This window comes from Oryctolagus cuniculus, chromosome 5 (genome assembly GCF_051225735.1).
Source record: "Oryctolagus cuniculus isolate XC-2025 breed Fujian yellow rabbit chromosome 5, ASM5122573v1, whole genome shotgun sequence".
In the NCBI taxonomy this organism is placed as follows: Eukaryota; Metazoa; Chordata; class Mammalia; order Lagomorpha; family Leporidae; genus Oryctolagus; species Oryctolagus cuniculus.
In genome coordinates this window covers 141,767,657-141,839,745 of record NC_142871.1, presented here as the reverse complement: position 1 = coordinate 141,839,745, position 72,089 = coordinate 141,767,657, and the positions used below count along the sequence as shown (strand labels likewise).

The window sequence follows — 72,089 nt, the reverse complement described above, 5'->3', positions numbered from 1 at the left end:
AGCTTATTATTTTATTTTTTTAAGATTTTATTTATTAATTTGAGAGGTAGAGTTACAGACAGTGAGAGGGAGACAGAAAGAGAGGTCTTCCATCCGTTGGTTCACTCCCCACATGGCCTCAATGACCAGAGCTGCACCGATCCAAAGCCAGAAGCCAGGTGCCTCTTCCTGGTCTCCCATGCGGGCACGGGGGCCCAAGGACTTTGGCCATCTTCTACTGGTTTCCCAGGCCACAGCTTGGGCCATGTTCTACTGCTTTTCCAGGCCACAGCAGAGAACAGGATCAGAAGAGGAGCAGCTGGGACTAGAATCGGCACCCCTATGGGATGCTGGCACTGCAGGTGGAGGATCAACCTACTGTGCCCCTGTGCCAGCCACTAGCTTATTATTTTAGATTTGCTACAGATACCGTCATGAAATCCACATGATTTTAATTTTACTATCTTTGTTTTTGCTTTCTGACCATATATTTTCTCTGTTAAGGGCTCTGTATTGTAATATAGACTAATGATAACGAGTAGTCATGTCATATTCTTGGTTTTAGAGAGGGTTTTTTAAATATTTAAAATAAAATATTAGGTTAGGTTTTCTTCAAAGTTTTTTTACAAGATTATGGATCCCTGTCCTATTCTAGTTACTACAGATCTTTTTCAACAAGAAATACATATCAAATTTATCATGTTTTTCTGTTAATGGAAATGACTATATGATTTTGTCCTTTTATTAATATCATAATTTATACTGGTTAATGACAAATTGTAAAATATTTTGTTGATTAATATTTAAACCCATCTTTTAATACATCCATGTTGATTGTTGCTAAGTAACCTTTGTGTAGTCACCATTATGGCATACTTGGTAAAGCCAGTGCCTATGATGCTGGCATCCCAAATAGGCACCACTTCTTGCCCTGGCTGCTCTACTTGCAATGCAGCTCTGGGCTACTGGCCTAGGAAAAAGTGGTGGAAGATGGCTCAAGTTCTTGAGACACTGCCATACGAGTGGAAGATCCAGATGAAGCTTCAGGCTCTGGGCATCAGCCGGGTCCAGCCCTGGCTGTTGTGGTTGTCTAGGGAGAGAACCAGTGGTTTAAAGATATCTTTCTGTCTCTCCCTATCTCTCTGTCCCTCTCACTTTCAAAATAAGTAAGTAAATATTAAAAATTAACCTTTGTATCACAGAATTTAGTTTCCTAACATGTTGAATTCTAAAAATCAATGTTGGGGCCAACACTGTGGTATAGTATGTTAAGAATTTACCTGCAGCACCAGAATCCCAGATTGGTGCCAATTTATGTCTTGATTGTTCCACTTCCAATCTAGCTGTTTGCTCTGGTCTGGGAAAGCAGGGAAGGTTGGCTCAAATACTTGGGCACCTGCACCCACCCAGGAAACCAAGAAGTTCCTGGCTCCTGGCTACAGATTGGTTCACTTCTAGCTGTTGTAGCCATTTGGGGAATGAACTCACAGATGGAAGACCATTTTTTTTCTGCATCTTCCTTTCTCTGTGTATAACTCTATCTCTAAAAATAAATAAAAATGAAACATATGTATACAATAGAAAGTGGCTTATAATTGTTTGCTCATCATAATTTGGTATCATAATTTGGTTGACATCATACTCTAAGTTAATAAGGGCTGATGCATGTTTTTAAGGTTTATTTATTTGAAAAGTAGAGTTACAGAGAGGTAGAGGCATAAAGAGAGAGAGAGAGAAATAGAGAGAGAGAAATAGAGAGAGAAGAGAGAAATAAGTAGAGTGAGAGAGAGAGAGAAAGAAAGAATGTGGTGTCTTCCATTCACTGGTTCACTCCCCAAATGGAGGCGAAGGCCAGAGCTAGGCCAACCCAAATCCAGGCCCAGAAGTTTCTTCTGGGTCTCCCACACAAGTTCAGGGGCCCAAGGACTTGCGCCCTCTTCCACTGCTTTCCTAAACCATAGCAGAGAGCTGGATGGGAGGGGAACAGCCAGGACTTGAACCAGTGCCCTTATGGGATGCTGGCACTGTTGCTTTACCCACTATGCCACAGCACCAATCCAATGGCTGATGCATTTTTGATTAATTAGAACTCTCCTTGTTGTGCGGTGCACAGATTAAAAACATATAGAGATTTTGAGGTCAAACTAGGAGTTTTTATTAGCCAGCTGGCAGCTGCCCTCTTACAGAACAAGTCTGGAGAAGACAGCACCGAGTTGGAGTGGCAGGAGGTTTTTAAAGGCAAAACCTACTTTTTATCAGGCATTTAATTATGTGCATGGGATTGTGCATGCAGAAAGAAGGCATCCAGAAGCCAGAAGTTATTAGCCAATCAGCCAGTTTCTTTGTAACCTTACTGAAAAACTTAACAATTCAATTATTCAATTGTTCCTGGTCAGGGTCAAGCATGATGTCACTGACCTTGTTGCCACCTGTGTTATCTTGTGGCTTTGCCATTATAAAGCAAGCAGATGTATCAAAGCCTGAACTGGGCCAGTTACAGTTAACATTTATTTTTATGAAGTATATGCCCAGTTTTTAAAACAACCAAGCAAAATAACCTATAGTCTATAACCACCCGGGTGTGCTATACCTTGTATACTGTTTAAACTTTTGAGTCACCTGCCATAGCCTTGATCCATGTAGCCAAATGTTGTAAACTGGGAGGCTTAAACCAATAGGAATTGATTTTTAGAGCTCCTTTGTCTTAGAGTTCGGATAGCAACAATCAGCTTCAGTAGGTTCCTTTCTAGTGAGGGCTTGTTGCTAGGTTTTTGTTAATATGCTGTCCCATTGTGAAAGAATCAAGGTAGCTCTTAAAGCATCCTATATCAGGACATTAATCTAAACCATGAGACCTCTGCTCTTGAGACCTTATCATCTCACTAAAACCACAACTCTTCCTACTGTAATAGTGGGAGGTTAGGATTGCAGCATATAGAACATACAGCAAAATGACAGCTAGTTTCTGTAAATCACTATTTGGTTTTCCTCCCATATATATCTGGAAAAACTCAGAGTAATGTAGCTTTAGAGTTCTCTTCTAGAAATGTTTTAAATTCAAATTCCAATACCTGTAATAATTATAAAACCAAGTAAAATTATGTTTCTTATATTTGTTTTGTAGTATGTTCCTAATAATTTCTATATTTAATCTAAAATTTAGAATTTATGAATCAAAGATGTTCGTATTTCTTATTGTGTTAATGTACTCTTTTTGTTTACACATGAGTTATTGAAAAACTTATACTGAAGTGTCCAACTATAAAAGGTGACTTGATTATTTCTCCTTGGAGTTTTGCTTCATATGTTTGGGGGCTATTTTATCTACATTGTTAATCAAATTAAAATTTGTACTATTTTTCTGAAAAATTTAAAGTTATAGGGTTATTCATTCATTTCTGCTTCTGTTGATAGTTCTTGTTTCACTGAAATATCATTCTTGCAAAACATTTTTCTATGGGTCAAGAACTCTAGGATAGCATTTATTTCTTTTTTATATATTAAAGCAAAATAATCTGTATTTCCATTTTGCCTTAATCTGCTGATATATAAGTAATTCTTTTATCTTCCTTTTTACTAATTTTGTTTTCTTGTATGTCAAGATGCTGTAAGATGTATCCATTCAGATTTAACCTTTGGTTACTATGATTTTTATTTAAAATATACTAATTAGAGTTCTGCATTTCCATTTTTGTCTCATTTTGCCAATTTATCAGTTATTCCTTTTTGAAAAAGATTTTATTTATTTGAGAGGTAAACTTACAGACAGAGAGGTAAACTTGCAGAAAGATGGAGAGACGGAGAGAAAAGTCTTCCATCTGCTCCATTTGTTGGTTCACTCTCTGAAGGGCCACAATGCTCAGAGATGAACTGATCAAAAACTAGTAGAAAGGAGCTTCCTCTGAGTCTCCCACTTGGGTGCAGGGGCCCAAGCACTTGGGCCAACGTCTACTGCTTCCCCAGGTCTTCGCAGAGGTCTGGATCAGAAGAGGAGCAGCCAGGACACAAACCAGAGCCCATATGGGATATCAGTGCTGCAGGTGGAGGCTTATCCTACTACACAACTGCATCAGCCCCTCAGTAATTTCTTTTTATCTTCTAGTTTGAGTAATTTTGTTTTCTTGTATGTTAAGCTGCTGTTAAAATATCCTTTGAGTTTTGAAATTTGATTAGGTGTTCTATTTAAAATATTCTAATTAGAGTGTATTTAGCCTAGTGAATATACCTGTGTTCCACATTGGACTACCTAGGTTTTATTACTTACTCTAGCTTCCTTTCCTTTAGGATTTATTTATTTGATGGACAGAGTGACAAACCAAAGAAGAGATACAGAATCTTCTTCTTACTGGTTCACTCACCCAGATGATTTCAATGGCTAATGCTTGGTCCAGGCTGAGACCAGGGGCTGTAACACTATCCAGGTCTCCAATATGGATGGCAGGGACCCAAACACTCAGGCTATCTTCTACTGTTTTCTCAAGTGCATCGCCAGGGATCTGGATAGGAAGAGGAGCAGCTTAGGTTTCAATCAGCACTCAGATATGAGATGTGAGCATTACAGGCAGTCACTTACCCTGTTATGCCACAATGCCCCTTGGCTCAAACTTTTGAATCCAGCTTCTTGGTAATGCAGACCCTGAGGTGCAGAGGTAATGGTTCATGTAATTGGGTTGTAAGCTCTTTCTCTCATCCTCTCAAACTTTTTAAATACAAATTTTAATTATTCAAAGTTCTACATATTTACAGTTTTTGGTTTCCTGCAAATACTTTGAAGACTGCATTTTTATTTTTTAATCATTTTAAATCTCCATCTGATAATTTCAGTCTGACATCTGCAAGTGTGTTTCTGCTGGGCATTGTTGTGACTCAGTTTGCTCACATGTGCATATTTTCATGTGTGCCAGGTTTTCTTTGACTTCCAATGGTCATTACCCTGAACACAATGTTTTAGGATGTCCTGATATCTAGAATGAAAAGTGTTTGCCTTGGAGTTAGATTTTTGTTACTTATGCCAGAGCTTAAATCCTACCTCTTGTCTACTTTGGTTCAACTTCAAGAGTTGATGATCCTTGGATGCTTAGGCTATGTATTCTCAGCTGTAAATATGTAGGGGTTCAGTATCTAGACACCAATTTTTGATATTCTTTTGTCAATTCAAACTTCTCAGCAGTTACTTAGGCTGAATAATAGATGAACTTATTTTTTGATATACCTTTACCTGGAGAGCTTTGTCCTTTAGGTTTCCAGATGAATGTGGTTTGGGAATTCTGTTAGACTCCTCACCTTTGGTACATACTACTACTTAATTTCCATCTTTCTTACCCAACATGTTATCTGAATGTATGTGTTGACAAATAGTTTCAAAACAAAAAGCAAGCTCTATATTCATTCCTTTTCTTAAAGATTTATTTATCTATTTGAAAGGCAGAGTTATACAAAGGCATAAAGAGAGAGACACAGAGAGAGACAGAGATAGAGACAGAGACACAGAGAGAAAATCTCCCACCTACTGGTTCACTCCCTAGATGGGTGTAACAGCCAGAGCTGTGCCATTCTGATACCAGAAGCCAGGAGCTTCTTCCATGTCTCCCACATGAGTGCATGGGCTCAAGGACTTTGACCATCTTCTACTGCTTTCCCAGGCCATAGCAGAGAGCTGGATCAGAGGTAAAAAACTGGCACTTTAACAGGTGCCCATATGGGATGCTGGTACTGCAGGCAACAGCTTAACCCACTACGCCACACTGGTGGCCCCTATATATTCTTCTAATTTGAATTTTACATTACTCCAATCCTAGCAGTTCCCCATTCTCTTGTCAGATTTTTATGTGGTTTAAGGATGATTGTTTTATGGGGCCAGCACTGTGGCATAGTAGGCTAAGGCTCTGTGATGCCAGCATCCCATATCAGTACCAGGTCCTACACTGTTTGATCTTCTTCCAATCCAGCTGTTGACTGGTGGCCAAGTGCCACCAATGGAAGATGGTCCAAACGTTTGGGCCCCTGAACCCACAAGGAAGATTCAGAATTAGCTCCTGGCTCCTGGCTTCAGATCATCCCAGTTCTGCTGTTGTGGCCATTTGGAGAGTGAATAACACATATGAAGAAATTGGCAAATGTTAGCACTTCTAAGGATTACAGTGTCCTAAATAAACATGATATGTAAAAGGAATAATGAGTACATATTTTAGAATCTGTGAATACAATCTCTTCAAAAGTAATCAAGAATCTTCAGAGAAAAAAAAACTGACACTAGGTATGGACAGGAAGTATACTAGAATATGGTGTGATTCCTGAAACCAGGGAAACTTTCAAAAACCTCGTGGCTTGGGGCTGCCACTGTGGTGTAGCAGGTAAAGCTGCTGCCTGCAGTGCCAGCATCCCATACAGGTGCTGGTTCATGTCCCAGCTGCTCCACTTCTGATTCAGCTCTATGGCCTGAGAAAGCAGTAGAAGATGGCCCAAGTGCTTGGGACCTTGCACCCATGTGGGTGATCCAGAAGAATCTCCTGGTTCCTAGCTTCAGATATGGCACAGCTCTGGCTGTTGTGGCCAACTGGGGAGTGAAATAGTGGGTGGAAGAACTCTCTCTCTCTTTCCCTCTTTCTGCTTCTCCTTCTCTCTCTGTATAACTCTGATTTTCAAGTAAATTAATAAAAATCTTTTAAAAAATCTTTATGGCTCATGACAAATACAGACAGAAACCAACCACCTGTAAGAGGTTCTAACTGGTCTGAGAACTATGCAATCAAGGAGAATGATGATGACAATGAATTAAGATACATTATATATTTGTAAATATCAATTACATAATTTCATGAGATTGTATAAAAAACACCACCACCAAAACAACTCAAAGGTACCTGCAAATGTGATTAAGGCATCAACTTATTATTTTGTAATTTAACAAATAAATAAATAAAACCTTTTCTCATGTATTTTTGGTGATAAAGAAAAAAATAGCTAAAATAGAAATGTAAAAATTGGACAGCTATCCTTTCATGATCCATGCAATAATTCTTTTTTTTAAAGAATTATTTGTTTTACTTTAAAGTCAAGAGTTATACAGAGAGAGAAGGAAAGGCAGAGAGAGATAGAGGTCTCCCATTCTGCTGGTTCACTTTACAAATGATCACAATGGTGAGAGTTGTGCTGATCCGAAGCCAGGAGCCAGGAGCTTCTCTGAGGTCTCCCATACAGGTGCAGGAGCCCACAGTTTTCTCAGCCCATAGCAGAGAGCTGGATTGGACATGGAGCAGCCGAGTCTTGAACCGGAGCCCATATGGGATGCCAGCACTGCAGGTGGCAGCTTTACCCACTATGCCACAGCACTGGCCCTAGCAATAGTTCTTAATGGATAACATTAAATGAACAGCTGTGAGAGAATTTTATGATAGTTGGATTAGAATGGGTCACAAACCCACTGATCCATGTTAATATCACTGTTATTGCATTACTTTGACAGCAACATAAGGGAATTACATGACACTATACCTGTAATCCTTTTGCAAAAAAAAAAATAACTTGAATCACTTGAATATTACTGAGTCTCTATGTCTAACTATTAGATTACAAGAATTGCAGACTACAATAAAACTTTAAAGGACACAATCAACCAAGATCAACATAGGAGAAGTCCTACAAGTGATGCAATTTGATTAATAAATAGAATGAAAAATCAGAGAGGGGGCCTGCCTTGTGGTGCAGTGGGTTAAGCCACTGGCTGCAAAGCTAGTATCCCATGTGGATACTGTTTCATGTACTAGTTGCTCTACTCTCATACTTCTGATCTAGGACCCTGCTTATATGCCTCAGAAGGAAGCAGAAATTGGTCTGAGTTCTTGGTCCCTGCCACTCATGTGGGAAATCTGTATGGAAAACTGGGATTCTTGCTTCAGACTCTACCAGCCCTGAATTTGCAGCTATTTGGGTGAGTGAACCAACAGAAGTGCTTGCGCGCGCTCTCTCTCTCTCTCTCTCTCTCTCTCTCTCATTAGTCATCAACAGAGGCTAAACTCTATATAAAACATAGAAATCAAAATCGTATTCCTGATTCACCAGTTTTGAAATAAAACTAAGTCAATAAGAAAAAAATGTATGATGGCTTAGGAGAACAAAAGAAGTAAGGTCACCAAATCTGGTAGATATTGCATTGAATAACAGCTTATAAGCATCTTCATTCTAGCAGAAGAACACTCTCTCTCCCTGTAGCATTGAAAGCCTGCCATCCTGTAACTTGTAACTATCATAATGACTTATAGTACAAAGGCAGAGATATTTTCTAACAAAGATGATGATCTTGTTAAGAAACCATCAACATGTCCTAGAATACAAAGCAGAGAGACCACTAAGTCAGGAGTTACACTAGGGAGAATACAGAATGAGATAAGGATTTAAGACTAAAAATTCTACTGTAACTTAAAAAGATTTACTCTCTATTCATGATTTGTTTACTTAAAATCATGACTCACAAGTCTGATTCTGAGCTTGAAAGTGGCAGTTATCACAGCCAAACCATTAAGGCTGTCCAGTTTGTCTCTGACTCCCTGTGAATACTCAGGCTGGCAGAGAAGGGAGTTGGATACTAATCAGATGAAACCACCATTCCCTTCAGTGCAATTCAGGAGAGCGTCTATGAAAGAGAATACCATTAACAAATGAATGGGAATAATCATTTCTGCTTTGAATCTTTGATTTCATTAGTATAAAGATGCTGGTTCCATGAGAGAGCCCAATATAGTCAAGTGGTGGGTTAACAGGATGAACCTGGAACCTAAGCATGGGATCCTAGGATTTTTCCAAGGTCCAAGCAGAGGCTACAGTAATAATAAGTCTAATAAGGGGGAGAAAAGTGAAAATCAGCAGTTAGTTTTTCTATGCACTGAGCCAATAGCATCAGGTTCTGTCAATTACCTGAGGTTTCTTTACTTTAATGATCCAGGAGTATAACAGCAGCATGGGCCCCCAGGGAACGGGGTTCCTTAAGTTGATGCAGCACAAAGCAAGTCACCTTACAGTGAAACTGGGGAGAAAAACAGGTCCATAAATAATTCTAGGCAAATGGTAATGTTGAAACAAGAAGTACAGTTACACATGCACACATCCCTGCATGTGCTAACACATGCATATCCCAGGCACACATTAAGGACACAACAATTTTAAGAATGAAAGAGATCAATGATAATAATTATGTTGGAATGAGAGTCATAAATTTGTACTGTGTGAAGAAAACACTTATATGAATCCCCTAATTAGCATTGCCAGCAGAAGGGATATTTGTGCTTGCATATCTTCAAAATCTATGGTGATCTAGTGGCTACTTACTTATGATGTACAAAATACTAATACATTAATTAATAATTTTACTTGCCATCAGTTCCTTGTGATCTTCAATTAAATATATGAGGAAAATGCTATTTAAATGCCCTTTTAAAAATATTTGTGTATTTGAAAGTCAGAGTTACACAGAGGGAGAAGGAGAAGCAGAGAGAGAGTCTTCCATCCACTGGATCACTCCCCAGTTGGCCACAATGTCCAGAGCTATGCCAGAAGCCACGAGTTTCTTCCAGGTCTCCCATGTGGATGCAGGAGCCCAAGGACTTCGGCCATCTTCTACTGCTTTCTAAGGCCATAGCAGGGAGCTGGATTTGAAGTGGAGCAGCCGGGATTAGAATCAGTGCCCATATGGGATTCTGGCACTGCAGGCAATGGCTTTATCCACTATACCACTGCTCCAGCCTCAAAAATACGCCATTTCATTTCTAAAATGGTAGGCATCACTGACTGCATATATGAACTCAAATTACACTTTAGTAAATTCCAAACTATAGATTAAGAAGTATGTCTGAGATAACGCAGCATTTAAATGGTGGAGTCAGGGCCAGAAAACAGGAAACCAAATTCCTAAACCTGGTGTTCTTTCTCCTGCCTCATGGAAAGTCACTTATTTCTTTCTTTGACCTTAAATCTCCTAGAAAGGATTGCTTGTATTGTTAAAGAACATCACCACAATAATCTGTGTTAAAACATCTTGTATTTATAGCCCTTGAAAAATTGCTTTCTATATATGGAGAACTCAAAGACATGTGGAATTGATCAAAGCTCTGCCACAAGGTTCAAGTGGAATGTTGAGGAAAATATTTTTTTTTCCTTAATGGAAATGAGACTGGGAATGGGAGAGGGAGGAGGGGGTGGAGTGTGAGTAGAGGTGGGAGGGCAGGTATGTTTGGAAGAATCATTATATTCCTAAAGTTGTACTTATAAAATTTGAACTCATTATAAAAGAAGTTTTTTGGAGAAAATATCCTCAATTGAAGTTTCAATCTCTATTGTGATTAAATTTAATACCAAACAACCTCAAATATTGAATAAACTCAGTAAAACTCTGTGAAACTAATGAAAGTCTCAGTCTTGATTGCCTGCACAGGATCATAGCTTTTTAGGTTTGTTTGCACGTGATCTATGTGACTGTAAGAGATTATATCAATTTGCCCCAAGTCTAATCTTCCCCTCTGTCTGTTTATAACTTTTTGCTTATGGAATTGTCTTCTAGCACAAAATACAGGCTCTAGAACCCAGTGAGTCACCTCAAATTTTTTATTCAGTAAACTATTCAGTCACAAATAAAGCTGGACTATAGGTTAATGAAAAGAGAGTAAGTGTATTCATTCTATAGTATAAATGAGTTTCCAAATTAACTGGCCCTTGACAAACTATCTCACGCAGTCTGATTGCTATAACAGCAGGAAATAAGCTCAGCGTAAGTGCTGAGTACCTTGCCCATGAAGCTGTCACACCACCGGGCTCTCATTAGGTCAGGGAAATTAGCAGCATGGATATTGTTAAAGATATCTGTACACTTAATCTGCTCCTTCCTCCCCAGGTGGAGATATTGACTTGATATTAAGAGTTCCACTCAAGAACTAAGAAGGACATGTATATGTCAACATCTTTTTTTTGACAGCCAGAGTAGACAATGAGAGAGAGAGACAGAGACAGAGAGAAAGGTCTTCCTTAACCGTTGGTTCACCCTCCAATGGCCATTGAAGCTGGCTTGCTGTGGCCGGTGCATTGTGCTGATCAGAAGCCAGGACCCTGGTGCTTCTTTGGTCTCCCATGCGGGTGCAGGGCCCAAGGACTTGGGCCCTCCTCCACTGACTGCCTGGGCCACAGCAGAGAGCTGGACTGGAAGAGGGGCAACTGGGACTAGAACCTGGTGTGCTGGCACTGCAGGTGGAGATTAGCCTATTGAGCCACGGCACTGGCCTCAACATCTTCTTAAGCAGAAGTGCCAAGATTATTATCAACAACCTGAATAGAGATGGAAATGCCAATAATAAAACCTGTGGGAGGATGCTGGCACTGAGCTTTCCAGACCAGTGAGTCCCTACCAGTGACAGCAGGTTCTCCTGACAGGTGGGAACATAAGAATATTATGTGAGGTTGATTACTGTGTTGAAACTTTTTTTTTAACTTTTATTTAATGAATATAAATTTCCAAAGTACAGCTTATGGATTACAATGGCTTCCCCCGATAACGTCTCTCCCACCTGCAACCCTCCCCTTTCCCACTCCCTGTCCCCTTCCATTCACATCAAGATTCATTTTCATTTCTCTTTATATACAGAAGATCAGTTTAGCATACATTAAGTAAAGATTTCAACAGTTTGCTCCCACACAGAAACATAAAGTGAAAAATACTGTTTGAGTACTAGTTATAGCATTAAATCTCAATGTACAGCACACTAAGGACAAAGATCCTACATGAGGAGTAAGTGCACAGTGACTCCTGTTGTTGACTTAACAAATTGACACTCTTGTTTATGGCCTCAGTAATCACCCTAGGCTCTTGTCATGAGCTGCCAAGGCTATGGAAGCCCCCTGAGTTCACTGACTCTGATCATATTTAGACAAGAGTATTCTGCTTTTGTTGTGGATGGCCAGATTGGGTACCAGCCGGTGGATAATGGATAAAGGGAAGTCAGGGAGAACATCACATGGTGGTACACTCAGTAGTGTGGCAGGAAGCTGCTGCTGTGAATGCTTCTTGGATGCTTGTGCTTGGGGATTTTCCAGGGCAGTTTGATAGTGAGAGCCTAATTTCAGGGGCTATTAGACATCAGAGCCAGGAGATTTGGTTTGACCTGAGGGTCAAATATATACTTATATTCAAAATCCAGTATTTAAATAGGTTATATTTTGAATATCTATTCTGCACAGTTGTCTCATTCAGTAATGAGTGGTTTCTGTTTCCTTGTTGCAGGGCAGTCATTGTTCATGCTTATGTCATTTGTGTGTAACATTAGCATTTTGTTTTGAAAAATCTGAAAGGACACTGCAGCTGTAATGATAGCGAATATCTGTGTGATTTCTCAACTGATTGTCCACCAACCGACTTTCAGGCCAAGCAGTAATTCTCAATATATTTGCAACAGTGAGACAAATATTGGAAACAAATTGGGAATTTTAGACTTCTTTAGAGGAATGCAGCAATAACCAGGAATTAGGAGTGAAGTCAATATGTATAAAGGAATGGAGACACAGGTGCCCTGACATGGGCTGTATGAATCAGGAGGTCAGCATGTGAGGGAAAGATAATGGCTACATGCAGAGGAGCTGGAAACTCATGAGGACTGGCATAAGATGCAAGCACAGTAGGAGCCACTTGAGGAAAGACATGATGTAAACAAAAGGGATGGAGACCCTGAAGCCAGCCCTTGCTGCAGGCACAAGGATAGGCTACTAAGAGCAGGCTTGGATGTCAAAGATTTTTAAATGCAAGATTACAAGGATGAACATCAGACCCAGTCACATGAAATGGTAAAATTGCTGATAATATATGGTTTCAGGGGCAAGATCAGAGATACATAAAGTCTGGCATAGCTGGAAGGCACATAGGGCTTGAGACATCATGAGGCAAATAGTTGGCAGAGTGATGGAGGATTGGCAAACACAGAAAGAAATAGAGGAGATGTCATATAAATCAGTGCACAGATATATTTATAGGCTCAAGATATTATGTGAGAAGACAGAGATCTAATCATCGTGACATCCTTCTTAAGATCTAAGATGAACTATACAGCAATATAGGAGAGTGAAAATGGAGAATATCATCAATATAATGCCTTTAGTAAGACTGTACAACAGAAACAAATAATAAAGGAAAAGTGTTTTTAAAACATATGAGCAGACGGTTGGCACTGTGGTGTATCAGGTAAAACTGCCGCCTGCAGTGTTGGCACCCAATATGCGTGCCAGTTCAAGTCCCAACTGCTCCACTTCCAATACAGCTCTCTTCTATGGCCTGGAAAAGCAGTAGAAGATGGCCCATGTCCTTGGGCCCCTGTACCCACATGTGAGTTCCAGAAGAGGCTCCTGACTCCTGGTTTCAGGTTTGCCCAGCTCTGGTCATTTCAGCCATTTGGGGAGTAAATCTTGGATGGAATACATCTCTCTCTCTGCCTCTGCTTCTCTGTAACTCTTCCTCTCAAATAAATTAATATTTTTTATAAAATGAGTAGAATTAATAAAGACTAATATAATCTTAAGAAAAAGTAAAAATATGTAACACAGATAACCAGTGACAGAAATCCAAACAGCATTGTTCTTGACCAAATTAATAAAGTTTAGCAACACAGTTAAAGAATATTCTGAAATGCATAGAAATGTTTTTTTAAAAAACTTAAACCCAGAGCCACCACGTTATGAAATAAATTTATTAAAAATCTTCAATAACATAGGAATCTGCTATATAAACAAAATAAGTTGACTCAGTGTTTGAAAAATCAAAATAACCAATGAACAAATTTGAAAAGCAAAATTTCTGGCCTAGATTTGTAGAATTTCCCTCATACTCAAGGCAGTAAAACACTCCTCAATTTCCCAGATTCATGAAAAGTGGCAATAAATAGGGAATATGATTTAATTTCTTTTCTGAATACAGTATTACACTAATGCCACAGTCAGATCAAAACATGAATTAAAAAGGAACTTAAAGAACATATCTTTATAAAAAGAGGTACAAATATTTTAAGCAAAATGTTAATATAAAGCAAAATATGAAATCACAAGAGATCAATAAAAAGCAAGATAGAGTCAAAGATGCCAAGGTGTTTAACATTTCAAAATAAATCATGTAAATAATTCATGTGGAAGAGAAACACAAAAAATCACATGGTAACTTCAATTAAAAGATGAAAAGTTTTGAATAAAATTAAGCATCTAATCACAAAAATAAACTGTGAGTAAAGCAGTAAAAATAGTTATTACTTATTATAACTAAGATGGGCTGCAATGCACCTATAATATAAAGCATAATTGTCATAGAACAATGAAAGCTATTTCCCTTGGAACACAGCTGTACAAGCCGCTCTCCTTTTATTTTCTGTCTTCAACAGTGTCCTAGATGTGCAGATTTAAAAAGCAGAAAATTTTATGTATAAGGATATGCTTTTGAGCAGCAAAACCATCAATAAATGTTAATTAAACTATTATATACAGAGATAATCCCATAAAATTCAAAACAAATAAAAACTGACCAGAGAATTATGCAGGATTACTGTGTATAAGATCAATATATAAACCCAATGTGTTAGGACATGCCAGTAAGAATGAAACTGACAACAATATTAAATTACAGAATACAGAACTACAAGTGAATATCTGTAAGAGAAACAAGAGAAAGAGAGGTCAATCTATGTAATGTATTTTTTAGTATCTTAAAATAGTCCTGGAGTCAATTTTTTTTTTAAAGTCAAATGACGTTAAAAAAGAGCCAAGAATATAAATAATATAAAGACCGAGAATACCGGAAAGATTCAGCACTCTGTTACACATGAGACCATTATTAAAAGTCCAAGGGTCACAAGATTTTAATAGGGTCCTGGAAAAAGGAGGGAGGGACAGTGCTCTGATGTCATGATCATCAGGGAGGTGAGAGCAGCCCCTGCTGTTGGGAGGATCAAGCTGCAAAGATGCGGCAGTTTCAGACCTGAGACCAAGCAGAGTTCCTCTCTTCCCTCACCTGCCACAACCCCAAGCTATGGCCCTCATGCTAGGAGTATTTGGATTGGTTGTGGGTTCTCTGACGTTATGCATGCTCATTGTTAGGGCAGACTTTAAAATCAGGTGTTCAAAGGCAACACTGCTGAACCACACAGCATCTTCTTTTCTGGTATCCCAATGTTAGGCTTTCTGGGTTTGTTCCTGAGAGAGGTCTCAGGTGTTTCATCCACTGCTGCTCTGTGAACTTCCCTCACCACACTCAGAAGCCCTCAGGAGGATGCTGGGACTCGTTGGAAGCTGGAAAGTGGTGAGTGTCAGAGACCAGTATTCTATGGTCACAGGAGATGAGCTGGGCCAGTAGCCAGGACCCTGGTGTCCTGTCCTGTGTCTAAAGGAAAATGGTTTGTGTGAACCCTGGGGCCTCACAGCTTTCCAAATTGATGATGATTACAGAATCCACATGGAGACATGAACTTCCACAGGTGATCTGATATCCTTTGTTGAGAAACGAGGTCACTAGCTTACAATTCAGTCCTGTCAGCACAGCTCTTCCTAGGTTCTGAGTCAGATTTTGTTTGATGCTAATAACAGAATAGTACAGACTCGGTAATTTAGAAAGAAATGGTATTTGTCTCATGGTTGGGGTCCAAGTTCGGAGGGCAGTATCTGTTGATGGTCATCTTGTTGGCAGAGGTTTGGGTGGCACAGAGACCGCATGACCAAATAATGCAATTGCAAGAGGTTCAAATATGAAGTAGTTTCTATGGCACACACCTGGGAATAAGCAGTCACTCAATAATCACATGAATTGATTTAGCCTAATCACTTCATTAGGGTCCCACCTGTTCCCAATGATTAATCTCTCCTAATTGGGATTAAATGCCTTCACACCCTTGTGTGGAGAGTAAAATCTTTGTAAAGGCCAATCATTCTTCACTCCCCAACCCCAAGCTCACTGGTGTGAGAACTGAGAATCAAATTAACTGTTGAACACACAGTACTTTCATTATGCATCCAAATTTGGTTTAGTCAAATGATAGCTTGTAGCATTTGAGAATATCTCAGAAGATCAGATTCTGCTGGCTATAAAATGGTTTATAAATTTGGGAGTTCATTTGTGACTGGTAAAAGAAAAAATTCTTTTCTCCTCAATGCCTGTACCTTTGATTTTAAGACTCATATTTCATAGGCAATACGAGTGGCTATGATTCTGTCTAATACATAAATTTCAGGCCATTGCTAAGCTCATGCAAATAAGGTAGATTTAGAGGGGATCTCTGGATAACTTCATAATTTTGACTGGAGCCAGAAAATCAAATACATGCTTTTCATTGGTGTATGCCTGGGATGTGTTTAGGCTAAGCTCTTAATCCATTATGTCTACTAACTCTATATATTGTCAGAATTGAACTGTTGGTAAGTCATAGGTGTTATAGATGTGTTGTTTGATATTAAGCAAACAACACACATTTGGTGTTAGTGATGACGAAAATGACTGCACAGGTCACAGACTTAAACTGATTTTAAGTGTTTGATTTCTGGTGAGAATTAAGACCTTGGAGGAGGGAGCCAATGCAAACTGTTGGGAGGGAAAAGTAAGAAGTGTGGAACCCTCAGAATTAAATGTTCTGGCTGCTGAGGTTTGCCTTACTCAGTTCCTGAGAGTGAATCCCCTTAGTCTGCATCTCCTGCGAGTGATCCCCAAAGTCTGGGAACCTGAGTTTGGTGTCCCTTGATACTGTGGGATAAATAGGTTGTTTCCTTTTAATTGCACTTAGTACACCAGTTTAGAAATTATGTGCCATGATTTCATGTTAGACATATATACTCTTGCATAGATCCCTAATATACAGTAATAAAACCTGAAAGGAAGACAAATTGTTCACATCTTTGTTTTCTGCTAAATTTGAATAAGAATGTTAACACCCATAGAACCAATATTCAGGAAAATATAGGGGCTTTGGTCAGTTCAGGTATTTTCCCAATCTCTTCTACTTCTGCCCCCAAGAGGAAAGTCCTGGTTCTTTGATGTTTTTGTTTGCTTACTTTCTGTTTCTCTAAACCATGAGTTTTGCTAGCTTTGTTTGGTATTTGTGACAATATCTTTCTTGATTTTTGTTCCTCATCTGCTAATTCTTGGCCTTTTTTGTTACATTATGGTAAAATGCTGTCATGTTATAGATTGTGTATAGAATGTGCTTCTGTAGGAAATATGGATAGTTAAAATGGATTGTCTATCTTTTCTTCCATATATACTGATTTTTGTGCTTTTTCAACACTTGAAGTGACCTTATTTATTTATTTTCTCCATCTAGTGTTAGCTGATGTATCTGCACAATGACATATGGATAACTATTAATTACCCCTGGTTGGGTATTTATACCATTGTATTTATTTTTTCTGATAAACACTGGGCAATCCTTGCAGTTTTGTAAGCATTTTTCTTAAATATTCTGATGCTCTATCTATTAACACTGATATGGAACACTGTGCTATCCTCATAGAAAATTATCTGCTTATCTCACTGTGTAACGCTTTTAAATTTTCTGACACAAATCCTGATTAACCCGAAGTGCATATTGCTTTTCCAGGTTTCAATGTAATGGTGTTATAATGGACCATGTTTCTGCATAGTTTCTATTTAATCATTTTATATCTTCATTCAATTTTACTTTTGTTATCTGTATGTGTGTATCTTAAGTTGACAAAAATGTAATGTATTTAGCACATAAAATTGATTTGGAACACTATTTCTTTGGAAGCTCAGATATCGTATGAAAGAATGTTCTCAACTCTTTACTCCTATCGTTTATATAATTTCTGTCATTATTTTTAATGATCAGAAACTGTAACAACACTGTTCATTGTTAAGTTTTATTAAAATGATACTATTATCTGTTAGGTTACATTGGAATAAAGAATATAAATATTTTGCTATACCTCCATTTGCTTTCAGGCTTGTCTTTACTTGGATGACTTCCAAGACTATGTTGCTCTTTATGTCTGATGAATTATTTTCTAATTTACTTGATAGAAAACAAGAGACAATGAATGAGAGAAAGAGCTCCTATTCACAAGTTCACTTCCCAAATGCTCACATCTTCCAGGGAGGGATCAGATCTAAACCTGAAAGCAGGTAACTCACTTCAGGTTTTCCATGTGGGTGGCACAAACCGCATATCTTGAGACATCATCATGACTTCCAAGGGTCTGCTTTAATTGGAAGCTGGAGTTAGGATCAGAATCAGGAAATGCACCTGGGTCCTCAATTGTGGCATACAGTTTTATTAATCTTAACAGTTCCCCTAAGCCTTTTTTTAAACTGAAATCCATGGATCCAAGGTTGAACATCATGCCTGTAATTTGACAACAGTATTAAGAATGAATGAAACAGTATAAAGGGATGGGGTCATGAGCAGTGAGTTAAGCCACGACTTGGGATGCCCTCATCTCATATTTATCTTCCTCATTCAGGTCCTGGCCCTTCCCCACCGCCAATCCAAATTCTTGCTAAAATGTATCTGAGGGGCATTTGATGATGTCTTAAGTACTCATGTACCTTCTGCCTACATTGGAGATACAAAAGGTGTTCTTGGCTCCTAGATTAAACTGGAACCAGTCCCAGGTTTTGCAAACATTGACAAGTGAACTAGTGGATGGAAGATCTATCCACTACCGTCCCTCCTCCTTTCAAGTAAATACATACATATTAAAACCTTACAACTATTCTTCCATTTAGGTTCAAGTTTAGCTTTGCAACATTGGCATTCGTAGAATATCAGAAAGTCTGAAATACTCTCATGGGCTTTTCAGCTGGATCTGCATGCCTTAAGGGCTGATCCTGAGGCCAGAGTGCTGTTTAGGACATCTGCCATTCTACGGGTCTGCTGTGTATCTCACTTCCCATGTTGGATCATTCTCTCCCTTTTTTATTCTATCAGCTAGTATTTGCAGACACTATTCTTGTTTATGTGATCCCTTTGGTTCTTAGTCCTATCATTATGATCAATAGTGAACAGAAATTGATCACTGGGACTAGTGAGATGGCATTGGTACATGCCACCTAGAGGGGATTGAATTGGAATCCCCTGGTATGTTTCTAACTCTACAGTTTGAGGTAAGTCAGCTTGAGCATGTCCCGAATTGCTCATCTCATTCCTCTCTTATTCCCACTCTTATATTTAAGAGCGATCACTTTTCAGTTAAGTTTCTGCACATAAGAAGAATTGTGTATTGATTACAGTATTCAACCAAAAGTATTAAGTAGAACAAACAAAAAAAATACTAAGAGGCATAACATATTAAGGTGCTCATCAACAGTCAGGGTGAGGACTGATCAAGTCTCCGTTTCTCATAGTGTTCATTTCACTTTAACAGGTTTCCTTTTTGGTGCTCAGTTAGTTGTCACCTATCAAGGAGAATAAGTAGTATTTGTCCCTTTGGGATTGGCTTATTTCACTCAGCATAATGTTTTCCAAATTCCTAACAGGAATGAGAGTATTTTGGGCATGGAAAGCCAAGACACTCTGGAAAAAAGAAAAAAAAAACCTAAATGAAAGATTTCCGTGAGTGAGATCAGGTCATCAAAGTAGGAAGTACCTTTCTCTGAAGGGAGGAGAGAACTTGCACTTTTACCATGGCCTTGTCTAAATATGATCAGCTTCCATAGCCTTGGCAGCTCATGACAAGAGCCTAGGGTGATTACTGAGGCCATAAACAAGAGTGTCAATTTGTTAAGTCAACAACAGGAGTCACTGTGCACTTACTCCTCATGTAGGATCTTTGTCCTTAGTGTGCTGTACATTGAGATTTAATGCTATAACTAGTACACAAACAGTATTTTTCACTTTATGTTTCTGTGTGGGATCAAACTGTTGAAATCTTTACTTAATGTATGCTAAACTGATCTTCTGTATATAAAGGGAATTGAAAATGAATCTTGATGTGAATGGAAGGGGAGAGGGAGTGGGAAAGGGGAGGGTTGCGGGTGGGCGGGACGTTATGGGGGGAAGCCATTGCAATCCATAAGCTGTACTTTGGAAATTTATCTTCATTAAATAAAAGTTTTAAAAAAAGAAAAAATATATCAGAAAGTCATGTAAGGGATGAGCAGAAAGTTCAATGGGAAAGACAACCTTGATTTTTAAATTTTAAGATTATTTAAATAATCCTTAGCAGGACTGGAGATTATTGTCTTATTACTTTCTTATGCTTTGCAAATGCTGTAGTTTGGTTAATCACATATTGCAGATAGTTCATTGATAGAATATAGAGACATTTCTGATTTTTAAAATTTTGCTCAGTCTTTGATTAACACTACTTGTATATTATTACAGGATACAGTGCAACATTTGGGTACGCACACAACATAATTTAATCAATCTAGAAAATGAGGATTTTCCTTGCTTACTTTGTGTTTAAGGCCTACAAGCTCCTCCATTCCAATTTCTTCTTATACAGTGTATCTTATCATGAACTAAAGTCACAACACTATATTATGGAACACTGCAAGTGGTTCGTTCTTTCTAACTCTGTTTCTATATCTGTTATCCTACCACCCAATATCTTCAGTAATGAATCTTCCCATCCTAATTAAAACATTTATATTTATATCCACCATTTTTAGAAACCCATATATCAGAGAACATGTGACATTTATTTCTTCCTATGCCAGTCTTACTTCACTTAAGGATCTCCAGATCCACCCATTTTGAAGCAAATAATATTTCAATCCTTTTTAATCACTGAATTAGGATTGGAAAACCTGTAACACATTGATAGATTCCTAGGTTGGTTCCAAATATTTACTACTATGAATAGTGCTGTAGTCAAAACAGAAAGGAGAAATCTCTTTGCATGCAGATTGCATTTCCTTCTGATACATACACAATGGTTGGAGAGGTTTATCCCTTCTCATTTTTTGAGGGATGGCCATGCTAAGTCTCCATAATGCTCAGGCTAACTTGCATTCTCATCAATATCTTATATTTTAAAATATTTATTTATTTGAAATTCATAGTTACAGATAGAAAGAGAGAGAGATCTTCCAACCACTGGTTCACTCCCCAAATGGCTGCAATGGCTAGAGTTGGGCCAAAACAAAGCCAGGAACCAGAAGCTTCCTCCTGGGTCTCCCATGTGGGAGCAGAGGCGTTGAGACTTGGGCCACCTTCCACTGATTTCCCAGGCCACAGAAGAGAGCTGGATCAGAAGTGGAGCAACTGGGACTCAAGTCCCCATATGGGATTTTGGCACTGCAGGTGGTGGCTTTAATTGCTACACAACAGTGCAATCTCCAATAACTTATTAAAGTTTTCATTTCTGCATACCCCACTAGCATTTCTTTTATGGAGTGAGGTGACACCTAGTGTATTTTGATTTGCATTTTCCTATATAATAATTATATTGCATGTTTTCCCGTTTTTGTTGACCATGGGTATTTCTTCTTTACAGAAATGCCGGTTCAGATCCTTTCCCAATTCTTAGATATATTTGTGCATAATTTCAGCAGTTTCATATGTATTCTGAATTTCAGTTCTTCATGAAATGCAGAATTGGCAAATACTTTATCCCAGTCTAGTGGGGTGTTAAAATACTTTTATTCATATAAGGTGAACAAATTTCATGTATTTCATATACACAGGCTTAAGAGCATAATATTTCCCACCCTAACCTCCCTCTTGCCCATGCTCTGACCCTCTGTTCTCCTTCCTCTCTTATTTTTTCTTTTTATATCTATAATGGCATAATTTCAATTTATTTTATAACCACAAGCTTAACTCTGCACCAAATAAAGAATTGAATGGAACAATTAGAAAAATCACTGTTTATCAAGAGTATAGACAAGGATTGTAAGCAATAACCAAAACTCAACATTGCATTTTTGTGCTTTGTTTATTTGTTGATTTTGTGCTGGTTTATTTGACTGAGAATAATGGCTTCCATATGCATATATTTTGTTGTAAAAGACAAGATCTTATTAATTTATGTAGCTGAGTAGTTTTGCATAGTGTATATATACCACATTTTCTTTAACCATTATTCAGTTGATGAACCTCTAGGTTGATGTCAGATCTTAGCTATTGATCTGCAATAAACATAAGGTGCAGACAAGTCTTCCTTATGCTGATTTCATTCCATTTGGGTAAAATTTTAGGAGTGGGATGGCTGTGTATATGGTAGAACAATTTTCAGATTCCTGTAAAATTACGACTGTGTTCCATAATGGATGTACTCTTTTACAATTTAGCCAGCAGTGAATTATAGTAGTTTATCAGCCATATCTTTGCTAACATGTATTGTTTTATAATTTTTGAAAGATAGCCACTCTAATTGGGGTGAGGTTTCACCCTCATCATCCTTTTGATTTGCATTTCCTGATAGCTAATGATCCTGAGCATTTTTAAATGTTTCTGTTGACCATTTGAATGTCATCCTTCAAAAATGTCTGTTTTGTCCTTTGCGCATTGCTTGACAGGATGTTTGTTGTTTTTGTTGTTCTGGATTACTTGAACTCTTTGTGGATTCTGGATATTAGACCTTTAACCATTGCAAGATTTTCAAATATTTTCTCCTGTTCTCTTGGATTCCTCTACATTATGTTGAGCAATTCCTTTGCAGTGCATAAGCATCTTAGCTTAATGCAATCCTATTTGTTTATTTTTTGCTTTGATTGCCTCATTCTGGGTATTTAACAAGAATTCCATGTGTATTCCAATGTCTTGCTGAGTTTCCCAATATTTTCATCTACTAATTTGATGTTATCAGGTTATTTTTTTTTTGACAGGCAGAGTGGACAGTGAGAGAGAGAGACAGAGAGAGAAAGGTCTTCCTTTGCCGTTGGTTCACCCTCCATGGCCGCCGCTGCAGCTGGCGCACCGCGCTGGTCCGATGGCAGGAGCCAGGATCCAGGTGCTTTTCCTGGTCTCCCATGGGGTGCAGGGCCCAAGCACCTGGGGCACACTCCACTGCACTCCCTGGCCATAGCAGAGAGCTGGCCTGGAAGAGGGGCAACCGGGACAGAATCCGGCGCCCCAACCAGGACTAGAACCCGGTGTGCCGGCGCCGCAAGGTGGAGGATTAGCCTATTGAGCCACGGCGCCGGCTATCAGGTTATTTTTTTATATCATTGATCCAACTATAGTTCATTTCTGTATAAATTGTAAGGTGGTACTCTTGTTTCATACTTCTATGTGCAAAATCCAAGTTTTCCAGTAACATTTGTTGAAGAGTACCTTTTTTCAGGTATTGATTTTGGCTCCTTTGTCAAAGATCGGTTGGTTGTACACGAGTGTATTAAGTTCTGGAATTTCTACTTCAGTCCATTGGTCTACATGTCTATTTTTGTGCCAGTATTAGGCTTTTTTGATTCTAACTGACCTGTAGTTGTCATGAAATCTGATATTGCGATGCCTCTGGCTTTGTTTTATTCTTTAAGTTTGCTCTAGCTATTCAGGATCTCTTGGGCTTCCATATGAATTTTAGCATCATTTTTTCTATCATTTTTTCAGAAGAATGTCATTACTATTTTGATTGGGATCATATTGAACATGTAAATTGCTTTCAGTAGTATGGACATTTTGATTATATTAATTCTTCTAATCCATGAACATGACAGATATTTCCATTTTTATGTTCTCCTATTTATTTTAAAAATGTTTTGTAATTATCATTGTAGAGATACTTGACCTCTTTATTTAAATTTATTCCAATTTGTTTAGCTATTATGAATTGAACTGATCTTGCATGTCCTTTCTCAGCCATAGCATTGTCTTTTTATACAAATGCTATTGAATTTTGTGCATTGATTTTATCTTGCAAATTTACCAAACTCTCTTGAGTTCCAATAGTCTCTTGGTGGAGTCTTTTGGCTTCCCTATATATAAAATCATATCTTCTATCAACAGTAGTAATTTGACTTCAACCTTTCCAATTGGTATCCCTTTGCTTGGATTTTGCTTGCTGGTGGCTCTCAGTAAGCCTTCTAGAACTGTATTGAATAGTAATTACGGGGGTGAGCATCCTTGTAGATCTTAGTGGAAATGCTTCCAATTTACCCCCACAATTTGATGGTGGCTCTGTGTTTGTCATAAACTACCTTGAATGTGTTCACGAATATTTCTTCTATTCCCAGTTTAAGGTTTTTATCAAGGACATATTTTATCTAGTGCATTCCCACTTGGTCTGGGTGAATTATATTTCTAATGTGTTGTTATCTTTGATTAGCAAGTATTTTGAGGATTTTTTGCATCTGTATTTATCAAATATATTGGTCTTAGTTTGCTTTGTACATTTACCTGGTTTTAGAAGTAAAGTGATGCTGGTTTTATAGGAGTTAAGAGGGGTTTTATCTTCACTCTGATGATTCTCTTCTTTGTTGTGAATTATCTTCTTAGTTTGATATAAGATTTCTCTATTAGTTTTTTATTGCCTGTTCTTAGGGTATCTTATCAAGAAGCCATTGCTTATGTCAATGTCTTATAGTTTTTTCTATATTTTGTGAGTTTCAGTTCTTACATTTACATCCATGACTCACTTTCGGTTGACTTTGTATAGGAAAAGTGGGGTGGTCATCTGGGTTTAGTCATGTCCATATGGATATCCCGTTGCCTCTGGACAATTTACTGAATAGACTATACCTTTTCCAGTGTATTTTTGTTAGCTTTGTCAAAGATCCATTGTCTGTATGTATCTGTATTTCTTTGTGGGAGCCTCTATCCTCTTACACTGGTCTATTCATCAGTTTCTATGCCAGGGTTTACATCTATGATATGTATTGAACTCATTGTGACCCCAGACGTGTTCTGTTTCTCAAGAGTTACTTTTCTATGTGGGACATTTTTTAATATATGTGAAGATATGAGGTTTAGGTTTATTTTTCTAGATACATGATGAATTCCATTGATTTTGATGGAAAGCATATTGTATCTGTAAATTAACTTGGATAATATGGAAATATTAGAAAGTATTTCAATCTGTGAATATGAGCGGTCTTTTTGATCTCAGATTCTTTATCATGGCTTTAGAGTTGTTGCTGTAGAGGCATTTTACATCACAAGTCAAATTCATCCAGGGTATTTTATTTCTTATTGTGAATTTAATTTCTTCTTTATTTTTTCAGTGGGTTCACAATAGTATAGGTATATAAAACTTATTCTGATTTTTTGTGCTTACTTTGTATCCTACAAATCTGCCAGTCATTTACCAGTTCAGGTGGCCTGTTGTTGAACTCATTACATTTCCATGTAAATAGAATAAAATCATCTGGAAAAATAAATAATTTGAATTTCTTCTTTTCTATATCTGTGTCTTTTATTTCCTTCCCTTTTCTTTTTGTTTTGCCTAGAACTTACATTGCAGGATTGAATATAAAAGTAAAAAATGTGCATCATTTTATGGTTCCAATTACAGGGAAAATGCTTTCATTTTGTTGGCATTCAGTAGCATCTGGCTCAGGTTCCTCAAATGCAAGGGTTTTGTAATTGAAGTATATGCAAAATATAAGTGTTCTGCTCAATTTACTTCTCATAAGTGAATGTATAATTTTATACAAAATGTTTTCTGCATCTAGTTTATTATACTGATGTTTATTTTTGATTGATGGGAATTAATGGAATTATGAATTACATTCATATTTTCCCTTTTCCTATATTACATCTGACTTGATTATGATATCTGACCATTTTTTGGATTCCAAACTGGATTCAATTACTATCAAATTTTGCACCTATATTCTAATATAAATTCTGTTACGATGAGAGTGTTGCATTATATTCAACAGGGACTCTGCTTTGTAAGTTTTTATTTGAAAAAAGAGAATCAGAAATAAACAGAGATCTTGCATCTATCAGGTCACTTCAGGAAAAACAGGCCTCATATGATGAGTTTGGAAAAGTTACCTCCCTAACAATTTTTATAATACTTTTCAAAAAATTAGTGTTTTTTTAATTTTGTAGATTTTAGTAATGAAGACGTTTGCTGCTGATCTTTCATTTGAACACATTATTCCTGATTTAATGTTCTTTCACAGTATTGCTCTATTCAGAGATGTTATTATTATTATAGAAAACTTTTTATAATTGCCTTAATTAAACTTACATTTATTTATTTATTTTTAACATTTATTTCATAAATATAAATGTTCAAAGTACAACTTTTGGATTATAGCGGCTTCCCCCCCCACATAACCTCCCTCCTACACACAACCATCCCATCTCCCACTCCCTCTCCCATCCCATTCACATCAAGATTCATTTTCAATTATTTTTATATACAGAAGATCGATTTAGTATATATTAAGGAAAGATTTCAACAGTTTGCACATACACAGAAACACAAAGTATAGAGTACTGTTTTAGTAGTAGTTTTACCATTAATTCACAAAGTACAACACATTAAGGACAGAGATCCTACATGGAGAGTAAGTGCATAGTGACTCCTATTGTTGACTTAACAATTGACAATCTAATTTATGATGTCAGTAATCACCCGAGGCTCTTGTCGTGAGCTGTCACGGCTATGGAAGCCTCTTGAATTCAACACCTCCGATCTTATTTAGACAAGGCCATAGTGAAAGTGGAAGTTCTCTCCTCCCTTCAGAGAAAGGTACCTCCTTCTTTGATGGCCCGTTCTTTCCGCTGGGATCTCACTCATAGAGATCTTTCATTTAGGTCCTTTTTTTTGCCAGAGTATCTTGGCTTTCCATGCCTGAAATACTCTCATGGACTTTTTAACCATATCTAAAACCTTAAGGGCTGATTCTGAGGCCAGAGTGCTGTTTAGGACGTCTGCCATTCTATGAGTCTGCTGTGTATCCCACTTCCCATCTTGGGTTGTTCTCTCCTTTTTAATTCTATCAGTTAGTATTAGCAGATACTAGTCTTGTTTAGGTGATCCCTTTGACTATCAATCCTATCATTGTGATCAATTATGATTTGAAACTGATCACTTGGACTAGTGAGCTGGCATTGGTACATGCCACCTTGATGGGATTGAATTGGAATCCCCTGGCATGTTTCTAACTCTACCACTAAGGGTAAGTCTGATGAGCATGGGCCATACTGTACATCTCCTCCTTCTTTTATTCCCACTCTTATATTTAACAGAGATCACTTTTCAGTTAAATTTAAACACCTAAGAATAATTGCATGTTAATTAATGAGTTCAACCAATGGCATTAAGTAGAACAAAAAATACTAAAAGGAATGAAATAGTAAGTTGTTCTTCAACAGTGAGGACAAGGGCTGATCAAGTCATTTTTTCTCATAGTGTACATTTCACTTCAACAGGTTTCTTCTTAGGTGCTCAGTCAGTTGACACTGATCAAGAATATATGATATTTGTCCCTTTGGGACTGGCTTATTTCACTTAGCATGATGTATTCCAGATTCCTCCATTTTGTTGCAAATGAACAGATTTCATTTTTTTTTACTGCTGTATAGTATTCTGTAGAGTACATGTCCCATAATTTCTTTATCCAGTCTTCTGTTGATGGGCATTTAGGTTGATTCCAGGTCTTAGCTATTGTGAATTGAGCTGCAATAAACTTTAAGATATAGACAGCTCTTTTATTTGCCAATTTAATTTCCTTTGGGTAAATTCCAAGGAATGGGATGGTTGGGTTGTATGGTAGGGTTATATTCAGGTTTCTGAGGAATCTCCAAACAGACTTCCAAAATGGCTTTACCAGCTGGCCTCATATGATGAGTTTGGAAAAGTTACCTCTCTAACTTTTCAAAAGATTGGTATTATATTTTTTTTGATTTTGTAGATTTTATTAATGAAGATATATGTTGCTGATCTTTCATTTGAACACATTATTCCTGATTTAATGTTATTACTCAGTATTGCTCTATTCAGATATGTTATAATTATAGAAAACTTTTATTTAATAAATATAAATTTCAAAAGTACAACTTTTGGATTATAGTGGTTCTTCGCCCTATAACTACCCTTCCACCCACTAACCATCCCATCTCCTGCTCCCTCCCCTATCCCATTCTTCATTAAGATTCATTTTAAAAATCTTTATATACAGAAGATCAACTCTGTACTAAGTAAAGATTTCAACAGGTTGCACCCAAACAGAAAGACAAAGTATAAAGCATGGTTTGAGAACTAGTTATAGTGTTAATTCTCATAGTAAAAAACATTAAGTACACAGGTCCCAATATAGGGAGAAATTGCACAGTGACTCCTGTTGATGATTTAGCAGTTCAGACTTTTATTTATGATGTCAGTAATCATATGAGGCTCTTTTCATGAGCTGCCAAGGCTATGGAAGCCTTTTGAGTTCACAAAGTCCAACATTATTTATACAAGGTCATAATCAAACTGGAAGTTCTCTCCTCCCTTCAGAGAAAGGTACCTCATTCTTTAATGTCCGCTTCTTTCCACTGGAATCTCACTCACAGAGGTCTTTCTTTAAGGTCATTTTTGCCACAATGTCCTGTGTTTCCATGCCTGAACTTCTCTCATGTGCTTTTTAGCCATATCCAAATGCCTTAATGTGTGATTCTGAGGCCAGAGTTCTGTTTACGGCATTTGTCATTCTTAGAGTCTGCTCTGTGACCTGCTTCCCATCCTGGATTGTTCTCTCCTTTTTAATTCTGCAATTATTATTAGCAGACACTGGTCTTATTTGTGTGTTCCCTTTACACTTAATCCTCTTTATGATCAGTTATGGACTTAAACTGATCACTTTAATTAGTAAGGTGGCATTGGTACATGCCAATGTTTGGTATTTCGAGTCCCATGGCAGGTTTTAAGCTTTCCCCTTAGGGGTAAATACCTGGGAGCATGTGCCAAACTGTATATCCCCTCCATCTCTTATTCCAACTCTTATTTGTTTTTCAATTTCAGTTAAACACCTAAGAATAATTCTGTGTTAAGTAAAAAGCTCAACCAATGGTATTAAGTAGAAAAAGAAAATACTAAAATGAATCAAATAGTAAGCTGTTCCTTGACAGTCATCACAAGGGCTGATCAAGTCATTGCTTCTCATAGTGTCAGTTTCACTTCTACAGTTTTCCTTTTAGATGCTCAGTTGTCACATATCAGGGAGAACATATGATATTTGTCCCTTTGGAATTGGCTTATTTCACTCAGTATGATGTTTTCCAGATTCCTCCATTTTGTTGCAAATGACCAGATTTCATTTCTTTTACCACTGTGTAGTATTCTGTAGAATACATATCACATAATTTCTTTATCCAGTCTTTTGTTGATGGGCATTTAGGTTGATTCCATGTCTTAGCCATTCTGAATTGTGCTGCAATAAACACTGAGGTGCAGACAGCTCTTTTATTTGCCAATTTAATTCTCCTTGGGTAAATTCAAAAGAATGGAATTGCTGGGTCGTGTGGTAGGGATACATTCAGATTTCTGAGGTATCTCCAAACTGTATCCATAGTGGCTTTACCAGTCTGCATTCCCACCAACAGTGGGTTATTGTGCCTTTACCCCCACATCCTCACCATCATCTGTTGTTAGTTGATTTCTGTATGAAAGCCATTCTAACTGGAGTGAGGTGAAACCTCATTGCGGTTTTGATTTGCATTTCCCTGATGGCTTGTGATCCTGAATATCTTTTCATGTGTCTGTTGACCATTTGGATTTCCTCTTGAAAAATGTCTATTTAGGCTCTTGGCCCATCTCTTAAGTGGGTTGTTTGTTTTGCTGTTGTGAAGTTTCTTGATCTCTGTAGATTCTGGTTATTTTTTTACAGGCAGAGTTTGACAGTGAGAGAGAGAGAGAGAGAGACAGAGAGACAGAGAGACAGAGAGACAGAGAGAAAAGTCTTCTTTTTCCATTGGTTCACCCCCCCAAATGGCTGCTACACTGGTGCACTGCGTCAATCCAAAGCAAGGAGCCAGATGCTTCCTCCTGGTCCCCCATGTGGGTGCAGGGCCCAACCACTTGGGACATCCTCCACTGCCTTCCCAGGCCACAGAAGAGAGCTGGACTGAAAGAGGAGCATCTGGGACAGTACCCAGCACCCGAACCGGGACTATAACCCAGGGTGCTAGCTCCACAGGCGGAAGATTAGCCAAGTGAGCTAAGGCGCCTGCCAGATTCTGGTTATTAATCCTTTATCAGTTGCGTAATTTGCAAAGATTTTCTCCCATTATTTCAGTTGCCTCTTCACTTTGCTGACTTTTTTTTGCAGTATAGAAACTTTTCAATTTGATGTAATCCCTGTTGTTAATTTTGGCTTTGACTGCCTATGCCACTGGAGATTTTCCCAAGAAGTCTTGCCTGTGCCTATATCTTGCAGGCTTTCTCCAATGTTCTGTAGTAATTTTATGGTGTTGGGTCATAGATTTAGATCTTTAATCCATGTTGAGTGGATTTTTGTGTAAGGTGTAACATAGGTATCTTGCTTCATACTTCTGTATGTGGAAATCCTGTTTTCCCAACAATATTTGTTTAAAAGACTCTCCTTGCTCCAGGAATTGGTTTAAGCTTCTTGATCAAATACAAATTGGTTGCAGATGTTTGGATTGATTTCTGGTGTTCCTATTCTGTTCTATTGCCTATCCATCTCTTTCTGTACAGTACCATGCTCTTTTGATTATAATTGCCCTGTAGTATGTCTTGAAATCTGGTATTCTGATGCCTCCAGCTCTGTTTTTGTTGTATAAGATTCGTTTATCTATTTGAGGTCTCCTGTGCCTCAATGTATGTTTCTATATGAATATCAGCATCATTTTTTCTAGGTCTGATGAGAATGTGTTTGATATTTTCATTGGTATCACATTGCATCTGTAAATTGCTTTCAGAAGAATGGGCATTTTGGTGATATTGTTTCTTCCAATCAGTGAGCATGGAATATTTTTCCATTTTTTGGTATCCTCTTCTAGTTCTTTAAGATTTTGTAATTCTCATCCTTGGTTAAGTTTTTTCCAAGGTATTTGGTTTTTCCTGGTAGCTGTTGTGAATGGGATTGACCTTAGAAATTATTTCTCAGTTCTGGCAGTGTCTGTATACAAAGGCTGTTGATTGTTATGTATTGATTTTATATCCTGCTACTTTGCCAAATTCGTCCATGAGTTCCAATAGTCTCTTAGTGGAGTTCTTTGGATCCCTTAAATAAAGAGTCATGTTGTCTGCAAACACAGATAGTTTGATGTTTTCCTTCCCTTGTTGTATCCCTTTGATTTCTTTTTCTTGACTAATGGCTTGGCTAGAACTTCTAGTGCTATATTGAATAACAATGGTGAGATTTGGCATCCCTGTCTGGAACTGGATCTCATTGGAAATGCTGCCAACTATTCCCCATTCAATAGGTTGCTGGCCGTGGGTTTTTCATACATCGCCTTAATTGTGTTGAGGAATGTTCCTTCTATACAGAATTTTGTTAGAGTTTTCATCATGAAATGGTTTTGTATTTTATCAAATGCTTTCTCTGCATCTATTGAGATAATATATGATTTTTCTTCTGCAGTTTGTTAATGTGGTGTATCACATTGATTGATTTGTGAATGTTGAATGAATCCCTGCATACAAGGATAAATCCCACGTGGTTGGGTTGGGTGATCTTTCTAATTTGTTGTTGGATTATTTTGGCTTGAATTTTGTTGAGTATTTTTGTATGTTCTTTAGAGGAATTGGTGTGTAATTCTCTTTCTCTGCTACATCTTTTTCAGGTTTAGGAATTAAGTGATACTGGCTTTGTAGAAAGAATTTGGGAGGATTCCTTCTCTTTCAATTCTTTTGAATAGCTTGAGAAGAATTGGAGTTTTTTCTTCTGTAAATATCTGGTAGAATTCAGCAGTGAATCTCTCTTGTCCTGGGCTTTTCTCTGTTGGGAGGGCCTTTATTACTGATTCAAATTCTGACTTTGTTATGGGTCTTTTTTGGTTATCTATGTTTCTTGCTTCAATTTTTGTAGGTCGTATATGTGCAGGAATCTATCCATTTCTGACAGATTTCCCTGATTGCTGGCATACAACTCTTCGTAGTAATTTCTAATGACTCTTGTTATTTCTGTGGTGTCTGTTGTTACATTTCCTTTACATGTCTAATTTTATTGATTTGTGTCTTCTCTCTCCATTATTTGGTTAGTTGGGCCACTGTTGAGTTAATTTTGTTTATTTTTTTTTCAAAAAATCCTTTCAACATTTTGCTTCTCTTTTGTAATTTTTTGGATTCAATTTTGTTGATTTTCTCTGGAAATTTTTTCTTTTTTTTTTTTTTTTGACAGGCAGAGTGGACAGTGAGAGAGAGAGACAGAGAGAAAGGTCTTCCTTTTGCCATTGGTTCACCCTCTAATGGCCACCACAGCCAGCGCACTGCGGCTGGTGCATCGCGCTGATCTGATGGCAGGAGCCAGGTGCTTCTCCTGGTCTCCCATGTGGGTGCAGGCCCCAAACACTTGGGCCATCCTCCACTGCACTCCCAGGCCACAGCAGAGAGCTGGACTGGAAGAGGAGCAACCAGGACAGAATCCAGTGCCCTGACCAGGACTAGAACCCGGTGTGCCGGCACCGCATGGCGGAGGATTAGCCTAGTGAGCTGCGGCGCTTGCCGATTTTCTCTCTAATATTAATTATTTCTTTTCTCCTACTAGTTTTGGGTTTGGTTTGCTGTATTTTTTCTAGATCTTTGAGATGCATTGATAGCTCATTTATTTGGTGCCTTTCCAATTTCTTGATGTAGGCACCTATTGCTACAAACTTTCCTCTTAACACTGATTTTGCTATATCCCATACGTTTTGATATGTTGTGTTGTTATCTTCATTTGCTTCCTGAGAGTTTTTGATTTCTGTTTTGATTTCTTCTATGACCCAGTGTTCATTCAGGAGCATGTTGACATTCTCCATGTGTTGACTTATGCTCTAGAGAATCCTGGGTTGCTGATTTCCAGCTTCATTCCATTGTGGTCTGAGATGTATGGTATGATTTTGATTTGTTTTGAATTTGCTGAGACTTGCTTTATGGCCTAATATGCAGTCTATCCTAGAGAAAGTCCAATCCACTAGTGAGAAGAATGTGTATTCTGTAACATTAGGATGAATATTTCTGTACATATCTCTTAGATCTGTTTGTTCTCTAGTGTCAATTAAATCTGCTGTTTCCTTGTTGATTTCTTTCTGGTTTATCTGTCCATTGATAAAAGTGGAGCATTGAAGCCCCCCAATATTATTGTATTGGAGTCTAAGTCTCCCTTTAAGTTCCTTAACACATCTTTTAAATAAACTGGTGCCCTGTAATTAGGTGCATATACATTTATAATAATTACATCTTCCTGTTGAATTGAGACCTTAATCATTATATAGTGCCTCTCTTTGTCTCTCTTAACATTTTTTGTGTTAAAGTCTATTTTTTCTGATATTAAGGTGGCTACATCAGCTCTTTTTTGGTTTCTTTTGACATGGGATATCTTTTCACAACCTTTCACTTTCAGTCTGCATGCATCTTTGTTGGAAAGATGTGTTTCTTGTAAGCAGCAAATAGATGGGTTTTGTCTTTTAATCCATTCAACCAGTCTGTGTCTTTTATTTTCAACTTTTATTTAATGAATATAAATTTCTGAAGTACAGCTTATGGATTACAGTGGTTCCCCTCACCCATAACTTTCTTCCCACCTGCAACCCTCCTCTCTTCCACTCCCTCTCCCCTTCCATTGACATCAAGATTTTCAATTATCTTTATATACAGAAGATCAATTTAGCATATATTAAGTAAAGATTTCAACAGTTTACACCCACACAGAAATACAATGTGTAAAATACTGTTTGAGCACTAGTTATAGCATTAAATCAAAATGTACAGCACATTTAGGACAGAGATCCTACATGACGAGTAAGTGCACAGTGACTTCTGTTGTTGACTTAACAAATTGCAATTGTTGTTCATGGCTTTAGTAATCACCCTAGGCTCTTGTCATGAGTTGCCAAGGCTATGAAGGCTTTTTCAGTTTTCCGACTCTGATCATATTTAGGCAAGGTTGTAGTCAGAAAGGAAGTTCTCTCCTCCCTTCAGAGAAAGGTACCTCCTTCTTTGATGACTTGTTCTTTCCACTGGGATCTCTAGAGTGTTGAGACCATTTACTTTCAGTGCAGCTACTGATAAGTAGTGACTTTGCCCTGCCATGTTCCCTAAGATATTTCTAATATATAGTTTGAACTTCCTGTGATCCCTTACTGCAAGGTTTTCTTCCTTTACCCTCTTCCTGTTGATGACTGTGTTTCTGTGTTTCTGTTTGTAAAAATCTTCAGCATCCTTTGCAGGGATGGATGAGTGGTGACAAATTCATTCTGTTTGTTATGAAAGGCTTTTATTTCATATTTATTCCCAAATGAGACCTTTGCAGGGTATAATTTAATAGGATGGCTGTATTTTCTCTAAGTCTTGGGCTATATCTCACCATTCTCTCCCAGCTTGCAGGGTTTCTGATTAGAAGTCTGATGTGAATCTATTTGGAGATCCTTGAAAGTAATCAGGCATTTCTCTTTTGCACATTTTAGAATCATTTTCCTATGCTTCATTGTGGTGAGTTTGATTACAATGTGTTGTGTTGATGATCTTTTCTGGTCATGTCTGTTGGAAGTTCGCTAGTATTTTGTTTAAAAAAGGCCTTCTAACACTTTCTCTCTCTCCATAACTTCAGAAACTACTAGAACCCAAAATCTTGTTTATTTTATATAGTATCCTATAGATCCTCAACAATTTTTTTTATATTTCTAATTTTCTCTTGCAGATTTTAGTTAGACTGTATACTTTTCTGTGCCCTGTCTTCTAAGTCTGATATTCTCTCTTCTTCCTGATTTGGATTTTAATGTTCTCAAATGCATTTTTTATTTGTTCTGTTGAATTCTTCATTTTCATTTTGTTTTCTCTTCAATATCTCGATTTCATGTTCTATTGAATTTTTCATTTCATTTTTATTCCTCCTTAGAAATTAAATTGGCAAACAAAAAAGCTGTCTGCACATTAATGTTTATTGCAGCTCAATTCACAATAGCTAAGACCTGGAACCAACCCAAATGCCCATCAACAGTAGACTGGATAAAGAAATTATGGGACATGTACTCCATAGAATACTATACAGCAGTCAAAAACAATGAAACCCGGTCATTTGCAACAAAATGGAGGAACCTGGAAAATATTATGCTGAGTGAATTAAGCCAGGCCCAAAGGGACAAATATAATATGTTCTCCCTGATCAGCAACAACTAACTGAGCACCAATGAGGAAAACTGTTGAAGTGAAATGGACACTATGAGAAAGAGTGACTTGATCAGCTCGTCCTGACTGTTGATGTACAATGTAATACTTTATCCATTTTCATTTTTTGTTGTTGCTGTTCTAGTACTATAGTTGAACTCTGTAATTAACACACAACTATTCTTAGGTGTTTAAATTTTAACTGAAAAGTGATCCCTGTTAAATATAAGACTGGGAATAAGAGAGGGAGGAAATGTACAATTTGGGACATGCTCAAGAAACATGCCAGGGGATTCCAATACAATCCCATCAAGGTGGCATGTACCAATGCCATCTCACTAGTCCAAGTGATCAATTTCAGTTCACAATTGATCACACTGATAGGTCTAAGAGTCAAAGGGTCACATAAACGAGAGTAGTTTCTTGTAATACTAACTGACAGAATCAAAAAGGGAGAGAATGATCCAACATGGGAAGCAGGATACACAGCAGACTCATAGAATGGCAGATGTCCTAAACAGCACCCTGGCCTCAGAATCAACCCTTAAGGCATTCGGATTTGGCTGAAGAGCCCATGAGAATATTTTAGGCATGAAAAACCAAGACACTCTGGGAAAAAAAAAAGAAGACCTAAATGAAAGATCTGCTCGAGGGAGATCCCAGCGAAAGAATGGGGCCATCAAAGAAGGAGGTACCTTTTTCTGAAGGGAGGAGAGAACTTCCACTTTGACTATGACCCTGTCAGAATAAGATCAAAGTTGGCAAACCCAAAATGCTTCCATAGCCTTGGCAACTCATGACTGGAGCTTAGGGAGATTACTGACTCCATAAACAAGAGTGTCACATTGTTAAGCCAACAACAGGAGTCACTGTGTACTTACTTCTCATGTGGGATCTGTCCTTAGTGTGCTGTCCAATGTGAAGTAATGCTATAACTAGTACTGAAACAGTATTTTACACTTTGTGTTTCTGTGTGGGTGCAAACTGATGAAATCTTTACTTAATATATACTGAATCGATCTTCTGTATATAAAGATAATTGAAAATGAATCTTGGCTGGTGTCGCGGCTCAATAGGCTAATCTTCCACCTTGTGGTGCCAGCACACCAGGTTCTAGTCCCTGTCAGGGCAATGGATTCTGTCCCAGTTGCCCCTCTTCCAGGCCAGCTCTCTGCTGTGGCCCGAGAGTGCAGTGGAGGATGGCCCAAGTACTTGGGCCCTGCACCCCATGGGAGACCAGGAAAAGCACCTGGCTCCTGCCATCGGATCAGTGCGGTGCGCCGGCTACAGCACGCCAGCCACAGTGGCCATTGGAGGGTGAACCAACGGCAAAAGGAAGACCTTTCTCTCTGTCTCTCTCTGTCCACTCTGCCTGTCAAAAAAAAAGAAAAAGAAAAAGAAAATGAATGTTGATGTGAATGGAATGAAATGGAGAGGGAGCGGGAGATGGGAGGGGTGCAAGTCTGAGGGAAATTATGGGGGGAAGTCAATGTAATCCATAAACTGTACTTTGGAAATTTATATTTACTAAATAAAAAAATTAAAAAAGGATTTTGATTTCATGTGAGATTTTCTTTCATGCCCTCCATGGATTTTAGTAGTCCATGCGTTTGCTTTTGATTACTTCTGTATAATCTTATCATCAATTTTTTGAATTCTATTTCATGCATTTCTTCTATCTCATCATCTTCATAATCTTGTATTGAAGTGTCCTGTTCTTTTGGGAGCATGATGTTGTCTTCCTTATTCTTGTCTCTTGGGTTATTGCATTTCTTGTTCAGCATCTGTGGAGTTACTCGTTGGTTTCTTCTTTTTTCCCCCCTTTGGCAGCTTTTATCATTGTTCTATGACTCTATAGATAAGTGGAATGTCTGCTTTCAGTGAATGTCTAGAGGCTTGTAGTGGATGTAGCCAGAGAGCTCTGTTCAGTTCTCTAGAGTTAGGGCATGCCTAAGTTGATACTCTCCGGTTTGACATGGTAAATCTTCACTCTCTTTTTTTAATCAGAAGGGAATTATTTCTGCTCAGCTGAGCTCTTCTCCTTGATGGAGTCCAGTGCCTAAGCACTAGCCAAAGTGGATATAATATTCCTCTGCTCTGTCCCAAGGACCACACAAATGATCTGTGCAACCCTTAGTATTTAAGATTTTCCAGCAATGTCTCTCACCAGGTATCCAGGATTCTGGAGCTTATGGTGTCCCACTGAGACTGCTCAAAGTCTCATCCACACCATGAGTTCTTCCACACACACTCATTTTTTTCCACAGTCCCGGTTCTGAAGCTTCACACATTCACAAGCTCCTAACCTTCTGTTATTTCTCCTCACTGGAGTCAGGAATCTCCAGTTGGCTGATTGCCAGGCACAGAAATGAGCTGGTGCAGCTGTTATGTCTGTCCAAATTGGCACCTGCTCTATTGGCTTGTATGGCTTTGTAAGGTGATCAGAGAGAAGTGTGTTCATACCCTCTTTTTTTTCTCTCCTCTAGTTAGGCTGGTGCACTTTCTCTCACATAGCTTCAAACCTCACTTCCTCTAGGGTCTTCCTTCTGCTTTTTCACCAGAGTCTCAGGCTGCTGCCATCTTGCCTCACCTCACTTTGCAGCGATGGTGCATAGGCTTTGGATATTGGAGTCCCGAGCCATGGGTGCCCATGCCTTCCACATAGTAGAGTTTCCTCTGCCTTTTTTTCATAACTCTTCCCCAAGACTACCACTTTTTTAAAACTATTTTCCCCTGGGCTAGAGAAAAAAGCTCCCTCCCTATTCTGCTATCTTGTAACCACCACTGGCTTGCCAATAGGATTCTTCTAAAGGGCATTTGTAATTTGACAGTGACAGCAAGCAGAATACTTCCTACCTCCTGCTAGCAGGTGGCTTTCTCTATGACTAACATCCTGCATGTAGAACAAGTTGGCTGCAACTAAAGAACAACATTCACAATGATCATCACCCAAAGCTGCAACCCCATGGGAGACCTGGATTCTCAGATATGTTATATCTACTTGGCTCAGTTTGGTAGGTTATATGTATCCACAAATAAACATTTTTTTAATTTTTTCATTTATCCTTGTTAATATAAATTAGTGATGCCTATTATATCTGTGATATGCATTGCAGTTTCCCCTTCTTTGATTTTATTTACTTGAACCTAGTTTTTATAACCTAGCAAAAGGATTGTTTCTTCTATTAAAAATACAATCTTTATTTTGCTTATCTTTAATGTTAACATTCCATTTATGACCTGTGCTATAATTTCATCTTGTATTTGGCTTATTCTTGTTTTCTAGGACTCTTGAGATGGATACTTAGGTTGTTTATTGGAAATCTTTCTGTTTAGATGTTTGGCCATGGCAATGTCTGTGTATAGAAAGGCTATTGACTTTTGTGTGTTAATATTATATTCTGCTACTTTAACAAAGTTTTTAATGAGTTCTAATCATCTACTAGTGGACTCTTTTGGTTTCCCCATATTGGGAACCATGTCATTTTCAAATAGGAATAATCTGAATTCCCACTTTTTAATTTGTATCCCTTTGATTTCCTCTTCTTATCAAATGGTTATGTCTAAAACGTCAAGGTGTATATTGTTTGTCTTTTTAAACAATAAAATTATGAACTGAATTCATACAAAAATACATGATGAGGCAACAGAGGTATATGACTAAATATTTTTAATGATGGATCTGAAATGACTACTGTTTGTGGCAGACATTATTTTGCAATGGGATTGGCCACTGCTTGCAATGCTGGCCTCCTATATTGTAGTGTTTCTTTGTGTATATTCTATTAATGAACCTGGGAAGGCAATGGAACATGACCCAAATGCTTTGGAATGTGCCCATATAGCAGATGTAAATAGAATTACTTGCTCCTGGCTCTGTCCTTGCCAAAACCTGTTTATTTTAGCATCTTGGGAAGTGAGCCAAGAAAAAGATGCTTCATGTGCCTGTGTCTCTGTTTATGTCTTTCATTTCTCTGCCTTTCAAATAATTAAATATTTAAAAAGAAAAGGTTAAATTCAGTTAATAATCCTTGAGGTAATTTTAATTAGCTAGACTCACTCTTTGCTCATCACTCCCTTTATTTATACCACTTGGACTATATAATCTTCTGTATTCAGGACAAATTAATCACTATATCTTCCTTATTGACTGAGAAGAGTCAGACAAAGGAGTGGCTTATGATTAGCCAATTATTGGTGAGTATGATGTTCACAATTTTTCTCATATTGGAGTTTCCCTTGGAAACTATATCTCCATTCCCAGAAGGAACAACTCCTGTTGGCAGAGGTGTGTGATGAACAAAGAGAGCAAATTCCAGGAAAGGACATATAAACTCACAAAGTCCATGGTGCTGAGCTAGCTCATTAATCCCTGAAATTTCATTTTATCTCAAGCAATATAACATTGAGACCTATGTTTTCATCATATACTAGTTTCTGAGCTCTGAGATGAGGGAACCTAGGATTGGAAGCTCAAGTTTAAGGTTCCCACGTTTGTAGAATATCACTTAGGACAATGGCAGTGTAGAGAAAACACAGGAATTTGAACAGGGCAAATCATATCTGAGCAATAAAGGAAACCAGGGAGAGCTTGTGGGCCTAAAACCAGTACACTGTCTTACTCCCACTGAAGTTCACATTCGCCATGGCCATTCCCTGTTAGAGAAGAACAACAGTGGCAGTAGAGGCTCTATGTAAGTCTTGTGTTGATATCATGCATGATTTATAGAAAACAGAGAAAGTTAAGATCTGACTCTCAGAGCTATAGATAAAGATTTGATAGATCATCAGATGAATGTATAGAGAAATGGATTTCAAGAGTTTTGAGTTAATTCCCAGAGACTGGAACTTTTGTTTTGTGCAATGAATTTAAATGAACCCACAGTAAGACTCATTATTTTATTCTAGTAAATGTACTATAGTAGTTTTCTGAACTCTGGAATATTACCCATGAATAACACACTAATTATTTGATTAGGTCACAGCAAATATCTTTTGATGGATTAGATATAAGTTGCCATAGGAATATTAGCTTCTAGTTTAAGTATCTTAAAATACAGTAATAATCATCATAAAACCTGTTCCCACATTTGAATTTATCCATTTTTAAACTTTTATTTAGTAAATATAAATTTCTAAAGTACAGTTTATGGATTACAATGGCTTTTCCCCCATTAAATTCCCTCCCACCAAAACCCTCCCATCTCCTGCTCCCTCTCCCATTCCATTCACATCAAGATTCATTTTCAATTATCTTGATATACAGAAGATCAGTTTAGTCTATATTAAGTAAAGATTTCAACAGTTTGCACCCACACAGAACATTAAGTGTAAAATACTGTTTGAGTACTAATTATAGCATTAATTCACATTAAACAATACATAAAGGACAGAGATCTGCATGAGGAGTAAGTATACAGTGACTCCTGTTGTTGACTTAACAAATTGACACTCTTGTTTAAGGCATCAGTAATCTCCCTAGGCTCTAGTCATGAGTTGCCAAGGCTATGGAAGCATTTTGAGTTCACTGACTTCGATCTTATTTCAAGAAGGTCATAGTCAAAGTGGAAGTTCTCTCCTCCTTTCAGAGAAAGGTACCTCCTTCTTTGACGGTATGTTCTTTATACTGGGATCTCACTCACAGAGATCTTTCATTTAGGGTTTTTTTTTTTTTTTAATGCCAGCGTGTCTTGGCTTTTCATGCCTAAAATACTCTCACAGGCTCTTCAGCCATATCCGAATGCCTTAAGGGCTGATTCTGAGGCCAGGGTGCTGTTTAGGACATCTGCCATTTTATGAGTCTGCTGTGTATCCCACGCCCCATGTTGGATTGTTCTCTCCCCCTTTTAATTATATCAATTAGTATTAGCAGACACTAGTCTTGTTTATGTAGGCCTATCAGTATGATCAATTGTAAACTGAAGTTGATCAGTTGGACTAGTGAGATGGCATTGGTACATGTCACCTTAATGGGATTGAATTGGAATCCCCCAGCACGTTTCTAACTCCACCATTTGGGGCAAGTCCGATTGAGCATGTCTCAAATTGTACATCTCCTCCCTCTCTTATTCCCACTCTTACATTTAACAGAGATCACTTTTCAGTTGAATTTAAATACCTAAGAATAATTGTGTGTTAATTAAAGAGTTCAACCAATAGTTTTAAGTAGATCAAAAAATACTACAAGTGAGAAAGTATTAACTTGTAGATCAGCAGTAAGGACAAGGGCTGATTAAGTCACTGTTTCTTATAGTGTCCATTTCACTTCACCAGGTTTCCTTTTGGTGCTCGGTTAGTTGTCACCAATCAGGGAGAACATATGATATTTGTCCCTTTGGGACTTGCTTAATTCACTCAGCATCATGTTTTCCAGATTCCTCTATTTTGTTGCAAATGACTGGATTTCATTGTTTTTTACTGATGTATAGTATTCTATGGAGTACATGTCCCATAATTTCTTTATCCAGTCTACTGTTGATGGGCATTTAGGTTGATTCCAGGTCTTAGCTATTGTGAATTGAGCTGAAATAAGAATTCAGCTATTTTTAACACATGCCTTTCAAATATGAGTTTGAAACCCTAAAATTTAACCACTAGAGTTCCACTTTGTTAGTGTGTGGTTGAAGATGAATTCTTTTGCATCATGCATTTTGTCTTGAGAGTGAAGCGATTACTGAGGACACATACAAATCATTCTTCTTGTTTCTTTTTATATCTCAAAGAAACATTTTATTTAATGAGTACAAATCTCATCAGTACAACTTTAGGAATATAGTGATTCTTCTCACTATGCTGCCCTCCCTCCTCCACTCTCACCCCACTCCTCCTCCCTTGCTCATTCCCAGTTCCATTATCCTTTAAGATACATTTTTATTTAACTTTATACATAGAAGACCAACTTTTACAAAGTAGATTTCAACAATTTACACATACGAACAAACACACACACACACACACACACACACAAACCAAGAACTAGTTTTACAGTTAATTCTCTTAATACAATTCATTGCGGACAGAAGTCCTTTATGGAGAGTATGTGCTCAGTGACTCCTGTTGTTAATTTAACAGGTAACACTCTTATGTATGAGATCAGTGATCACCCAAAACTCTTGTCATGAGCTGTCTAGGTTATAGAAGCTACAAAGGCTATAGTAGCCTTTGTATCCAAAATCTGTATCAGTATCTAGACAAGTCCACAAGCAATATTGAAGTACTCTCCACCTGTCAGAAAAAAGTACATCCTTCTTTTATGGCCACTTCTTTCCACTGGGGCCTCTCTCACAGAGATCCTTCATTTTTTACCACATTGTCTTGGCTTTTGATGCTTGAATTGCTCTCATGTGACTTTAACCTGACCAGAATGCCTTATGGGTTCATTCTGAGGACAGAGTGTTATTTAATGTGATTCTCATTCTATGTGTCTGCTCTGTGTACTGCTTCCCATGTTGGAATATTCTCTCCTTTTTAATTCTGTTTATTATTACCAGAAATTTCATATTATTTATATGATCCATTTAACATGTAACCCTATCTATATTATCAATTTAACACTTAATATGTTCACTTTAACAATTAAGATGACATTTTTTACTATCCAGTTTGATGGGATTTGAGGTCCCATACCAAGATTTTAAACTGTACCCTTGGAAGTAATCTGTAGGAAAGTATGCAGGACGATAGAGCTTCACAGTTACAAAATTCCTCCTTCCTGTGTTATTCCAAACATTATGTTTAATGAGATTTATTTTCAATTGACTTTATAAACCTCCACTGTGATATGGCCTTGACTAAACAAGTTCAGAGTTGGTGAACTCAAGGGGCTCCCATAGCCTAGACAGCTCATGGCAAGAGCCTCGGGTGATTGCTGACATCATAAATAAGAGTGCCAATTGTTAAATCAACAACAGGAGTCACTGGGTACATGCTCCCCATATAGGATCTCTGTCCTTAATGTGCTTTACTATGAAACTTAAAGACAACATTACTAGTTGAACAATACCCTATACCTTGTGTGGTTGTGTGAAGGCAGTCTGTTGAAATCCTTGCTTAGTATATACTAAGTTGATTTCTGTATATGAAGGTAATTGAAAATGAAACTCAATGAAGAGCAGGATGGGAGAGGGAGTGGGAGAGGGGAGGGTCGCAGGAGGGAGGGAGGTTGAGAGGGGAAGCCACAACAATACAAAAGTTGCACTTTGTAAATTCACATTTATTAAATAAAAAAAACACATGATTAACTCAATGTTAAGAAAGAGTTCAACAAATAGTATGACGTATAGAAAAAAAAAAAAAAAAAAACCTCTTTCTCAAGTTCTCAAGTCAAGACCAAAGCTGTTCAAGTCATTGCTTCTCAAAGTGTCAATCTCAATTTTACGGATTTTCTTTTTTTTTTTTTCTTTTTTATTTTTTGACAGGCAGAGTGGACAGTGAGAGAGGGAGACAAAGAGAAAGGTCTTCTTTTGCCGTTGGTTCACCCTCCAATGGCTGCTGCAGCCGGCACACCAAGCTGATCCGATGGCAGGAGCCAGGTACTTATCCTGGTCTCCCATGGGGTGCAGGGCCCAAGTACTTGGGCCATCCTCCACTGCACTCCCTGGCCACAGCAGAGAGCTGGCCTGGAAGAGGGGCAACCAGGACAGAATCCGTTGCCCCGACCGGGACTAGAACCTAGAACCCGGTGTGCCGGCGCCGCAAGGCGGAGGATTAGCCTAGTGAGCCGCGGCGCCAGCCTATGGATTTTCTTTTAGGTGCTCTCTTAGTATCACAGATCAAGGAAAACATATGGTATTAGTAAATTGGGACTGTCTTATTTCACTCAGTATGTTTTCCAGATTCATTCATTTTGCTGCAAATGAATGGATTTCATTATTTTTATCCATTGTGTAGTATACAATAGAGTATATATCCCGTAATTTCCTTATCTAGTCTTTAGTTGAAGGGCATTTAGGTCAATTCCATGTCTTAGCTATTGTGAATGCAGCTTTAATAAACATTGAGGTATAGATAACATTTTTCATTTGCTGATTTCATTTCCATTGGGTAAATTCCCAGGAGTGAAATGGCTGGGTCTTATGGTAGGTCTATATTCAGATTTCTGAGGTATCTCCAAATGGTCTTCCATAGTGGCTTTACAAGTTTACATTCCCACCAGCGATGGGTTGGGGTACCTTTTGCCTCGCATTCTCATCAGCATTTGCTGCTTGTTGATTTCTGTATGAAAGCAATTCTAACTGGAATGAGGTGAAACCAAACCTCACTGTGTTCTTTTTAAAGATTTATTGAATTTATTTGAAAGACAGAGTTACAGAGAGAGGTAGAGACAGAGGTAGAGGTCTTCCACCTGATGGTTCACTCCCCAGATGGCTGCAACGCCTAGAGCTGTGCTGATCCGAAGCCAGGAACTTCTTCAGGGTCTCCCACATGGGTGCAGGTTCCCAAGGACTTAGGCCATATTCTATTTTTCCCAGGCCATAGCAGAGAGCTGTATAGGAAGAGGAGCAGCTGGGACTAGAACCGGCACCCATATGGGATGCCTGCACTTCAGGCCAGGGATTTAACCCACTGCACCACAGTGCCAGCCACATCACTATGGTTTTAATTTGCATTTCCTTGATGGCTAGTGATTCTAGATATTTTTTTATTTGTCTCTTGGCCATCTGGATTTCCTATTTTGAAAAATATCTATTTAAATGCTTGGCCCATTTCTTCACTGGGTTGTTGGTTTCATTGTTGTGGAGTTTCTTGAACTATTTATATATCCTGGTTATAAATCTTTCATCATCTGCATAGTTTACAAATAATTTCTCCCATTCTATCAGTTGCCTCTTCACTTTCTGAGTGTAATACCATTTGTTAATTATGGCTTTGATTGCCAATGCCTCTGGTTTCTTTTCTAAGAACTCTTTGCCTGAGCCAATTATCTTGCTGGCTTTCCCAATGTTCTTTAATAATATGGTGTTATCAGCTCATAGATTTATGTCTTTGAATGGATTTTTGTGTATGGTGTAAAGTAGGGGTTTTGCTTCATATTTTTGCATGTGGAAATCCAGTTTTCCCAGCACCACTTGCTGAAGAGACTGTCCTTACTCCAGGGATGTGTTTATGCTCTTTGCTTGAATGTAAGTTGGTTGAAATGCGTGGATTGACTTCTGGTGGTTTTGTTTGTTTGTTTTTTTGTTTGTTTCATCTATCCATCTTTTTTTCACCATTACTAGGCTGCTTTTATTATGACTGCCTTGAAGCATGTCTTGAGACCTTCTATTTTGATGCCTCTGGCTTTGTTTTTGTTCTATAATATTGCTTTAGCTATGCAAGGTCTCCTGTGTTTCTTCATCATTATTCTTGATCTTAGAAGAATGTCTTTGCTATTTTGATTGGTATCACATTGAATTCGTAAATTGCTTTTAGAATAATGGACATTTTGATGATATTGCTTCTTATAATTCATGAACATGGATTTTTTTCCATTTTTTACCTTCTATTTCTTTTTTAATGTTTTATAATTCACATCATAAAGATCTTTGGCATTGTTGCTTAAATTTACTCCGTGCTATTGTGAATGGGAATGATCTGAGAAGTTCTTTCTAAAACATGCCATTGTGTATACAATCTGTGTATACAAAGGCTGTTTTAATGCCTGTGTATTGGTTGTATATCCTCCTACATTACCAAACTCTTCCATGAGTTCACATAATCTCTTGTAGGAGTCTTTTGGATCCATCTGCAAATACAGATGTCATCTGCAGATAGAGATAGTTTGACTTTCTCTTTACCAATTTGTATCTCTTGATTTCTTTTTCTGGCTAATGACTCTGGTTAAATCTTCCAGGATTATACTGAATAGCGATGTTGAATGTGGGCATCCTTGTCTAGTTCCAGGTCACAATGGGAATGCTTCTAACTTTTCCTCATTCAATGGGATGCTGACTATATTTTTGTCATAAATTTCCTTGATTGTGTCAAGAGATTTTCGTCTATACTCAATTTCCTCAGTTTTCATCATGAAAGGGTGTTGTATTTTATCAAATGCTTTCTCTGCATATAGAAATAATCATTTGGTTTTTGTTCTTAAACTTGTTAATGTGATGCATCACATTGATTGATTTGCAAATATTGAACCATCCATGCATACCAAGGATAAATTCCACTTGGTCTGGGTGAATGATCTTTAGATGTATTGTTGGATTCCATTGACTAGAATTTTATTAAGGATTTTTGCATCTATTTGAATTAGGGAAATTGGTGTGTAGTTCTTTTTCTCTATTGTGTCTTTTTCCGCGTTTAGAAATTAATGTGATGCTGGGTTCATAGAAAGATTTTGTGAAGATCCCCTCTCTTTCAATTGTTTTGAATAACTTGGGAAGAATTGATGTTAGTTCTCTTTTAAATTTCTGTTAAAATTCAGCAGTGAAGCCATCAGGACCTCGGCCTTTCGTTATTGAGAGGGTCTTTTTTACTGATTAAATTTTCATCTTGGAAATTTGTCTATTTAGGTTTTCTGTGTATTCATTGCTCAATGTAGCTAGGTTGTTTGTTTCCAGGAGCCTGCCCATTTCATTTATGTTTCCAGTTTGTTGACATGCAGCTCTTTGTATTAATTTCTTGTTATTCACTTTATAGTGTCTGTTGTTACATTTCCTTTTTCATCTCTAGTTTTATTAATTTGCATATTTTGGTTAGTTGCCCAATTATGTGTCAATTTTATTTAAAAAAAAACAGCTCTTTATTTGCTGATCTTTTATATTGCTTATTGGATTCATTTTTTAAACTTCCTCTCTAATTTTGATATTTCTTTTCTCCTATTAGTTTTGGGTTTGGTTTGCTCATTTTCAGGATCCTTGAGATGCATTGATAGCTCATTTATTTGGTGTATTTCCAGTTTCCTGATATAGGCAGCAATTGTTACAAACTTTCCTCTTAACATTGCTTTTGCTGTAAACCATAAGTTTTGATATTTTGTTGTTGCTTCATTTGTTTCCAGAAATTTTTTATTTCAATTTTAATTTCTTCTATGACCCACTGTTTATTCAGGAGCATATTGTTCAGTCTCCATATGTTTGCATATGTTTCAGAGATTAAGTTGCTGATTTCCAGCATCATTCCATTGTGGTGTGAGAAGAAGTGTAGCATGATTTTGATTTTTTTTTTTTGGAATTTGCTGATGTTTGCTTTATGGCCTAGTATGTGGTCAATCCTAGAAAAAGTTGCATACACTCCTGAGAATAATATGTATTCTGGAACTGTAAGATGAAAATTTCTGTAGATATGTATTAGATCCATTTGGTCTATAGTGTTGATTACCTCTGCTGTTTCCTTGCTGAATTTCTGTCTGGTGGATCCGTCCATTCCTGAATGTGGGGTATTGAAGTCCCCCATTACTATTATGTTTGAATCTGTGTCTCCCTTTTGTTCCTTTAACATTTGTTTTAAATAGTCAGGTGCCCTGTAATTAGGTGCATATGCATTTATAATAGTGATATATTCTCCTAGCCTGTAGGATTTCTGATGAGAAATCCGCTCTGAGTCTAACTGGAGATCCCTGAAATAAATCTAGTGTTTCTCTTGTGAAGATTTTAGAATCTTTTCTTTATGTTTTACTGTGGGAAGTTTGATTATAATCTATCATGGTGAATATATTTTCTGGTCATATCTTTTAGGAGTTCTATGTGCTCCTCATACTTAAATGTCCCTTTATTTCTCCAAATTAGGGGAGTTTTCTGTTATTATTTCATTAAAAATGCCTTCAAATCCATCCTATCTTTCCAAAACTTCAGAAATTCCTAGAACTTTTAAGTCGGGTCATTTGATAGTATCTATAAATTACCAACAGTGTATTTTAACTTTCTAATTTCTTCTTATGTTTGATCTCTCTGAATGATTTCATTTTTTTTGTCTTCTAAGTCAGATATTCTTTCTTTTGATTCACAGATTCTTTTGTTAAGGCTTTCCACTGCATTTTATAATTTGCTCTATTGACTTTTTCATTTCCAAGATTTCATTTTGATTTCTCCTTAAGTTCTCAATTTCATGGGAGAAAAATTCTTTCATGTCATGTATAGATTTTATTAGTTCATGCATTTTCTTCTGATTACTTTTAAGCAATCCTGTGATCAATATTTTGAATTCTATTTCTGGATACTTTTTAATCTCATCATCTTCACAATCTATTATTGTAGTGTTGTGTTCTTTGGGGGGCATCATTTTGTTTTCCTTATTCTTTGGTGCATTTGTTATTTAGTATTTGTGGAGATACTCGTTTTTGTTTTGCTGTGACAGCTTTTATCTGTGGACTATGTCTGTGTTCATTATCAGATTGTCTGCTTTTAGGAAATACCTAAAGGCATGTGGTGATTGTAGCCAGGGAGCTCTGTTCATTGCTTCAGAGTGAAGGGTGTGTCTGAAGTGACACACCAATTTTGGCATCTTAAATCTCTTTTTTTTTATTAGAGGGAAGGTTTCTTCTTGTCTGTTGGTGTAGACTCATCTGAGCTGCTCTCCTCAAATGAGACCAGTGCCTGGGTGCTAGCCCCAGAGGGTATATTATTTGTTGGCACTGCCACAAGGACCACACAAAGGATCTGTGCAGTTTTCAGTATAAGTTTGGATTCTCCAGCAATGACCCTTGCCTGGTAACCAGGGAATGCTGATTGTGTGGAGCCTCCCACAGTGACTGCTCAAAGTCCTGGTGACACCCTGAGTGCTCCCACACAACCTCAGTATTTACACAGTCCTAGCACAGAAGCCTCACACAGTCTCAAGCAGCATACCCCCCCTGCCAGATCTCCCCACCAGATCAGGATTCTCTGCTTGGCCGCTTTCAAGATGCTGACACAAGCTAGCACAGCTGTCATATGTGTCAAAATGGCACTTGTTCTATATCACTTTCTTACACGATGCAGTTGCAGGGTGATATGGACAGAGAAAATGTGCCCCCTCTTTTTTTTTCTCCTCTAGTTTGGCAGGTACATTATCCCCCAATTGGCTCCAAGTCAGATTCTCTCTAGGCTCTTCCTGCAGCTTTTTCACCCATAGATTTGGCTTATGCAGTCTGGTCTCACCACACTCTCCTCTCTGATGTGGAGGCTCTTGGCTGCTGGAGTTTTGAGTTGTGAATCCCTCCATGTAGGTCCACTTTGTCCCCCCAATGTGAAGAGCTTCCTCTGCTTTTTTACCCAAAACTCTTGCCTGAATCTGCACTCTTTCCATTTTTTAAAAACTATCTTCCCCAAGAATAGAGCAGCAAGCTCCCTCCCTACTCTGCAATCTTGCCCCTGATCCCTATTATTGTTTTCTAATGGAGGAGAGCTTACATGTATCTGTGGATTTGTTCAACATCAAATGTTAATAACCTTGATGAGAAGGGAAGAATTTAATTCCATGCAAAGTTAAATCAGAAGAAATTAACATATATGTTCAGGTACAGGACTCCATCCTTTATTAATGTGTGGGTGGTAGGAACCCAAGTGCTTACACACCAACTACTGCCTCATAGACATCTTAGCAGGATGCTGCCTTGAATATGCAGAATATCAATCACACAACTGGGCATGTTGGTATTAGATATGATATTACCCAAGCAGCAGACTAACTTGTATCCCAACATTTAACATTCCCAAGTCTGATGGTTTGCTATGAAATTTTGCCTGGGTCCTGTATCTCCAACAGGAAGTTCTGAGGCTTCTTCATAATATAACTTTTCAAATCATGTTGGTATTATATTCACTGAATGCCAAGAAACATTTTAGGGAAGAACTACATGAATATTTGGAAACTGGGAGGTGTGGTTCCCTTGCCCACAAAGGAACGACACTGCTTCCAGCTTATCAGTCTTTAGCAGACTTTTATTTAAACAGGATAGAAAAAGAAACCCTTGAGCAAGGGGAGCTCCAAAAGAAAGGGGAAGCGCCCATTAAAATTTCATGAATGGCTTATATAGTATATCATTGCAGAAGCATGTAATGCAAGCTTAGTCCATGCTACAGTCCATGTGGCGGCACTCCAATCGGGTGCCTGATCACGCACAGTCCATGCACTCCTTGTCCAACCATAAAGGTGATCACGTGTCTTCATCCAATCAAGCTCCTGGTCATGTAGCAGGCGGCTTGGAACCAGCAGAAAGCTTATCGTTGCCCCACCTGGTGTTTTTTCAACTCCTGGTCAGTGGGAAAAGAAGTATGGGAAGTCCTAAGGCCATAGTTGTAGACTCAACCCTGGGGTTATGGAAAGGTCCCGATATCGCAGCTCAACAGAAACCATAAACATCCACACAGCAGTAACTATTGCAAATGGTCAGCAATGCTAAGCCTTAGCATGTGGGCCCATGGCCGGCTCATGGGTCCCCACAGGAAGTGTCTTTTGCAATAATTACTATGAAGATATAGTATAATAAATGTGTATTATATTCATTTTTCTACACAGCTGTGGACAAAAATACCCTGGTTGCAAGAAGAATATATTCTATAGAATTTTCAGTGTATAACATCAAAATATGTTCTAGTGAAACTAACAATATGAAGTACCATGCAGTGTATTTGTAGTAATAGAACAATAGTTAACATCACCCAAGTATTTTTCTATAGGGTAGATTTTAGTGACAGCATTTGTTTCTTTCTGTGGTATTTTGCAACTTGACTCACAAGCATTCTTAAAATAACAAATTGCTTCTTGGCAGTAGCATTTTAAACAAATTAAGTAGCAAGTACATGTTTCTTTTAACATAAGGATTACTTGTGCCTTATCACTGCCAATCGGTATAATTGTTGGTGCTCTTTCAAGGAGGTCTTCCTTGGCCCTTGTCATGTGTAAAGCACTGTTACTACTGAGGGAAGCTGATTGTTTTTTTTTTCTACAGCTAATGAATTTGGTATTTTGTATTCACTTCTATAATGATATTGCTCTGAGTCTAGGAGCAAATCACACCAGTTCTCTCACATTTCCATTTTTCTTCTCATCCAGGTACAGTCCTAATGCCTACTACATGTTTCCAAGGCCAAAGAAAATGAACACACCACCAGTAAGTTGTTTATTTCTGTTTGCATTATATTGTGATATAGCAGCTTTATGAGTATATTTTATTAAATTGTGAAATAAATATTTGACAACATAAAATTGCCATGATTATAAAGCATTAGAAATATCAAACCTGATATCAAATTTGTTGCCAGTCTCTGTGATGCTGTAACAGTAACATGTTTATCATGTTATTCAAATTGGAACATAGAATCTCCTAAATTATTATAAACTGTAAAGCCTGAATTTGTATTTATTGGTCTTATCGATGATATAGTAGAGGTGGTTTAGTACCAGCATAGTAATATACACTGAACTAGTAAAACGTTGGGGCCAGCAATGTGGCACAGTGGGTTAATGCCCTGGCCTGAAGTGCTGGCATTTCAAATGGGTGTTGGTTTGAGACCCAGCTATTCCACTTCTTTTTCTTTTTGTTTGTTTGTTTGACAGGCAGAGTTAGACAGTGAGAATGGCTGCTCCAAAGCCAGAAGCCATGTGCCTCTCCTGGTCTCCCATGTGGGTGCAGGGTCCAAGGACATGGGCTATCCTCCACTGCACTCTCAAGCCACAGCAGAGAGCTGGACAGAATACGGCACCCTGACTGGAACTAGAACCCAGGGTGCCAGCGCTGCAGGTGGAGGATTAGCCTATTGAGTCGTGGCACCAGCCTTGGCTGTTCCACTTCTGATCCAGTTCTCTACTTTGTGCTTGGAAATCAGTAGAGTATGGCCCAAGTTCTAGGGCCCCTGCTCCTGCGTGGGAGACCCGGAAGAATCTCCTGGCTCTTGGCTTGGGATTGGTGCAGCTCCAGGCATTGTGGCCAATTGGGAAGTGAACCATCGGATGGAAGACCTTTCTCTCTCTCTCTCTACCTCTCCTCACTCTGTGTAACTCTGACTTTCAAATAAATAAATATTTTTTAAAAATTAAAAAAAAAACTAGGAAAATTTACCTAGTGTTAAGAAAACAAATTACTGAATATTATTTTTTGTGGGTGAATTTCTTGAATAGTGTGGTTCCTAATAGTTTCTTGGAGGCTGAATGGAATTCATGGGCAGGAATAGGAATGTGTAGGGAACAGAATCTGCAGCAGTCAGGGATTTTTTTTTAGGATTTATTGCTTTATTTTCAAGGGGACAGAGTTACAAAAATAAAAGAAGGGGAGAATGATTCTGAGAATCTTACATCTGGTGGTTCACTCCCCTAAGAGTCACAATGGCCAAGGTTAAGCAATATTAAAGCCAGGAGGCAAGAGATTCATCTGGGTCTCCCACCCAATGCAATGGCCCATCTCCCAATGCTTTCCCTGGCACATTTTCAAAGGCTTGGATTGTAAGTGGAGTTGCTAGGACTGAAAGCTCCATCCATATAAGATGCGAGCCTTGCGGGTGGTAGCTAAACCTGTTATTTCTCAATGCCAGCTCCCATGGCAAGTCCTTAAAGAGCTCTCCATACATTTCTCCCAGCCTGTCTATAGATTCATGTTGTGTTGCTGCCTTTCCAAAATAATATCTTAAGGCAAACCATTCCTTTCTTCATTATTACTTTATGCTACTGAAAGTGGTTTTTACTAAATTATTCATAATTATTCATAAAGTGTAGTCAAAGCCAAAGATTATTTTATATGTTTTCTGTAGTTGAATTTGTTGTGTTTTGTTTTATTATTTATTTGACAGATAGGGTTAGACAGTGGGAGAGAGAGAGACAGAGAGAAAGGTCTTCCTTCCCTTGGTTCACTCCCCAAATGGCTGCCACGGCTGACGCCACGCCCATCTGAAGCCAGAAGCCAGGTACTTCCTCCTGGTCTCCCATGCAGGTGCAGGGTCCAAAGCACTTGGGCAACCCTCCACTGCCCTCCTGGGCCAGAGCAGAGAGCTGGACTGGAAGAGGAGCAACTGGGATTAGAAGCCAGTGCCCATATGGGATGCCAGTGCTGCAGGTGGAGGATTAACCAAGTGAGCCTCAGTGCTGGCCCCTGTACTTGGTTTTTTTATGCAATAAAGTAAATTATGTATTTGGCAGGTAGAAAAGACACAAAGTGAGTGAAGTAAGCTAAGAAAGACAATAGTGTGGACAGAACTGTGGTTATACCACTGCCTACAATGTGGACACTCCGTATTTAGGCTGGTTCAAGTTCTTTCTGCTTTGCTTCCAAACCAGTTCCTTGCTAATATAATTCTACTTTATTCTCAGTATTACACATCCAAGTATTCCATACACTCTCCATTCACAACATCCTGTAGTTCTTTACAGATTTGACCCTCTTGGATATGACATTCCTGCTTCCTTCCCAGGGTAGCCTCTCCCACAGGTTTCAGAACATAGTTGCTATTCCCCATTGAATACTTATTTGTAGCTATCCAATGTGAATTTATGCTGAACACATCTCGTTATTCATTTCTCCATTTATTTGTATAAGGTATTACTATGAGCTAGCCTTGGCCAAAACATCAAAATGGGACTTTTTTTTCTAAACTCCTCCCACTTTCTCATTTTTAAAGTCATCTGGTTTAAAATCCTAGTACTTTTGCTTTTTTGTTTTGAAATATTTAGTTTATATCTGAGTATACTCTCTAAACATGGAAATAATCATATATATATATATATATATATATATATCCTTGTATTCTTAGAATTGTTTTTGAATTACAGTAAATCTATTCTCTTGATATTTGTAAAACAGAATATAAATAATAACTACTGATTTCAGTTTAAAAATTGAGAATTATTAATTTGGCAAACATCTTGAAGAATACATTAGCTCAGTGCTGAGCTTTTATCTCTCCTCAGACGGGATGACAGGCTTAGGAGTCAGTAGAGAAATGCAGTCAGTAGTTAGCACATGAGAGTGAACCAGACTCAAAATCAAGTACAAAAATAAAGGATACATAGAACATGAATAATTTCCTGGTAACTAAGATGGTGAGTGTTTGTTACTAGCTTAAGTTGCCATTTTGAATACCCACATACCCTATCAGACTGCTTGATTTTGTGTCTCACTACTCTCCTTTTTCTCCATTTCCTGTGAATATGTGTCCTGGGAGGCAGTAGTTGATGGCTAAAATATTTGACTCCCTACCTCCCAAATGGGTGACCAAATTAAATTTCAGTATCCTGGTATATTTTTGGATGAAGTGATTTTGGGGGGAATTAATTGGAAAATGAAATATTCCCACTCTCCCTCATCTCTCTCTCCATTTGAATCAAAACTTACACTCATCCACAGTTTGTGACTGATGTAATGAAGCCTCTGCAGATTGAAAACATCACTGATCAAGAGGTACAAACATTATCTGGAGAACTACAGCGAGTAGCTTTAGCTCTTTGCTTGGGCAAACCTGCTGATGTCTATTTAATTGATGAGCCATCTGCATATTTGGATTCTGAGCAAAGATTGATGGCAGCTCGAGTTGTCAAACGTTTCATACTCCATGCAAAGAAGACGGCCTTTGTTGTGGAACATGACTTCATCACGGCCACCTATCTAGCAGATCGAGTCATTGTTTTTGATGGTGTCCCATCTAAGAACACTGTTGCAAATAGTCCTCAAACCCTTTTGGCCGGCATGAATAAATTTTTGTCTCAGCTTGAAATTACATTCAGAAGAGATCCAAACAACTATAGTCCACGAATAAACAAACTCAACTCAATTAAGGATATAGAACAGAAGAAGAGTGGAAACTACTTTTTCTTGCATGATTAGACTGAATCTGAGGAAATCAATAAGCCATTTACTAAAAGAAACATTGACTGGGATTTTTGTCATATAAAACTTTAATCAGGTTTTATGCCCCACATACTCTGGAACTTGAAGTATAATCAATGTACATCAAAAGCCAGTTGTGTTGTAAATTGTAGTCTGAACACAGAAAATGCCACTTTCCTGGAAAAGTTCATAAGGCACTTTTGTGCATATTCTAAAATGAAGACATTTCAAGCTACACAAATTACCTCCAGATTTTCATGATGTGTGGGAAGATGCTCAATAGTGTAATGCATACATGTACCAAATGCTGACCTGTGTGCCCCCTCTAGAAAAATCTTGAAGTTACTTTCTGTGCTTACCTGCTTTGCCAAGTATGCCAGTATAAGGAAATTTATTTTATAAGCTGGTCAAAGACCCCATTGATGATATTTGATAAATAAACATGAGGATTATAAAAAAAAAAAGAAAACAAATCAATAAAATTTTAGAAAATATACCTCTGTCATCACCTGAATTCCATATAGATTGTGTGTGTTTATGTCCTGAATCTGCTCCTAATTCCAGCTTCCTGCTAATACAGATGTTAGGAGACTGAAGGTGAGTCTCTGTCATCACCCGAAGATACCCAGCCTGACACAGCCTTCATTGTTTAGGTGTTTGTGGAGTAAAGAAGATTATGGGATTTCTATATTTCTGTGTCTATTTCTCTCTCTCTCCTCTCTCTTTCTCTCTCTCTCTCCCTCTCTCTCTGCATGTGTGTGTTTCAAATAAAAGTAAATGAATAAGGATACACTTTCAGATATGCCTTGTACATTTTGCATACACACATGTATATATATATGATTCTTTCTGTAATTGGATATAATACAAAATTGTATATTTCTACCCTCTCCTGATAAAATGGCTTGTCATGTTTTCAAGCACTGTTAAATGTTATATCATCCTATTTCATTGGTTACATCTAAATTTACATCTAAATTAGCATTAAAATAGATGTATGTATGTATAATTGCAAAAGATTATGGAAGAGGACTTGGTTATTAGTTTGTTAAAATCAAGTATTATGTATGATAAAAGTATAACCTATCATTTGATATTTTAAAGTGTGAATGTCTATGTCAGTAAGCCTATACACATTTTTTCTGCAATAATCAACACCATCCATCTATCTGTCTTTAATCTCCCCAGGTAAAACTTTGTGCCTCAGAAACTAAATCCCTATGCCCCTCCACCACAGACCATTGAAGTCAATTCTCTATATATCTATGAATTTGTCTCCTCTAGTAACCTCATAGAAGTTGAATCACAAAATAATTATCATTTTGTAATGGCTTATTTCATGTTCCGGTATGCCTTTACAGTCAGTCCATATTGTATTATATTGTACCATATTATACTTCACTGTATGCTGAAATGGTTTTAATATCATTTACTGTGAATAAATCCAACTTGAGACATGAAGAAGGTAGAAATTTAATCTTACAATAGTGTTAAGAGTTGGAGCCTTATCTAGATGAGTAAGGAATAATTGGGGGTAATCCTGTTAGGTCTCAGAATTGTTTGGATACGGACAGTTTTAAAAGAAGATGGAGTCCATCAAAACATTTCCACACTCTTTCTTTCTGATGTCCTGCACTGCTTCTGAACTTTCTGAGTGAGAAAGTGAACACCATCAGGAGGTCTTCAGTACTGTGGTCCATATTATCTGCATCACTTTACATTTGCACCAGTACTGCATGATAATTTCATTTCTCTGATATTATGCGCACTTGCTTTATAATGGACATTGGATACAAAGTGGTATTTCACTATGATTGCTACTAACATTCGCCCAATGATAAGCAATGTTGGCAATCTTGTGTGGTAATTAGCCATTTGTAAATCTTCTTTGTAAGAATGTCTATTTCTCAGAGGAGGCAAGATGGCGGAATAGGAAGGGAGCACACTGATAGTCCGGGGAGAGACAGTTTAATAAAAGTGGAGATACTGCAGGTTCAAGGAAGAGTAGGGGAGGAAACAGCAGAAGAAACTCTTCCGGAAAGCGTGATTCACAGTGGATCTGCGTGGAGAGCGTGGGAGCCACAATTCGGGACACCACTGGCAGACTCAACACACCAGCGCTGGAACGCGAGGGGAGCCAAACCTCAATAGCCCGAGACACCGGCAGGCAAGCGGAGAGAGGAGACTAGAGGGAACGATCCCCGAGGGGGAAAGTTCACCAGGCTTACTGGAAGAGAGAGAGAGAAAAAAAAAAAGGTGACTGGTACGGACACGGGCTTCTCTCTCTCCGCTCACCTCTCAAGGGCGAGCAAGACAAAGAGCAGGTGCCATCTTGGACATACGTCATAAGCAGAGCGACCTCAGGTCTGCACCGGCCCTGAGCCTAGCAGAAAAACCTGACTCTTGGTGGGGCGAATTAACAGGAGATTAGGACCTTGTAAATTTGTGGTGCTACTGAACTGAAACTGTGAAAACAGAGACGGTGAGGGAGAGAACTCACAGAATTCACGTGAGTACTCTCCAGAGACGCTACAATTCCATAACTTTGGCAACCCAGTGGGAGACTGAAGGAGAATTTGAGCCCACTCTGAGGGCAGAACAGATTCCCTGTGTGGTCCTTGGGAAAGAGCTTCCAAGCTCTGGCTCCTGTGGGTGTATCATTTGCCTACTAACTACCTCCAACTTCATTCAGCTGTGTGGAATTACTTCCCTTTTGAATCAAAAAAAAAAAAAAGAAAGAAAGAGAGAGAGAGAGATCTATCACGCCTAACCTGGGAGTGTCACCTTTGGCACACCAAACAGAGCTCTCAGGCCACACCCATCTCAAGCCTCTAAGGCTCCATCAAAAACATACAGTCCACTTAATCTAGAGTCATAGTATAACAAGAAAAAGCACCACAGTGAAGAAACCAAATATCTCCAATATGCCAAATAACAAATGCAAAAACCGAGATAATAAAAACAAGGAAGTCACCATGATGCCCCCAAATGAAAAAGACACCCCAATTCAAGATTATGAAGATGATGAGATAGAAGAAATGCAAGAAGCAGATCTCAAAAAATTGATAAGAACATTAAGAAGTTCTCAAAAACAAATTCTTGAACTACAGAAATCATTAATGGACAAGGTAGAAAATCTCTCTCGTGAAAATGAAATAAAAGGAGGAATCAAAATGAAACGAAACAACTAGTACAACAGGAAACTGTAATAGTGACGAGAAATCATAATGAAGTGAAGAATTCAATAGATCAAATGAAAAACACAATAGAGAGCCTTACAAACAGAATGGGTGAAGAAGAAGAGAGAATATCGGACTTAGAAGACAGAGAACAGGAAAGGATACAGTCAGAACAAAGAAAAGAAGAGGAAATTAGAAATCTAAAACATATTGTCAGGAATCTTCAGGATACTATTAAAAAACCCAACATTCGGGTTCTAGGAGTTCCTGAAGGCATGGAGAGGAGAAAGGATTAGAAGGCCTTTTTAGTGAGATATTAGCAGAAAATTTCCCAGGTTTGGAGAAGGACAGAGAAATCCTAGTACAGGAAACTCACAGAACCCCTAATAAACACGACCAACAGAGATCCTCACCTCGACACGTTGTAATTAAACTCTCCACAGTAAAACAGAAAGAAAAGATCCTAAAATGTGCAAGAGAGAAACGTCAGATTACTCTCAGAGGATCTCCAATCAGACTCACAGCTGACTTCTCATCAGAAACCCTACAAGCTAGGAGGGAATGGCGAGATATACCCCAGGTACTAAGAGAGAACAACTGCCAGCCCAGAATATTATATCCTGCAAAGCTATCATTTGTGAATGAAGGTGAAATAAAGACTTTTCATAGCAAACAGAAATTGAAAGAATTTGTTGCCACTCGTCCAGCCCTGCAAAAGATGGTTAAAGATGTGCTACACTCAGAAACAAAGAAACACGGTCATCAATATGAAAGAAGGTAAAGGAAGAAAAGCTCACAGCAAAAGATCACAGGGAATTCAAAGCATATATTAGAACTTATATTTGGCAAATGGCAGGGCAAAGTTACCACTTATCATTAGTCACATTGAACGTTAATGGCCTGAACTGTCCAATTAAAAGACACCGATTGGCTGATTGGGTTAAGGAACAAAACCCATCTATTTGCTGCTTACAAGAAATGCATCTTTCCAACAAAGATCCATACAGACTGAAAGTGAAAGGCTGGAAAAAGATATACTATGCCAACAGAAATGAAAAAAGAGCGGGCGTAGCCATCTTAATATTGGACAACATAAACTTTACCACAAAAACTGTTAAGAGTGACAAAGAGGGACACTATATAATGATTAAGGGATCAATACAACAAGAAGATATAACAATTATCAATGTGTATGCACCTAACTACAGGGCACCAGTTTATCTAAAAGATTTGTTAAGGGACTTAAAGGGAGACGTAGACCACAATATAATAGTACTGGGGGACTTCAATACTCCACTCTCAGAAATAGACAGATCAACAGGACAGAAGATCAACAAGGATACAGTACATTTAAACGACACTATAGCCCAAATGGATATAACAGATATATACAGAACTTTCAATCCTACAGCTAAAGATTTTACATTCTTCTCAGCAGTACATGGAACCTTCTCTAGGATTGACCACATACTAGGCCATAAAGCAAGTCTCAGCAAATTCAAAAGAATTAGAATCATACCATGCAGCTTCTCAGACCATAAAGGAATGAAGTTGGAAATTAGCAACTCAGGAATCCCTAGAGCATATGCAAACACATGGAGATTGAACAACATGCTCCTGAATAAACAATGGGTCATAGAAGAAATTAAAAGAGAAATCAAAAATTTCCTGGAAGTAAATGAGGATAACAGCACAACATACCAAAACTTATGCAACACAGCAAAAGCAGTATTAAGAGGAAAGTTTCTATCAATAGGTGCCTACATCAAGAAATTGGAAAGGCACCAAATAGATGAGCTTTCAATGCATCTCAAGGATCTAGAAAACCTACAGCAAACCAGACCCAAATCTATCAGGAGAAGAGAAATAATTAAAATCAGAGAAGAAATCAACAGGATTGAATAAAAAAAAATTACAAAAAATCAGCCAAACGAGGAGCTTGTTTTTTGAAAAAATAAATAAAATTGACACCCCATTGGCCCAACTAACTAAAAAAAGAAGAGAAAAGACCCAAATCAATAAAATCAGAGATGAAAAAGGAAACATACAACAGACACCACAGAAATAAAAAGAATCATCAGAAATTACCACAAGGACTTGTATGCCAGCAAACAGGGAAACCTATCAGAAATGGATAGATTCCTGGACACATGCAACCTACCTAAATTGAACCAGGAAGACATCGAAAACCTAAACAGACCCATAACTGAGACAGAAATTGAAACAGTAATAAAGGCCCTCCCAACAAAGAAAAGCCCAGGACCAGATGGATTCACTGCTGAATTCTACCAGACATTTAATGAAGAACTAACTCCAATTCTTCTCAAACTATTCAGAACAATCGAAAAAGAGGGAGTCCTCCCAAATTCTTTCTATGAAGCCAGCATCACCTTAATTCCTAAGCTGGAAAAAGATGCAGCATTGAAAGAGAATTACAGACCAATATCCCTGATGAACATAGATGCAAAAATCCTCAACAAAATTCTCGCCAATAGAATGCAACAACACATCAGAAAGATCATCCACCCAGACCAAGTGGGATTTATCCCTGGTATGCAGGGATGGTTTAATGTGCGCAAAACAATCAATGTGATACACCACATTAACGGACTGCAAAAGAAAAACAATATGATTATCACAATAGATGCCGAGAAAGCATTTGATAAAATACAACACCCGTTCATGATGAAAACTCTAAGCAAACTGTGTTTGGAAGGAACATTCCTCAATACAATCAAAGCAATCAATGAAAAACCCACAGCCAACATCCTATAGAATGGGGAAAAGTTGGAAGCATTTCCACTGAGATCTGGTACCAGACAGGGATGCCCACTCTCACCACTGCTATTTCTCATACCTCTGGAAGTTCTAGCTAGAGCTATTAGGCAAGAAAAAGAAATTAAAGGGATACAAATTGGGAAGGAAGAACTCAAACTATCCCTCTTTGCAGATGATATGATTCTTTATTTAGGGGACCCAAAGAACTCTACTAAGAGACTATTGGAACTCATAGAAGAGTTTGGCAAGGTAGCAGGGTATAAAATCAATGCACAAAAATCAACAGCCTTTGTATACACAGACAAAGCCATGGCGGAGGAAGAACTTCTAAGATCAATCCCATTCACAATAGCTACAAAAACAATCAGATACCTTGGAATAAACTTAAACAAGGACGTTAAAGATCTCTACGATGAAAATTACAAAACCTTAAAGAAAGAAATAGAAGAGGATACCAAGAAATGGAAAAATCTACCATGCTCATGGATTGGAAGAATCAATATCATCAAAATGTCCATTCTCCCAAAATCAATTTATAGATTCAATGCAATACCAATCAAGATACCGAAGACCTTCTTCTCAGATCTGGAAAAAATGGTGCTGAAATTTATATGGAGGCACAAGAGACCTCTAATAGCTAAAGCAATCTTGTACAACAAAAACAAAGTTGGAGGCATCACAATACCAGATTTCAGGACATACTACAGGGCAGTTGTAATCAAAACAGCATGGTACTGGTTAAGAAACAGATGGATAGACCAATGGAACAGAATTGAAACACCAGAAATCAACCCAAACACCTACAGCCAACTTATATTTGATCAAGGATCTAAAATCAATTCCTGGGGCAAGTACAGTCTATTCAACAAATGGTGCTGGGAAAACTGGATTTCCACGTGCAGAACCATCAAGCAAGACCCCTACCTTACACCTTACACAAAAATCCACTCAACATGGATTAAAGACCTAAATCTATGACCTGACACCATCAAGTTACTAGAGAACATTGGAGAAACCCTTCAAGATATTGGCACAGGCAAAGAATTTCTGGAAAAGACCCGGGAGGCACAGGAGTTAAAGCCAAAATCAACTATTGGGATTGCATCAAATTGAGAAGTTTCTGTACTGCAAAAGAAACAGTCAGGAGAGTGAAGAGACAACCAACAGAATGGGAAAATATTTGCAAACTATGCAACAGATAAAGGGTTAATAACCAGAATCTACAAAGAGATCAAGAAACTCCACAAGATCAAAACAAACAACCCAATTAAGAGATGGGCCAAGGACCTCAATAGACATTTTTCAAAAGAGGAAATCCAAATGGCCAACAGACACATGAAAAAATGTTCAAGGTCACTAACAATCAGGGAAATGCAAATCAAACCACAATGAGGTTTCACATCACCATGGTTAGAATGGCTCACATTCAGAAATCTACCAACAACAGATGCTGGCGAGGATGTGGGGAAAAGGGACACTAACCCACTGTTGGTGGGAATGCAAACTGGTCAAGCCACTATGGAAGTCAGCTGGGTCCATTCTTTCAGGAAGCTTGTGTCAGGATGCAGACATGAGCATCAAAATTAGGTACAAAATTGTAGTACACAGGTATCTTAGCTGATATCTTAAGTACTATGGTAAATGAATAAAATATTTTAAGTATTGAATAGTGGTTCTTCTATTGCCTGCTTAACTCAATGTCATTGACTAAATGTGTTCTCCCCAAAATACGTATGTGGACACTAAATCCCAATTGACTGTATGTGGGCTAGGATCCTCACATGGGTAATTAAGTTTAATTGAGGTCCTATATGTATGCCCCTTCCCAATTCAACTGGTATCTTTAAGAGAGACACTGGGATGGGAGCACAGAGAAAAAAGGCCATGTGAAGACATGGTGAGAAGTTGGCCATCCTAGAACACAAACAAAAGATCACAGGAAAAACTAAACCTCAAAGCAGTTCTTGAACTTTCATTCTGCAGAATTATGAGAAAATAGGTTCATGTTTAAATTGTCCTATCTGTAGCATTGCATATCCATCAAACAATTACACTGCAATTTTTCCATTAATTTCCTTAGATTTACAAAGAATGATGTGCTTATTTCATTAATAATTGTTAGAAAAACTTGCTGTATGTATAACATCATGGCACTGTTTCATATACATTTTTGGGATTTTTCAATTGATAGTCCTATATATGATTCCTCTACAGTATACTGTTAAAAATGTTTATTTAAATAATGATTGAATGTATGCATTTCTCACATAGTGTGATAAGTCTTGCTTTAAAAAGTCATATAACTTGAATAAACTAAGGGAATAAAAACGTTTATAGTTCTTTATATTTAGCTATACATGTGATTACCGTTTTTAATGACAATGTTTCTTTCCTGCAAATTTGGGAGTCAAGGATATCTGAAAGGACTCTTTGATTTCTTTGGTTTTTTTTTTTAACATCTTTCTTCTTTATCATGGTTTGTAATGAATTTTCTAATGTAAGCTTTGGTTTTGAGCCTGCAATATGGAGTTCAGGGCACGGCAGGAATGGTCTTTTTCAATCAGGGCACATATTTTGGCTTGCTCCAACTCTGGCTTTCTGTCATTGTTTTGGATGCCTCAGCCGAGTTTTGGTCTCTTGATCAGCAATTTCCTGCATGTTTCCTGGGTCTGAGGTTGTTTTGCCTTCTTCCTTCCCAAAGTTTGTATTCTGAGACAATACAAACAAGAGTTTAGACAGAGTATCCATTATGAAATAAAAAACACAGCAAATTGCCATTTCCTGATTAGAAATATACAGGCAACATGACCAAGATGAGTTTCTGTGTTTTGGAAAATGAACTGTGACCCTTTTTCTGAGGGGACAGATATTAATTCCCTCCAAATCAAGCGTGACTGCAATACTCAGGTTAATTCGATCAGAATTCCACAGCCAGTCAACTGGGAGGGGTGGATGAATCTGGAAACAGCGAGTTTACTTGTGACTAAATCAAGTCCATATCACTAAGGACTCTGATTTTTTGGATTTTTTCACCTTTCTCTTATTTATCATAGTTTATAATCAACTTTCTGATGTGAGCTTTGGTTTTGAGGCTGCAATACAGAGTTCAGAACATGGGAAGAATTGTCTTTTTCAATCATGGCACAGGTTTTGTCTTGCTCCAATTCTGGCTTTCTTTCATTTTTTAGAGTGCCTCAGCTGAGTTTTGGTTTCATGATCGGCAATGTCCTGATTTTCTCTGGATCTGAGTTTGTTTTGCCTTCTTCTTTCCCAAATTTTGTATTCTGACGCAATACAAACAAGAGTTCAGACAGAGTATCCATTATGAAATAAAAAAACACACCAAATTGGTGTTTCATGCTTAGAAATCTACAGGCAACACAACCAAGATGAGATTTTGTATTTTGGAAAATGCAATGTAACCCTTTTGCTGAGGGGACAGATATTAATTCCCTCCAAATTGAGTGTGACTGCGATTTTCATGTTAATTAAATCAGAATTCCACAGTCAGTCAGCAAGGGGGTGGATGAATCTTGAAACAGCCAGGTTCCTTGTGACTAAATCAAGCCCAATATCATTAAGGACTCTTGGATTTATTTGTGTTTTTTTCACATTTTTCTTATTTATCATGCTTTGTAATGAATTTTCGGATGTGAGCTTTGGTTTTGAGGCTGGTACATGGAGTTCAGGGCATGGGAGGAATGATCTTTTTCAATCAGGGCACAGGTTTTGGCTTGCTCCAATTCTGGCTTTCTTTCATTGTTTTGGTTGCCTCAGCCACTTTCTGATTCCTTGATCGGAAATTTTCTAATTTTTGTCTGGGTCTGAGTTCGTGTTGCCTTCTTTTTCGCCAAATTTTGTATTCTGATAACTTACACACAAGAGTTTAGACAGAATATACATTATGAAATAAATAGCATAGCAAATGGGCATTTCATGCTTAGAAATCTGCAGGAAACATGACCAAGGTGAGTTTTGTGTTTTTGATTAAGAAATGAAAACCTTTTACTGAGGGGGTAGATATTAATTCCCTCCAAATCGAGTGTGACTGCAATTCTCAGGTTATTTCAATCAGAATTCCACAGCCAGTTAGCTCAGAGGGGTGGATGACTCCAAAATCAGCTGGTTTACTTGTGACTAAATCAAGCCCAGATTCATTAAGGACTCTTGGATTTCTTTGAGTTTTTTTTTTTAAACTTTTTCTTCCTGATCATGCTTTGTAATGAGTTTTCTTTTGTGAGCTTTGGTTTTGAGGCTGGTACATGGAGTTCAGGGCACGGAAGCAATGGTCTTTTTCAATTAGGGCACAGCTTTTGGCTTGCTGCAATTCTGGCTTTCTTTCATTGTTTTGGGTGCCTCAGTTGAGTGTTGGATTCTTGATTGGCAATTTCTTAAACTTTTTCTAGGTCTCAGAATATTTTGCGTTTTTCTTTCCCAAGGTTTATATTCTCACACAATACAAACATGCGTTTAGTCAGGGTATGCATTATGAAATAAAAAACACAAAATTTTGACATTTCAAGATTAGATATCTAAAGGCAACACGACAAAGATGAGTTTTTGTGTTTTGGAAAATGAAATGCAACCCTTTTGCTGAGGGGACAGATATTAATTCCCTCCAAAGTGAGTGTTACTGCAATTCTCAGGTTAATTTAATCAGAATTCCACAAGAGAAGGCTGGGAGGGGTGGATAAATTTGGAAACAGCCGGTTTACTTGTGACTAAATCAATTCCAATATCACTAAGGACTCTTTGATTTCTTTGTGCTTTTTTATATTTTTCTCATTTATCATGGTTTCTAATGAATTCTCTGATATTACTTTTGGTTCTGAGGCTGGAATATAGAGTTCAGGACACGGGAGGAATGGTCTTTTTCCATCAGGGCACAGCTTTTGGCTTGCTCCAATTCTGGCTTTCTTTCATTGTTTTGGGTTCCTCAGCCCATTTCTGGTTTCTAGATTAGCAATTTCAAAATTTTGTCTGGGTCTGGGTTTGTTTTGCCTTCTTCCTTCCCAAATTTTGTATTCTGACTCAATACAAACAAGAGTTCAGACAGAGTATCCATTATGAAATAAAAAAAACACAAAAAATTAGTGTTTCCTGATTAGAAATCTTAGGCAACGTGAAGATGAGTTTTTGTGTTTGGGAAAATGAAATGTAACCCTTTTGCTGAGGGGATGGATATTAATTTCCTCCAAATCGAGTGTGACTACAATGCTCAGGTTAATTCAATGAGAATTCCTCAGCCAGTCCAATGGGAGGAGTGGTTGAATCTAGAAACAGCCGGTTTACATGTCACTAAATCAAGCCCAATATCACTAAGGACTCTTGGATTTTTTTTTTCATTTTTCTTCTTGATCATGGTTTGTAATGAATTTTCTGATGTGAGCTTTGGTTTGAGGCAGGTACATGGAGTTCAGAGAACATGTTTTGGCTTGCTCCAATTCTGGCATTCTTTCACTGTTTTGGGTGCCTCAGCTGAGTTTTGGTGTCTTGATTGGCAATTTCCTAAATCTTTTCTGGGTCTCAGTTGTTTTGCCTTCTTCTTTCCCAAATTTTGTTATCTGATGCAATACAAACAAGAGTTCATACAGAGTACCCATTATGAAATAAAAAACACAACAAATTAGTGTTTCATGCTAAGAAATCTACAGGAAACATGACAAAGAGGAGATTTTGTGTTTTGGAAAATGCAATGTATACCTTTTGCTTACAGGACAGATATTAATTCCCTCCAAATCGAGTGTGACTGCAATTCTCAGGTTACTTCAATCAGAATTCCACACCCAGACAGCACGGAGGTGCGGATGAATCCAGAAACAGCTGGTTTACGAGGCTAAATATGGAGCTCAGGGCACGGGAAGAATGATCTGTTTCCATCAGGGCACAAGTTTTGGCTTGCTCCAATTCTGGCTTTTTTTTCATTGTTTTGGGTGTCTCAGCCACTTTCTGGTTTCTTAATCGGCAGTTTCCGAAATTTTGTCTGGGTCTGGGTTTGTTTTGCCTTCTTCCTTCTCAAATGTTGTATTCCTATGCAATACAAACAAGATTTCACAGAGTATCCATTATGAAATAAAAAGGACACCAATTTGGTGTTTCATGCTTAGAAATCTACAGGCAACACGACCAAGATGAGATTTTGTGTTTTGGAAAATGCAATGTAACCCTTTTGCTGAGGGGACAGATATGAATTCCCTCCAAATCGAGTGTGACTGGGATTTCTCGTTCGTTACATCAAAATGTCACAGCCAATCAGCTGGGAGGGGTGCATGAATCCAGAAACATCCAATTTACTTGTGACTCAATCAAGCCAATATCACTAAGAACTCTGGTTAATTTTTTTTCACATTTTTCTCATTTTTCATGGTTTGCCATGAATTTTCTGATGTTACTTTTGGTTTTGAGGCTAAAATATGGAGTTCAGGGCATGGGAGGTATGGTCTTTTTCCATCAGGGCACTCATTTTGGCTTGCTCCAATTCTGGCTTTCTTTCATTGTTTTGGGTGCCTCAGCCACTTTCTGGTTTCTTAATCGGCAATTTCCTATATTTTGTCTGGGTCTGGGTTTGTATTGCCTTCTTCCTTCCCAAATTTTGTATTCTGATGCAATACAAACAAGAATTCAGACAGAGTATCCATTAGGAAAAAAAAAAAAAAGACACCAAATTGGTGTTTCATGCTTAGAAATCTACAGGTAACACTACCAAGATGAGAATTTGTGTTTTGGAAAATGCAATGTAACCCTTTTGCTGAAGGGACAGATATTAATTCCCTCCAAATCGAGTGTGACTTGGATTTCTGGTTAATGACATCAGAATTTCACAGCCAGTTGTCTGGGAGCGGTGCATTAATCCAGAAACAGCTGGTTACCTTTTGAGTAAATGAAGACCAAGATCACTAAGGACTGTTGGATTTCTTTTCTCTTCATATTTTTCTTATTTAAAAGGTTTTCTAATGAATTTTCTGCTGTTACTTTTGGTTTTTTAGGCTAAAATATGGAGATCAGGGCACAGGAGTAATGGTCTTTTTCCATAAGGGCACAGGTTTTGACTTGCTCCAATTCTGGCTTTCTTTCATTGTTTTGGGTGTCTCAGCCAAGTTGTGGTTTCTTGATCGGCAGTTTCCTAAATTTTGTCTGGGTCTGGGTTTGTATTGCCTTCTTCCTTCACAAAATTTGTATTCTGACACAATACAAACAAGAATTCATACAGAGTATCCATTATGAAATGGAAAACACACCAAATTTCTGTTTCATACTTAGAAATCTACAGGCAACATGACCAAGATGAGATTTTGTGTTCTAGAAAATGCAATGTAACCCTTTGGCTGAGGGAACAGATATTAATTCCCTCAAAATCAAATTTGACTGGGATTTCTGGATAATTACATCAGAATTTCACAGCCAGTCAGCTGGGAGATGTGGATGAAGCCGAAAACATCCAGTTAATTGTGACTAAATTAGCCCAATACCACTAAAGACTCTTGGATTTCTTTGTTTTTTTTTCACATTTTTCTTTTTTATCATGGTTTGCAATGAACTTTCTGATGTTACTTTCTGTTTTGAGGCTAAAACATGGAGTCCAGGGCATGGGAGGAATGGTCTTTTTCCCTCAGGGCACAGGTTTTGGCTTGCTCAAATTCTGGCTTTCTTTCATTGTTTTGGGTGCCTCAGCCGATTTCTGGTTTCTTGATCGGCAGTTTCCTTAATATTTTCTGGGTCTCGGTTTGTTTTGCCTTCTTCCTTCCCAAATTTTGTATTCTGACGCATTGCAAAGAAGAGTTCATACAGAGCATCCATTATGAAATAAAAAACACACAAATTGGAATTTCATGTTTACAAATCTACAGGCAACATGACCAAGATGAGATTTTCTGTATGGAAAATTCAATGTAACCCTTTTGCTGAAGGGACAGATATTAATTCCCTCCAAATTGAGTGTGACTGGGATTTCTGGTTAATTACATCAGGATTTCACAGCCAGTTGTCTGGGAGCAGTGGATTAATCCAGAAACAGCTTGGTAACTTTTGAATAAATGAAGCCCAAGATCACTAAGAACTCTTTGATTTCTTTGTGTTTTTCTCATAATTTTCTTATTTAAAATGGTTTCTAATGAATTTTCTGCTGTTACTTTTGGTTCTGAGGCTAAAATATGGAGTTCAGGGGATGGAAGGAATGGTCTTTTTCCATCAGGGCACAGGTTTTGACTTGCTCCAATTCTGGCTTTCTTTCATTGTTTGGGTGCCTCAAGCGATTTCTGGGTCCTTGATCGGCAATTTCCTAAATTTTGTCTGGGTCTGGGTTAGTTTTGCCTTCTTCCTTCCCAAATTTGGTTCTGATGCAATACTGTTAGAGTCTGAAAAAGCCCACCGCCCGAGGAACGACTCCAAAAGACTTTTCTCTCATGCAACCAGCAAAGGGTTAAAGCTTTATTGATTATCCAGCATGCTGGGGCTGTCTGATCATACATGAACAGAGCAGCCCCGAATAACCAAAGGTTAGGGTTTATAAAGGCAAAAACCGCAAAACTGGGAAGGGGGGGAATGCATGGTTACTATACACAGTTGCTAAGATCAAAAGAGGGTACAAAAAAGAAAAAATCCAAAGAGAGTACATAGTTACTAGGGTCAACATAACCTAAGACCTAGGTGAAATTAATATCCATCATAATCTTGACAATACCAGTTACAATCGTACAATTATCATTTATGATCTTGACATTAATTCAAATTATGTGTAAGACATAGACAAATCACATCTTTATCATTAACCCAGGTGCAACCTTTCTACTTTCAAGCTTGAGCAAGCATGCTAGGGGGTTTTTGTGCTCTGCCAAGGGTGATGTAGTGCGCTACTATTGTCCGACTATTTGAGATCATAGTTTCAGACCAGAGTCTCACGGTGGGGGTTACTTTCCCAAAATGCAGTCTCAAGTGCTTCAAAATGGAGTCCCTACTGTCAAGGTGCTACTTCATTCCCCACTTCCTGTTGGCACAATCTCTAATCCTAGAGATTACCAGTTTCAGAATTTTGGAGAGTGGCATACTGCTGCCGAATTACCATAAGTTTAACGTTGCCAATTTGTTCCCTAAAAAAGGTTATAAGTCTATTTAAAATGTAAGGTCCAATGGTAACAATTAGGAGCAGAATGATCAGGGGACCTGCTAGGGAGGAGAGTAGCGTAGTCAGCCAGGGGGATTTGGTAAACCACGACTCAAACCATCCCTGTTGCTGAGTTCTTTCCCATTGTCTTTCCTCAAGGCGTTTTCTGAGCTTGGCCATGCTATCACGTACTACCCCGGTTTTATCTGCATAGAAACAACATTCTTCTTTTAGTGCCACACACAAACCTCCCTCTTTCATAAAAATGAGATCCAGGCCCCTTCTATTCTGCAACACCACCTCTGAAAGTGAAGTTAGAGACTGCTCCAGAGCTGATATTGAATTTTCTAAATCCTTTATGTCTCGAGCTATGGCTGCCCTTAACTGTGAGAGGTGTTGCTCCCCAGTTACCAGGGCTGTAGTTCCTGTTCCTATTCCAGCTGCCATTGCAACGCCTAGGAGGACTGCCAGAGACACAGACAGTGGCTTTCTTTTAACTCGGAGCTGTTTGTTTTCTATTGCATCTTCAAAAGAATTAGCTTCATGATAAAGTATTCTAGGTAATAAGTGTACCATTATACAATAATTTTTACCTTGATTAAACACAGACACAGAAATACAGGGTGTTATGCCAGTGTTGCAGGCCCACCATGCACCTTCCTGCGGAGCCCAATATTCTGAGAGGGAAGAATTTAGCGTTACTGTCCGATTACACAGAGCTCCCATAACTGTGGAGGGAGATGCACCGATACACAGCCCATGCCCTGAGACCGCTGGCAGGGTGAGTTTATGACCCCCCCCCAGTCACAAGAGGTGGAATTCATAGGCCTTAGGGATCCATCAAATGCTGTTCCCTCATAGTAAGGGGGAGCAGCCGACAAGCACAACCAACATGGCTGAACCCCCCCTTGGGTTTAATTAAGGGCGGCATATGCGCCCTTGATCAAGTTGAACAATGGGGGAGCGTTTCCCGCATCCAAGGGTGTTGGTCGTAGGACTGAGGTTATGGGCAGAGGTGAAAGCCCTGATTGGGCCTTCTGGGAAGGAGGTGCTTTGGTTTTAATTTCAACTGGTCTAGGTTTAATCTCCGGGTTGGGCCCCACTGCTACTGGGACAGTAGTTCTAGTCAGCCTAATAGTAAACCATAAGCCAAAATCAGTTCCTGAGACATAATATCTGAGTCCCCAAGTCCTTCCTTTTACCCATCCCATTAGGGTAGTTAATCTTCGCCCCGCACTAGTGAAGGTAATGTTAAGGGGGATGCAATAGGTCGTTGACCGACACGACCCAGGCCTTGGCTTTGTCAGACACTCAAAGTGTCCCTCAGGGGTATAATTACATTGTACTGTGATCCAATCCCAACTAGAAGTGGGCTCCCAGTAAACTTGTCCTGTAGTCTCACAGCCCCATGCTTTACAGTACAAGGATTCCAACCCTCCACATTGCCTTTCCTGTAGTCTAGTTCTTCCATCTTTGGGACACACATAAAAGTCAAGTTGTCGCAACATGCACTTTTTGACCGAGTGCCCACATCCGGGTCCCCATCCATTATAAAGCCGGGGAGTAGGGACATTATCAAAATCTCCTATATCCCAGGTATCCATTCCCGCTACCAACTGGCATACATCTGGGTATAATGGGGGCCACCATGTTCCGGGCGTATGGACCCCACTAAGAGACCAGACCACTTGCCCCATGGGATTAACAACCTCCCAGGTTAACAACTGGGGTTCATGGGGATTACCGCATATCAGAGGGAGGATCCACAACCCCATTACCCACACGGCGAATTCTAATTTTGAGGGGGTTGTCAGTCTTTTCCAATTTCCATTCCGTTCCTGGTGGCGGCGCAGGCTTGAGATGAGAGGCATGGATCCAGCTGGTGATGCCGTCTACTTTCACTGCCGTAGGTGTCGTAAGCAGTACGATGTAAGGGCCATTCCAACGCGGCTCCAGATTTTGGGCACGATGTCTTCTCACGTAGACAGAGTCCCCAACCTGGAAGCGATGCGGCACAGTCTCTTCTCCTGGTTGGTAATTAGTAGTCAATTGTCGCCAGACAAACTTCTGCATGCCCTCCAGGGCTTTTAATCTGACAAGCAAAGGGGTACAAGACAAAGTCTGGTTGTCTATTACAGAAGCAAGATTTTTAGCGGGTGGTGGG

At 38.3% G+C, this 72,089-nt stretch overlaps 1 protein-coding gene and 1 long non-coding RNA gene across 2 annotated transcripts in view; one reads left to right on the top strand and one right to left on the bottom strand.

Moving 5' to 3' along the window:
• The first annotated feature begins 14,947 nt into the window (after nt 1–14,947).
• Nucleotides 14,948–56,249, top strand: LOC149126755 (uncharacterized). Its single transcript, XR_016233475.1, has 4 exons — nt 14,948–15,289; nt 51,109–51,166; nt 55,433–55,465; nt 56,057–56,249. It is a non-coding gene; the product is annotated as an uncharacterized LOC149126755 (long non-coding RNA).
• A 15,416-nt stretch (nt 56,250–71,665) lies between these two features.
• Nucleotides 71,666–72,089, bottom strand: part of LOC149126754 (uncharacterized) — a 5,169-nt gene continuing 4,745 nt past the window's right edge. Inside the window, 1 exon segment of the mRNA XM_089333556.1 lies at nt 71,666–72,089. This exon segment is cut by the window's right edge and continues 4,745 nt beyond it. Coding sequence (XP_089189682.1) covers nt 71,666–72,089 — 424 coding nt within the window.